Below are 72,089 nucleotides of genomic sequence, written 5' to 3' on the forward strand. Positions count from 1 at the left end.
TCATCGCAGGTATCCACAAAGACATCGCCTTCTTGAAAAAATGCGTCGAACACCGAGTTACACCAACTAGCCACAAGATTAGGACGAAGGGTCATACGGACAGCAAAATCATCCGGAGGGTGGAGTTAGAGCTTGTCAAAGAGAGCATCAAAAAACTCTACGGTAGACTGAGTATCAAAACTCTCGAATGCTATTCACTCCATCTGAAACTAGCCAAAGAATTCCCCATCGAATTCGAAGCCTTTTTGACGAAGGTTAAGGTAGCCGAGAAGTGCGAATCAGAAAGGAAACGCAAGATACTGGACAACAAATTCCGACAACTGATTTCCCACATTGCCCCTACAATGAAACCAGTAGTTAAACCCTTAGAAGAGTTCGTTGTTAATCGTTCTTCTGAAACTTTTCAGAAGAACAGTTAACTTTACTCAACAAAGGTCTTAAGTACGCGGTATCATCAAAACCAAACCTGGAAAACATTGTTATCGACATCGAAACTGTTATCAATGCTAACAGCATCGACGAAAAACAGACAAAACCTCCCCGCTCCTTCCAGCACAAATCAACAGCGTCAGGATGACGGTATCCAAATTAATACGAGAAGCAACAACAAAACACCAGGACAACGCCGAAGTACGAGTAGTGAAGGAACTCAAGGAGAAACCCGTGTACTACCTAAAAGCGGACAAGGGAAACCGGGTAGTAATCATGGACCGGGACGAATACGACAAGGAACTTCTTGAGAAACTCGGAAACAGGAAAAATATTCACTACAACGAGGATACACGCTAATCGATATGGTCAAAAAGTAGAGAACACCATCAAAGAATGTGCAGGCCTTTTGAAATCGGTTGGGAAAACTGCAAAATCGTTGAGAGTACCGAACCCAACTCTACCAAGGATTAAAGCACTACCTAAAGTGCATAAACCAGGCAACGAGATGCGAGAAATCATTTCAGCAGTGGATGCCCCAACCAGTCGGATCGCAAAGTGGCTTGTCGAGGAATTCAAGAGTATGCCGAAACCCTTCCCGAGCCGTTCGATCATCAGTTCGCAGGTGTTCACAAAGGAGCTCTTAGAGTCGGGACCGATAGCTGAGGATGAAATAATGGTTTCCTTCGACGTAACAGCACTGTTCCCAAGCATACCAGTAAAAAACGCAATAGGAACTCTACGAGATTGGCTGCAATCACAATACGAGGGAGAACCATGGAGACAAAAAACGATCCAGTATATAACATTCGTCAAATTATGCATGGAACAGAGCTACTTCCAGTTCAGGGATTGCATCTACCAACAGAGGATGGGAGCATCGATGGGTAACCCACTGTCACCGTTCATGAGCGATGTTTATATGGCAGCTTTGGAACACGAACTACAAACCAAAACCTACTACCAGAACGTTGGTGGAGATACGTAGATGACATCTTCTGCATCATCAAAGGGACTCACTAACAACGGTACTGGACACCATAAACAGTGCACGCAGGAGCATCAAGTTCACTTACGAAATGGAAGTCGAAGGAAAGTTACCTTTCTTAGACATCCTGATCCTAAGAGAACCAGGTTGCCCATCTTCGTTTTCTTTCGAGATCTACAGGAAGCCAACAAACACCAGAAGAACAATCCCAGCCACGTCAAACCATTCATTCCAACATAAGATGGCAGCATATCATTATTTTATACATAGGATGACAACTTTACCCCTCAGCGAAGCAGGAAAACAGAAAGAATTGGAGTACATATTTGAAACAGCGGAAATCAACGGTTACAGCAGAACAACTATCAAGCAATCATCGATAAGAAGGAAAGAAAACTGCACAGAACTTCACTCACAACCCTTACGCCATCAGCAGAGCCACTGCGAAGAGCAGCAGTAGAATTCGACTACAGGATAACACGCCCATTACGACAAAAACTGGCTAAATTTGGCATCGATTTAGTGTTCAGCAGTAGAAACAGCCAGTTGGAATCCATCTTAGGTTCAACGAAAGACCCCATACCGACTTTAGGCAAACCCGGCATCTACGAGGTATCCTGCGGCCACTGTGATATGAGCTACATTGGACAAACTAAGAGATTGCTGCAAACCAGGTTGGATGAGCATATACACACATATGTCAAAATTGCCATGGAGGAAAAACGGAAAGGATTTGTCCCCCATTTCAAGTCAGCAGTAACCGAACACATCATCGAGGAAAAACATAACATCACAGCTAGCGACGCGGTCATCTTAAGACACATCACTAACCCATCGAAGCTGGCTGTCGCTGAAAGTTTGGAAATCTTCAAGGCAGGCAACAAACGTTTACTCAACAAGGATTCAGGTAACGGCTCAACGTGGCTGTTTAAGCTGTTACCTATACAGGCACAAAAGAAGAACGAGGAGGTAGTACCTACAGTAACTACAAATATGGATACACCAGCGATGAACCTTCAGTCGAGAACAGAACACTGATGAAGTCTGCAAGTAGTAGACGAAATACGTATCTGTCAAGATATTAAAATATATAGCGGAATTAAAAGGAACAACTCGTCTCTTCATTTTTGAACTTTGTTGATACGACCCTAACTTGCTAAGATATTGCCAAGCAATGGTTTAAAATTATGAAAATTGATGTTTTGTAAGTCTCACCCAAACAACCCACTTATGTCTATATCTCAGCAACTAATCCGATTTACAATGTTAAAATATGAAACAGTCGTGAAATCTATTCGAAAACAAAATTTTCAAAATTTTACATCAAGATTAATATTTCAAAAGGGCGTAATATTGAGTGTTTGGCAATTTAGAAATGTTAGTCTTAATTTAAAAAAAAATATTGTTCTCGAAAATTTCAAGAATTTTTCATATTTTGACATTGCAAATCGAACCATTAGTTGCTGAGATATCGACGATAGAAAATGGTGGGACTTAGAAAACAACAATTTTCCTGTTTTTAAACCTTTGCATGACAATATCTCAGCACCTAAGGGTCGTATCAACATAGTTCAAAAAAGCAAAATATAGAGAATTTTTTCAGCTCTTCAAAAATATTTTTTTTCAAAAGTGGGCAAACATGTGCACTAATTTGAAAAAAAATGAAAAACTGCGACTGTTTTCAAAAAAGTCACCTAAAAATGGCTATAACTTGAAAATGGTGCACTTTATCAAAATTTCACTATAGTACTTTTTGATTGCAAATTTGATTTTACATCTAAAAATGAAGTTGACATTTTTTTGGGACCAATCTTTCGATTTTTTTAAAACAGTATTAATTAAAAAAAACCATGACTCGGTCAAAGATTTTTTGCACAAGCTGGAAATTTGTGAAAAGTTGGCATTTGATGTCCCCTAAAACAAATAAAAAAATAATAAAAAATAGTGTTTTTTTCAAATCGAAATTTAGCGACAAAAAGTGAAATTAAAAATCACCAAAAAAAATACCGTTCATCTTTTTTTCAGTGTAGTCTATATTCATACCTACAACTTTGCCGAAGACACCAAATCGATAAAAAATTCCTTCAAAAGATAGAGATTTTTGAAATTTCATACATCATTTTTGTATAGACAGCTACAAAATTTTATATGGACCAAAATTATATGGACAAACTTATGAAGCAAAATGGCTACTTTGAGCATACCGAAAGCACCATAAAAGTTCAGCCAGATTTAAAAATACAAAAATAAAAATAAAAATAGAATATCGATTTCGTAGAGAATTGCTGATGCATAATTCATCATTTTTCATTTGAAGACATCTTGGAAAAAAACAAAAGATAATTTTGCTCGATTATTTTACGAAACCAATATTTCCAATTTTTTAAATCACTCCTAACATTTTCAAAATGCGATTTTTTTTTTAATGTAGGTAGTTAAACATCTATGTATAACATCTATATATAACATTTCAAAAGGGCCAAATCTTTAATATTACGCCCTTTTAAAATATTAGTCCAGATTTAAAAATTTTGAAAATATTGTTTTCGAAAAGATCAGAAAATTTCATGAATGTTTCATATTTTGACATTGAAAATCGGACCATTAGTTGCTGAGATATCGACATTAGAAAATGGTGGGTTGTTGAGTGAGACTTGGAAAACATCAATTGTCCTGTTTTTAAACCTTTGCATGGCAATATCTCAGCAACTAAGGGTCGTATCAACAAAGTTCAAAAAAGCAAAAAAAAGAGAATTTTCTCAGCTTTTCAAAAATATTTTTTTCAAAAGTGGGCAAACATGTGAACTAATTTAAAAAAATTAAAAACTGCGACTTTTTTCAAAAAAGTTACCTAAAAATGGCTATAACTTGAAAATGGTGCACTTTATCAAAATTTCACTAAAGTACTTTTTGATTGCAAATTTGATTTTACATCGAAAAATGAATTTGAAAAATTTTGCGACCAATTTTTTGATTTTTTGAAAAAATCAGTATTGATTCAAAAAATCATAACTCGGTCAAAGATTTTTTGTGCAACCTGGAAATTTCTGAAAAGTTGGCATTTTATGTCCTCTAAAACATATAAAAAAATAAAAAAAAAATAAAAATTGTGTTTTTTTGCAAATCAAGTTTTAGTGACAAAAAGTTAAATAAAAAATCACCAATTTTTTTACCGTGTATCCTTTTTTCCAGTGTAATCCATATTCATACCTAAAACTTTGCAGAAGACACCAAATCGATCAAAAAATTCCTTCAAAAGATACAGATTTTTGAATTTTTGCATATCATTTTTGTATGGACAGCTGCGAAATTTGTATGGAAAATTTTATGGACAAACTAATGATGCAAAATGGCTTCTTTGGGCATACCGAAGGCACCAATAAAGTTTCAGTCGGATTAAAAAATACAAAAAAAAAAATCGAATGACCGAAAGCTGAGAGAACTGCTCTCATGGAAATGCTCACCTATGGAGGATTTTGTACAAAATTTAAAAAATGCTTTTTTTTATTTCCCCTTTTTAAAAATGTCAGTAGTACTTTGAAAATTCTAGATTACTTTTTCTAAACAACCAATGCGCCATGGGTTTCCTATGTACATAGGACCTTTTGAAAAAGTAAGCGAGGATTCTAATAATTTCTATTTTGAATACATGGTGCAGGTGGTTATGTTACAGACATGACCAGTATTACAAAGAAACATTGTTGGATGTGAACAAATCTTTCACATTCAAATGGTGGACGAAGAAATGTGGACGAAAATAATAGCAACAATATGAAAATTGTAGAAAAAAATCAGATTAACATTTTTTTTGTAAATTTTGAACAATGCCGTTATTTTTAAATACAAAAATTTTCTTCAGTAACAATGTGGGTACAAACACCGCAAAATTTAGAATAATTTTGATAGTACGATTCTGGAGTTTTTTTTAAAGGTCCAATAAACCAAATTTCCAGTTTTTGCTTTTTGGGTGTTTTTGCAACCACCTTGAGTCAGGGGTATTGAAGACACTCGAAAAGCAAAAACTGAAAATTTGGTTTATTGGACCTTTAAAAAAAAAAAAAAATCCGGAATTTAACAAGTAAAAAATTCGCAAAAAGTACGCAATTTTTTTTAGTAATCATTTTTTCATATAAAATTCTCTAATCCTAACAAAATTCCGTATTTTTAATAACCCAAATATTTCTGTTCTGCAAAGCGATTTTATGTATAAATTTTCTTTCTTAATAGTGTTTTAAACTAAATAAGGTAAGTGATTCTAGGCAAACTTTTGAAGGGGGAGGTTCAAAACTTGAAGTAAAATTAGCAATGGCTATGCCCCTTTTTTATGTTCCTTTTAAGGATGCACATCAACCACAGCTTTGATAATTTTGGAATAAGAAGACAACCACTTACTTCGTTGCTGTGCACCTTTTAACAGCTATGAAAGTAATTTAAAGATTTATTTAAATATTTATCGCACAATAGACAGAAAGTTTGTCCCGGAAGTCATTTCATCCAATTCTATAACATCTAGTATTAAAAAAGTTATTAAATTCAAAATTTTATCACTATCCAGCTAGCAACAAACCAGCTTTCGCAATTTCTAACAGTTTGACGACCTTCGACGTTCCGGTTGCCAGGCGTACTATCTTCACCCCGGTCATAAATTCATTAAAGGATCCCTCGCTCATGGCATCTTTACGACGCTGGTTGGTGCACAAATTCGAGCCATAAAGATGCGATTATTGTAATGTGACTGCATTTTAATAGCGATATTCTCCACACCACCGGGCAGTGCAGCGCGGAGCCGAGAATTTTAATTTACATTAATCGAAAATGCCTCCCCGCAAACCCAGGAATGCCTTCTTGGGCGCCAAATTGACGTCAGCTTGTCCGATACGGGTTCACCTCTACCGCGGGATCATACAAATTGCTTCATTTCCCGACGACGACGACGACGGCGCCTTATGTGAGGGCAGGGCAATTTCCGCCTATTTCGCTTGTAGTTGAGGCGTTTAAGCTCGGTTTAAGCCCATCGCACGACGACGACGACGAGTCGGGGTTTCGCGCGGGAAGCTTGTCATCATTATGCATAATATGTTTGTTGGGTCATTTAGCACTTAAATAGTACAGCAGTGATCTATCGAGCGTGGAGCGCGATTACGATTTGTAGGACTACCCCTCGTTGAGTACAAATGATCCGGCCCGGGAAATGGTTTCCTTTTTCCGCGAAAGGATGGAAGTTGAGATTTGAGGTGTAACTTTTGTGAAATTGAGTTATTTTGGAGAAAGAATATTTTTATACTTTCCCATAATTTCACTGCCAGCCAGCGAGTATATTGGATTAGTTGGGCAGTTTTGGTTTTCAAAATGTTTAAGATTTTCTTAAAAGAATTCTTAAAAATTTACAAAGAATAGTTTTAAGCAATTTCCAGCGATCTTAGGCTCCTGACTAATGCTGACAAAACAGAAATTTAATTAATCCATAACAACACGTAACAGCGAGTGTGATTCCCTTTTCCAATGTTATGAATTTCTCACGACCTTAGACGCGGGGTTCTTCGAACGAGATCTCGGGCGCATAAAACCGGTTCGGTGCAGTTTTATCAAAGTTTATTCAGAAACTTTTTTTTCTCAACTAAGTTACTTGCAAGATTATGATTATGTTTAGATTGTATTACCAAACGATTATTCTATTGAACTTAAAATGCCTGTCTGAGCTCGTCTTTTTATTGATTCAGGATTTTTTTTCAATTTTAAGAAATTCAGCAAAAAACGCTTACAATTGCTATAACTTCGAATCAAACCTTAGTTTAATCATTTTAACTATATTTGCATTCCCAAGGCTATCATTTGCAGGGTGACCACTCAAATTTCATTTTGAAATCCCAGACTTTTTCCCGACTTTTTCAGAAACTCAAATAATAGGCATTTTTATCTAAAACATGATTTCAAACCAAAAAACTCAATATTTAATATCTACCATATTAAAAAAGTTCTTAATGAATTAAAAAAAAACTATTATCAATTCCAAAATTTTATGGGTTGGAAGAGAGACTTGTTTTATGTGACTTTGCCAATGATTAAAAAAATGTAATTTTTTTAAGGGTCAACTTTTGCTGAGTTTTTTACTTACATTTCCTATATTTTAAGTAAAAAGAACACAGAAAAAAAATCATGGTAATATTACATTTGGGAAGGGGTACATCTTTTATGTCAAAAAAAAGGTGTAATTTTACCTCTGGAAATGTGTAATTTTACCACGTTTCTGATGTAATGTCACTTTTTCAGTCTAAATTGTTGTAAAATTACATCATAAAAGAGGTAATATTCGACCTTCAAAAATTACAGCTTCCATATTTACATTATTTTTTTCTGTGAAGTATGCAGTTATTTTTCTAGTGTCCCAAACTATGCCTCTGCGTATTATTTTTTTTTACAATTTAAATGATAATGGTGCCATTTTATAGCAGAAAATGCGAAAAACAAGCAAAAAATTGCAAAAGTGACTGTAAAAAATTAGATAGGCAAAATGTAATGATAGGAGGTGGTAGAACAGGCCAAATACTACGGAAAACAAACATAAACTTTACAAGATAAATGCAGATTAAAATACTAAAAATGAAACAAGAAAAACATAAAACAAGAGAAGTAAAGTTTATCGTGAAACAAAGGTGGCTCAAAATGGCCTTCTGAACACGGGATAGCTAAAAACATTCAAAAAAAAAAAAATTGGCCAGTAGAGGGTTAACAATACTTATACTTTCAATGATTATTTTTTTAAGTGGAAATCGTATAGCTTTTGATACATCGTTTCAACCGGCAATGGCTAAAATTTAAAGATAACTAGATTTAAAAAAATATTTTTAATTTATGATTACTGTTATTATTTTTTTAAATAATTTAGACAAATATCTGGGATTATGTAAAAAGAAATGTTTGCCTAGTTCCCTTTTTCATATTGTTAATTTTGGTATAAATTTTTAAATCAATGTTGATTTATCTAGCTGTCAGTATTTGACTGTTTTATTTATGTATATTTATGTATCAATGAAAAATTCAGTTTGATGGGATCTTAACAAACTGATTTTTTTATTGATAAAAATATTAATGAATAAAGCATGTGAGCAATTCTCTACGAAATCGGTCTTTGATTTGCAAAAAAACACTATTTTTCTTTTTTTTTCTTTTTTGATATGTTTTAGAGGACATCAAATGCCAACTTTTCAGAAATTTCCAAGTTGTGCAAAAAATCTTTGAGCGATTTATGAATTTTTGAATCAATACTATTTTTTTTCAAAAAAATCGAAAAATTGCTCGCAAAAATTTTTCAACTTCATTTTTCGATTTAAAATCAAATTTGAAATCGAAAAGTACCTGAGCAAAATTTTGAAAAGGTGCACCGTTTCAAGTTTAATCCATTTTAAGGTGACTTTTTTGAAATAAGTCGCAGTTTTTCATTTTTTTAAATTAGTGCACATGTTTGCCCACTTTTGAAAAAAAAATATTTTCGAAAAGCTGAGAAAATTCTCTATATTTAGCATTTTTGAACTTTGTTGACACGACCCTTAGTTGCTGAGATATTGCCATGCAAAGGTTTAAAAACAGGAAAATTGATGTTTTCTAAGTCCCACCCAAACAACACACCATTTTCCAATGTCGATATCTCAGCAACTAATGATCCGATTTTCAATGTTAAAATATGAAACAGTCGTGAAATTTTTCGATCTATTCGAAAAAAACATTTTCAAAAATTTAAACCAAGACTAACATTTTAAAAGGGCGTTATATTAAATGTTTGGCTTTTTTGCGACCAATTTTTCGATTTTTTGAAAAAAAACAGTATTGATTTAAAAATTCATAACACGCTCAAAGATTTTTTGCTCAACCTGGAAATTTCTGAAAAGTTGGCATTTGATATCCTCTAAAACATATCAAAAAATAAAAAAAATTAAAATTGTGTTTTTTTGCAAATCAAGTTTGAGTGACAAAAAGTTAAATAAAAAATCACCAAAAAATTTTTTACCGTGCATATTTTTTTTCAGTGTAGTTCATTTCCATACCTACAACTTTGACGAAGACACCAAAATTCCTTCAAAAGATACAGATTTTAGAATTTTCATACATTATTTTTGTATGGCCAGCTGCCAAATTTGTATGGAAAATTATATGGACAAACTAATGATGCAAAATGGCTTCTTTGGGCATACCGAAGGCACCAAAAAAGTTTCAGTCGGATTTAAAAATACAAAAAAAAAAATCGAATGACCGAAATCTGAGAGAATTGTTCATGTTTTACCACTTTTTGTATGCAAAATGTTTGAAGAGAATTTTTTTTTAAACATATTTGCAATAACTTAAATCAAAATTTATTGGTTTTTTTTTGCTTCAATTTTCAAGATTTTTTTCATGTTTTTAAAACGTAAAAAAGTTTTTCCATTTTTTACATAGAACGAACAACAATTGGATTTTATTCGATAACTGAAAATCAAGGCTTTATTTATACACTGAAAAAAATGAGTTGCACTGCACTATAAAAGTTGAACAGTTTTCTTCCTGGTTCCCGGTGGCATTAACTCTGTTCACGTATACGCGAACTCATTTATTTTTTTCAGTGTAGTAATTTACCCATAATCCCATACTTTTCCGATTTCTCAACTTGAGTGGCCACCCTGCATTTGTTACTGAGCTATCAATATCACTAAACGCGTCCAAGACTACCCTGCCTCGAGAGCGATTACCCAACAACCCCCGTTAGTCAACGGCAAAGCGGCCTAAGCCTAATTGAAGGCAATCTCCAGTTGTGAGCAACTGGACTTAGAACCTACAGGAAGGGGACTTTTTTCTCTCTTCCCCGACAACGCAGATCTTGGAAAGTAAAAGTTTAGAATCCCACCACTTTCGAATGCTGCCGCGGAATTGCGGAACAGAAGGACTACCTACCCTTCAGAATCTGACACGATTTATGGTTCCGCGTGATGGGAATTCGAAATCGCCTTCCTACTTCAATGCGTGATACGGAGGACAGTCTCAGTCAGTCAGAAGTTATTATCGACAATTTGATGCAATTGAGCGGTGATCTAAGCCGGTTAATTGCTTTCTTCCGCGGTTATCAACATGAGAAAAAACTGTTTTAATTTGATGAACACAGCAAAAAAAAATCATGGTAATATTACATCTGGGAAGGGACACATCTTTAACGGGGCCTAAAAAGCGTTAATTTTACCTCTGATAAGGTGTAAATTTACTTCTGGCATATGCAATGCAAAAAAATGCAATTCCAAAAATATCATCAAACTTATGAGCAGTTCGCTACGAAATCGATCGTTTTTTTTTATTAATTTTATTTTTTGTATTTTTTAATCCGGCTGAAACTTTTTTGGTGCCTTCGGTATGGCCAAAGAAGCCATTTTGCATCATTAGTTTGTTCATATTATTTTTCGTACAAGTTTGGCAGCTGTCCATACAAAAATGATGTATGAAAATTCATAAATCTGTTTCTTTTGAAGAAATATTTTGATCGATTTGGTGTCTTGGACAAAGTTGTAGGTATGGATAAGGACTACACTGAAAAATATGAAACACGTCAAAAAAATTGGTGACTTTTAATTTTACTTTTGGTTACTAAAACTTGATTTGTAAAAAAAAAACGATAATTGCGGTGTTTGTGGGGACGGGCAGTTCTTTTTTTCTCCTTCTTCTTTTTTTCATTGATTTTTTTCGCGCGTTCGTTGGTCGAGTTTTTTTTTTGTGTTGTTCTCTTCTTATAGTTTTCACTAGAAACGGACCGATATTTTTGAGACTAGCAGGTCGTATTTCTGGATTAAGTCCTTTCTATATCACCGTTGATCGGAAGGCACGTCGACGAAGAATTTCTGGAGAATCACGGTCGAATTAATACTATATTTAAATCCCTAGATCTTTCCACAGCCGGCTGCCTAATGTTTTAAAATTTCAACCGATGAACAAATTGCTTATGGTCACATCACCTACCACAGTGAATCCTGACCTCATACCCATCTTACTAACCCCTCAAAACTCATGTGATACTTTGTCGGAGACGCAGTCGATTTAGCGGTCCCATCACTCAAGTATCGGACTAATATTCCCATCCACTTCCCCGTGTCTTACCACTGGTCGTGGCCGGCGTCGGTATATATATATATTTTTTTCATTTTCTGATATGTTTTAGAGCACATCAAATATCAACTTTTCAGAAATTTACAGAATGTGCAAAAAATCTTCGACCGAGTCATGAATTTTGGAATCCATACTGATTTAAAAAAATATATTGGTCGATTTTTTTTTTTTTTTGAAAATGGTCGCAATTATTCATTATTAAAATTAGTACCAATGTTTGCCTACTCTTGAAAAAAATGATTCCAATGAAAATTCCATTCCACTATTTTTAATGTCGATATCGATAGCAACTAATGGTACGATTTTCAATGTTAAAATATGAAACATTCGTGAAATTTTTCGATCTTTCCGAAAACAATATTTTCAAATTATACAAATTCAAATGGGCATAATATTGAATGTTTGATATAACTCGGTCGGAAATTTTTTGCCCATTCTGAAAATTTCTGAAAAGTTGGCATTTTATGTCCCCTAAAACATATTAGAATATGAAAAAAAAACTAAATTAGTATTTTTATGCAAATCTAGTTTTAGTGACAAAAAGTGTAATTAATAATCACCATTTTTTATCGTGCATCATTTTTTTCAGTGTAGTCCTTATCCATAGCTACAACTTTGCCCAAGGCACCAAATCGATCAAAAAGATCCTTCAAAAGATACAGATTTTGAATTTTCATACAATTGATGTTCACAGCAAAAAAGCAGTAATCCTGCTGCGTATAAAAGGCTTGACTGTAAAATAAATAATGCATGCTTTAAAATGAAATTTTATGTAATATTACACCCTGAAATATGCAGCCCATCAGTATGAAAAACCTACTTGACGAAATGTCAAGCTCAGTTTATCCTTTCCATTCTTCATGTGATGGCCGAGCGGGCTAAGACGCCAGTCCTTACTGTTGGTGCTGGGTTTGAATCCCGTCGGTTGCAACTGTTTTATGTGTTTAGAAAAAAAAACAAACAGGGCGACATAAAATATGAAAAATATTTGCAACGGACTTATTTTTTTTACAAACAAATCGATATTTTTCTGTGAAATTGCCCATTCTTTTTTAAATACCATGACTTCGAACTATTTTTTGAAAGTTTTCCATTCCTTAACACAAATCGCTGGTTCTCGGGCAAAACTCAACCAATCCTGACGATTCTTGTTTCCAGAGATTTGTAAGAATGTCTGGATGATCCTAAAATTTTGCAGAACTTGATTTGAACAAATCTGTAATTTCTGCGACCGAAAACATCGTTCCACATTTTTTAAAAAGACTGTCTCCGCGGAATTTTAGGCGAATTTTTTGTCGCAAAAATTACATATTTGATCAAATTGAGTTCTGCAAAGTTCTAGGACCATCTAGACATCCTAACAAATCATTGGAAAAATCGTCTTGATTGGGTGAGTTATGCCCGAGAACCATCGAGTTAATGTTACCGTTCCATCTTTTTTGGAGCCTTGGGCGTTGGAATGTTAAGGGAGCACAGCAACCAAGGAAGTTGTTGTCTTCTTATTTCAAAATTGTCGAATTTGTATTTAGACAGTAGTTTAGAGGATGAATCAAATTATATCTATAGTTCCCGTAGTTTTGAAGATACTAAAATGGCTGTAACAAAAATCTTGGTCCAAAAACTATGGTTGATGTGTACCGTTACGGCCGTTGCAATTATTTTTCAAAGTTTATGTCGCCCCCCTTTCAAAATTGGTCTGAAAAAAAGGGGGCAAAAAAAATAGTTTTCCAAAAAACTTCAAAATTTCCATGAAAATAGAAGTCTAATCAACTGAAAACAATCTAAAATACATTTTTCTGCCTCGATAATCATTTTTAGCATGTTTGGGCTTATTTAAAAATGTTTTGAATTTTTATGTAATTCCAATGTACAGCACCACAAAAAAATTATTTCTCGCAAAAACAACATTTTCGTCAATACTTAGATATTTTGGAAACTAATGATGGCAAAACAAATGGACAGGTGTATAATGCATTTTAAAATACTTTTTTCATTAAAATGTTGAAACCATTTCTCGTAATTTAAATTTTTACACTCTTTTTTTTTATTTTTTTGCACACCCCCCACCCCCCTCGACTTTTGTCAGAAAAAAAAAAATTGCAGCGACCTTAACAATATTTTTAAACTTAATATTTGAATGTCCTCTTTTAATTTTTAATTTCATAAAGTTAGAGAGTACAAAATAAAATATGTAACTTAATGTTCCAATCGATCCAATCTGCTCAAATTGCTTAAGGAGGAATTAGACTATGAAAATAAACTACATGTGCTACAAAAAAGTGGTAACTTTCGACCGATATCAGAGTTTAATTTTAAAATCTGAATAAGGAATTTAAATTGAAATATGTTTCACAGATTTTGAACATTTAATTTTAAATAGTGAAAAGCCTTACCTTTCTGTCGTTGGTTCTGCGCAGATCAGGGGCTGCTTGAGTTCGATGATTTGTCCGTTCTTTTCCTTCAGCTGGCCCCCGTTTTCCATGTAATACTGCACCAGCTCAGACAGGGTGGCAAACTTTTCACCTAAAATAGTAAAGTAAAGTTAAGTTTTTTTTTCACCCTAAAAATTTAATCGTTTATAACTACCTCCGTACAGGTCGAAGAAGTCGCCGTTGTTCTGGATCTTGATGTGCGTCACCTCCTTGCCCCGGCGCACCGACAGCGTGAACGCACCCGGATTCGACGACGAGAGCCGCGCCAGAAACGACCCGTCGAAGCCCCGCTCCAGCAGCAGCTTTTCCGCGTCCACGCCCGACACGGACGGGTGGAACCATCTGTGGAAGTTGTTTGAGGGAAAGGTGGAGAAAGGGGGGTTCATTAAAATTTAGTTTGAAAAAAGAGTCTTTAAAAAAAATCTGAAGAAAAAATGACCATCCCCATCTTTTTTTTTTGTTTTGCAGAGAGCGACGGATATCAGTCATTTGAATTATCAGAATTAATTCAGTTTCGGTGTACCTTTCCATTTATTCTTGTACGCCGAAAAGATCGGAATGCAGGAAAAGAGAAACGTGCAATTGGAGTGGTTTGTTCAATAAATCTAACATTTTTAAAGCACACCAATTATTTTCGACTGGAATAGTGGTCAAATTATTTATAATCCCAAATTATGAACAAATTTTAATGTACAAATTGATACCTCTTAAAAAAAATTCTTCGAAATCTTCAATAAAACACAGTACAGTAGTTGTTCGGTAACTGGCCTGAGAACGTAGCCCAGTCACCGAATGTTGCTCGTTAACTGGGCTGAACAAAAAATAACGAGGGGACCACCGATGCATAATATTTTCCAGATGAAATATAAAAATAAAAGTTACTCAAATTTATTTACAATGCTTATTTTTCATATTTCTTTAATTGTACTTTGAAACTAAACAAAAGTATGAAAAAAGTTTTTTTATTTATTGAATATGATTTTTGCATTCATTGACCCCTCGATCATTTTGGTTTGTTTTGGTTTTTTGACGTTTGTCTGCTTTTTAACTGGGCTACGGCCCAGTTATCGAGCGCCCAGTTAAAAAGCAGCCCAGTTAAACAACGCCCAGTTACCGAACAACTACTGTACTTGGAAATATTTAGAATTGAACATTATGACAACATAGTATTTTTTTTGTCAATTTAGACTGAAAAAGTGACATTATACCGGAAAAGTGGTAAAATTACACCTATTTTCTGACATAAAACCCCTTCCCAGATGTAATATTACCATAATATGTTCTACTATGTAGATCATTTTTTTACGAAATGAGAATATTTTTCACATTATATTTTATTGGCTTCTTAAACCTTTCAATTATAATTTTGCTAATTTTTAAAAACCTCTTTTAAAAAAACTGGATTTAGATTTTTTTGATTTTTTAAGGGACGTAAACTGCCGTTCTACACATAATTGTCCCATGTCATTTTTGGACGCTTTTGACTTTTTGACATTTTTAAGTTTAGTTTGTCGTATATTTTAAGAAAAACACATAAAATCTTGTACTTTGTTCGGAAACTCATTAAAAACAACACCAAGTCTGTTTGTCCCATCGTTACACTTCTACGCATAATTGTCCCACCAAGTATTTTCATTTACGGAATCATTAGTTTAACGAAGCATTATGTCGTGTTTTCGTATTGTATAGCAAGAGGATCATAAATAAGAGTGATATATTACTAACTGGGCGATTAGGGACACATAGGGTGGATAGGAACTCACGGGACAATTATGCGTAGAAATACAGAAATCGGTCGAAAAATTTCAACTGCGTTTTTCTCAGCTGCACTTTTTTGAACATGGGACAATTATGCGTAGAACAGCAGTAAATGCATGTCATCTTTTCAGAAAATTCCAGAGAAAGCTAAAATTTTTGACCAAGCCATGATTTGAAAAAAAATCAGCTGTTAAAAAAAGAGAAAAAATGTTTAAAAACCCGATTTAATATCACCAGAGGTGAAATAGAGCCTTTCTTACAAAATGATGAAACTCCGACAAATATATTAGTGCAATTATTTTTTCTGAAACAAAATGATACCACCCAGTGAAAATTTGACCTAAACCTTCAAATATTTTTAGGCTAAACCTCATATGCCATTTTTTTAAATCTCAGAGGTACATTATGGGTCGCAAGATATTTAAATTTAATTAAGAAAAAAATATTGGATTGACATTATTAGAAAAAAATAAAGGGTACTCAGTCTTTAATTCTAGTCTATGATTAATATGTATCGCTATTGCACTTTGTCGATCTATTATAAGAAGCCAGAAATAACACTTTCATGTGCTGGCGTTTATGCTTCGACTTGACAACTTGTCGATCTTTCGAGCGAGAACAAGCCGGGACTTCGAATTTGATGTTCAGTATATAATTCTGTATAAAACCAAAAATTTAATGGAAAAAATAGGGTAAAAATAAGACGAAAACACTAATATGGCTATATCTCTGGAAATACATTTTGGAAAAACTTCAAATTTTGGGCCCAAGCAGTTTATGGCGCATGTTTTCCAATGGATTTTTGTTTGAAACTGAATTCTGTGAAATTGTCCAAAAAATACCTCTAAAAATGGCTTTGACCACATTTATTGGTCGAAAATTGGGAATCGAAAAATAAATATTCGTACCGACCCCACGGCTACAAATCTGACTTATAAAAATTGTGGGTTTTATGAGCGGTTTTCCAGTGATGGAAGACACAAATTTTTAGGAGCGGATACAGACATCGCTCAAGTATTTCAGAAAAAAAGATCTCAAAAATCAGACTTTGAGTTCCGGGTTTCGGGCCAAAATTCAATCGAAAGAGCGCATCTAAACCTTCAATTTAGTAATAGGATTTTTTCCTGGGACGATTCCTCGCAGTGCACGATTTTTTTTAGATTTCTGAGAAAAGCGTTTTTCCAAAAGCAAACTTTAAAACTTTCTTTTGTAAGAAAGGCAAAAAAAGTTGATTTATGTAAAATTAGTGAAATGTTAATAAAACGAAAGTGCACCGTTTTCAAGTTAGGAAATCTTTTTTGGAAAAATCGCTACACTTTTTTCAATCTATAGTTAAAAAACAAAGTTAAGAATTTTCAGCTGTTCTGAATCAAAATTACAGTCCAGACTCGATAATCCGAAGGCCTTGGCAAAATTTCGCTTCGGATAATCCAATCACGATTTTTTAATATTTTTTGTCTTGTTTTTGATTATCGAGCTTGAAAACCTCTAAACTACTCTAAAAGGATTTAGAATTTTTAAATCCAAGATGGCGGTTTTGAAACATTGAAAATATACATTTTTCAATATAATTCAAATTTGACTAAAATGGGATTACTGAACTCAAATTTGATGTAAAAATTAAAAAGTTAGAAAATAAAAAAAATAAGGAATAAAATTGTTCGTGATCCGATAATCCGAAGTACTAAAAAACCTTTGGATAGTCGAGTCTGGACTGTAATTCTAAATTTTGTAATCAAGGATAATTTTTTGAAAGGGCTTATTTGTGACATTATAAAGCGTAAGGCTAGATTTTTAAGTTTCAAAATATGTTTTGAAAAAAGCTAAGAAAAATATTTTTTAAAGTTTAAAAAACAATGCTTTTTTTAAGATATCGGTGATTAAAAAACGAAGACTAATTGGGCAGCACTCAGCCCTTCGATTTTTTTCGTTGCCTCTTTCAAAAAGTTAAAAACCGCAAAAAGGATACCTAAAAATTGCTTAAACTTGCACGATGAAATATTTCACTAAACTGCCCATGATCGCAAAAATGTCCCACATGCATTTTCATCATTTTTGAGTTATTTATGCAGTTCTGTTCAAAATCGTGTGATCTTTCAAAAAGCCTATAACATCTAGTACATTGTTCTAGAAATCAGGAGGAAATCCAGTTTTTTTCGTGAAAACTTACATGTGGGACAACCTTCAAATGAGACATTTATGCGAACATGGGCAGTAAATACTTTTTGAATGTTGGTTTAATTTTGAATTAAAAAATAAAATATGTAAATATATATTTTAAACCATTTCAGATTTTTTTAAATAATAATTAAAATAATAGATTAATTTAAGTTTGTCCATAAAATTTTCTAACAAATTTGGCACCTGTCCATACAAAAATTCAAAAAATATGTATCTTTTGAAGCAATGTTTTGATCGATTTTGTGTCTTCGGCAAAGTTGTAGGTGTGAATAAGGACTACACTAAAAAAATGATATACAGTTAAAAAAATGATGATTTTTAATTTCAATTTTTATCACTACAACTTGACAAGCAAAAAAACATTATTTTTATTTTATTTTTTTTTTGATATGTTTATGGGGCCATCAAATGCCAACTTTTCAGAAATTTCCAGGTTGTGCAAAAAATCTTTGACCGAGTTATGAATTTTTGAATCAACGTTGATTTTTTTTCAAAAAATCGAAATATTGGTCGCAAAAATTTGTCAACTACATTTTTCGATGTAAAATCAAATTTGCAATCAAAATGTACCTCAGTGAAATTTTGATAAAATGCTCCGTTTTCAAGTTATAGCCATTTTCAGGGAAGTTTTTTTTTTGAGAATAGTCTTAGTTTTTTAATTTTTAAATCAGTGTCCATGTTTGCACACTTTTGAATAAAATAATTTTGAAAAGTTGAGAAAATTCTCTACATTTTGCTTTTTTGAACTTTGTTGATACGACCCTTAGTTGCTGAGATATTGCCATGCAAAGGTTAAAAAAACAGGAAAATTGATGTTTCCTAAGTCTCACTAAAACAATCCACCATTTTCTAATGTCAATATCTCAGCAACTAATGGTCCGATTTAAATGATAAAATATGAAACATTCGTGAAATTTTGCGATCTTTACGAAAACAACATTTTCATTTTTTTAATCAAGACTAACATTTCAAAGGGGCCAAACATCAATATTACAAAAATTGTTGTTAAGTCATTATAAATTGCAAATTTGGATTGATCTGAATGTTTTGAAATTCGGAATCTACCATCAAAAGCAAATAAAAAAATATAACAAAAGCATGTCTGAAATTTAAAAACCTGCTAAGTTAAAAATAAAAATGGTAAAACAATAATTTGAACATTCAAACATAAAAAAAACAACCACGCGTAACTGCACTGCCATCCCACTGTGCGCCCCACAAAGTGATACTTTGTTGCAAAATGTATTCGAGTGATGCGCAAAATCATTCGCGAAAAAAAAACGAATAAAATAAAAACAATCACATCGAGAGGAAAAATAAGAAGAGCAAAACTTATCAGCATGCAGACGCGAAGGAACCTGGCGGCGACACGAAGTGAGAACCGAAAATACGCGGCAAAGGTAAGAAAGGAAGGAAGACTGAGAAACTGATGGATCGTACCAAAGTGAGAGAGAGATAGCGCGCACGAGTGGCAGAAAGAGAGGGGCAGAGATTAAGTTGCAATCAGTCAGCCGTCGTCGTTGGCTTGCACACAGGCTGGGATTAAAAAACGATTAAGGTTTCACGATCGCGTTTCGCGGGCCAAAATGCGCGCGGGCCGTTCTGCACGGAAAGTCAATTTGCGGAATTTTAGATTTTACTTCTTTTTTCCAAATTAGGCCGTTGGAGATATTGTTCAATGTTCATGTTGAAGTCAGATTTTTTTTTTCAATTTTGTGAAATTTTGATGTTATCTTAGCAAAAAAAAAAATATATTTTTTTTTAAACTAAGACTAACTTCTAATTCCTCTACTGGTATCAATACATTCTACAACACTCTATTTTCGTTGAAATGTTGAATTCATGGCTTTAAATTTGTCCAATTTAATATACTTTTGCCCTCCGATAAATGTCAAGAGGTGGGCAAAAAATGAGCGAGCCGCTCAAAGAGCCGTTTCACTGAAAAGAGCGAACGAACCGTGGCTCACAAAAAAAGAACCGCGGTTCTTTTTTAAACTCCGGTCTTTTGAAAGAATCGTTTCAAGATGGCATGATTTTGTTATAAATAAAGTTTATTGAATTTTAAATATTTCAATGCTTACAAAAATTTATCCCAAAAGTAAATGATTTTCTTACCAAAATTAAAAAAAAAACTTTTCATTGTACAACTGTCCTTTTGTCCGATTTAACTTCAGCGTTTATAGGTTTTATCGATTAATTCAGAATGTTGAAAAGAGTTCACAGCATATTTTCTACAAAAATTTGTATTAATTTTAAAATTGCGTTTATTTCTGCAAGAATTGAACAAATGCTGATATTTCATTTATAAGTTTGGATGCATTCAATTTCTCGAATGTTTGGGTTCGAGTAGAAATCTTGACAAAGAGACCATCAAGATCTATGGTTTCCAGGGGCATCTTCTCGTTTTCATTTTTAATTTGTTTTATCAAATATTTTTTTAAAGTCCAATGAACTTTTAAAATCACACGATAAAAAAAAAACTTTTCATCCTAATTTTCCTGTTTTTAAACCTTTGCATTGCAATATCTCAGCAACTAAAGGTCGTATCAACTTAGTCCGAAGAAGCAAAATATAGAGAATTTTCTCAGCTTTTCAAAAATGTTTTTTTGCAAAAGTGGGCAAATATGTACACTAATTTAAAAAAATAAAAAACTGCGACTATTTTCAAAAAAGGCACTTAAATATGGATCTAACTTGAAAACGGTGCACTTTATCAAAATTTCACTAAAGTACTTTTTGATTACAAATTTGATTTTACATGGAAAAATGAAGTTGAAAAATTTTTGCAACCAAAATTTCGATTTTTTGAAAAAAAAAAATCAGTATTGATTAAAAAAAATCATAACTCGGTCAATGATTTTTTGCACAACCTGGAAATTTCTGAAAAGTTGACATTTTATGTCCTCTAAAACATATAAAAAAAATTAAAAAATTAAAAATAGTGTTTATTTTGTAAATCGAGTTTTCGTGATAAAAAGTTAGGTAAAAAAATCACCAATTTTTTTACCGTGTATTATTTTTTTCCAGTGTAGTCCGTATCCATAACTGCAACTTTACCGAAGACACCAAATCGATCAAAAAATTCATTCGAAAGGTACAGATTTTTGAATTTTCATACATCATTTTTGTATGGACAGCTGCCAAATTTGTATGGAAAATTATATGGACAAACTAATGATGCAAAATGGCTACTTTGGGCATACCAAAGGCACCAAAAAAGTTTCAGTCGGATTAAAAAATACAAAAAAATCGAATTACCGAAATCCTAGAGAACTGCTCTTAAATAATTTTATTTGGCCTAATTGAAATTCTAAAACTCGAATCAAAAATGGCCACAAAAGCAAATTGTAGAGAATTTTGTCAGCTTTACAAAAATATTTTTTTCAGTCTTCAAAAAATATATCATAGATGGACAGAACGGATACAGTTTTTAAAAATTAAAGAAGGACACTTTTGTTGAATAATGTTATCTAACAATGACTATAACTTAAAAACGGGGCTCTTTAGCAATTCTTTCAAAGATAATTTTCGATTTAGAATTTAATTTTAAATCTTTAAATTATTTTGAATTGTTTTCGTGCATATTCGATACTTTCCAAAAAACACTTTTTTCAAAACAATCATAACTTGGCCAAAACAAAACGTCTGTCTGAACGAAAAATGACGAGGGGACAACCAATGCATAACATTATGTTTAGGCTTAGTGATTTTTCACGCTCGAAAATAGCTAATTTCACGGGGACCTCAATTTCAAAACACTAAATCTCACGCAAATTTCGCGGAACGTGAAAAATGCTAAAATAACTCTGAAAATCTTTTGTTTTAATCACAGCAATTACTATTTATACTTCATTCAATAAGCTAAATAAATCTTTACTAAATTTGAACCTGACACAAAAAAAATAGTAATTTTCAAAAATATTTCCACCTGGTCAATAGATGAGCTTTATTTATATTTTAAAACAAAATGTCATTTAATGAACTACTTTTTTAATATTCGACTAATAAAGCAAAAACGTTTTCGCTGATTTGCTTCTGTTTTATCAGTTTACAGTTTATTGAATTTCATATCACAGCAAGATTCAACAATCTTGTCCAGCCAAAATGAGTAAAATAGTTTGAATTTTCTGCGACATTCAGCCCATTCAAAATAATTTTTAAGGATTTCATCTCTCTCTTCAAAAACTAAATTTAACATCAATAGGCAAAAAAATATAATTTGTAAATGAGAACAGAAAACAAATAACAGGTGGCATATTGAACTTTCACGGGAATTATCCACCAAAATAATCAAATATCGTTAAAATTAAACAGGGCTTTGAAAAAAAAATCTGAAATGCTTTCAAAAATAAAAAATACTCTTCCTATAATTTTGGATAAAACAAAGCTTATTTCTTCTAATTTTTTTAATGAAATTTTACATTTTAAATAAAATTGTAGTAAAATTTTACTAAAGCGAAAAAATATTACTATATTTTGTTTGTTTCTAAAAAACTGAAAAATCTAAACAATTCTTTAAATGGTTCATATAAAGCTTTTCAATTGAAAACTTATAAAATTTACAGAAATAGTCTTTATGGATGAAATATTGAAAATGATTTGAAATTTTTTATAAATTCATCGAAATTCACTAACCCTGTATTAGTAATTGAACAAGGGTATTCGCTCGCTCAATTCTACAGTAGTTCTTAAAATTATGTTTATTCCTATTTAAGTATAATAAAATATTTTGAGATAAATCGTTACAGTTTCACACAAACATAAAATTTCACGGGATTTCGCGGAAAAAGACTAATTTCGCGGATTTCACGCTGTCCGCGAAATCGTGAAATTTCACTAACCCTAATTATGTTCTATAAAATGTAAAAATAAAGGTCGCTTAAATTTGTTTCCAAAGCGCACCTTTTGACATTGCTTTTTTTTAACTTGAAATTTCACAAAAAACTATTCTTATATTATTTCTATATAGTTGAATTAATTTTTTGCATTTACTGACCCCTCGTTCAATTCGTTTTTTTAACGTTTGTCTGCTTTTAAAATGGGCTACAGCCCATTTTAAGTAAAGTTACCGAACAAGTACTGTATCAAAAGTTGGCACTTTTGTCTACTAAAAAATATAAAAAAATAAATTAAAAAAAAATATTTTGTGAAAAAAAACTTAGCTAAAAAAAATGGATACATAATTTTTTTCTGAATTTTTCAATCATATCCTACAACTTTGCCGAAGATACCAGGTCCCTGAACCAAAAAGAACCTAAAGAAAATAATTTTATGAAAAAATAACTTTGCCGAAGACACCAAATCGATCAGGAAATCCCTTTTCAAGATACAGATTTTCGAATGATTTCATAGCACCCAAATTTTCTGTTTGTATGAAAAAACAAATAATGCATTATTGTTTATTTGGACCTACGGAATGGATGAACAAAGTTTCATGCAAATAAAAAAATACAAAAATTAAAATAAGGATACTTTTCGCGAGGTTCAAGAGAACTGCTCAATGGTAAAGAAAATAATCGGACAACTTCCCTAAAACTTTTTTATTGCACAAAAATTAAAAAAAACAACATGGATTGAAAAATTTGTTTAAAAAAATAAAAAAATAAAATTACAAGCCAAAATTTTCACAATTTCAGGGCTAAAGTAAAGCAATTGCAAATTTTATTTCAAGTGTTTGTCTCCCCTCTCCATCAAAATTTCGACAAAAATCAAAGGTATTTGACGAAAACGTTTTGGAAAAAATATATCGCAATGAATTCATTTATCAGTTTTTAAGCATTACTGTAATTATTTTAAGGGTTTTTCGTTATTTTGTGTTTAGAAATTAAAAAAAATAGGAAATTTGAAACATTATTTTTTTACATTCCAGAAAAAAATTGGACAATGATGAAAACAGTTTTAAAACTTGAAAAAATGATACATTTTCTAATCATTCTGTCACTTCGTACAACCATTTTTCGAAAATGGATACAAAAATACTTGCAACTATGTAGTTGTAAAATGATATTTTTTCAGCACTTGAAAAATCCTACGTCAAGCAGACGATAATGAAAAAAATTAAGCATTTAAATAGTAGTTTATGCAACAAGTTGCAAAAAGAGGATTTTTTCAGCACGAGTCGTACATTTATCCAACGAGGTTCACCGAGTTGGATAAATACGAAGAGTGCTGAAAAAATCAAGTTTTGCAACGAGTTCCATACAACATTTTTTGCAATTCCGAAAAAACACTTATTGAGAGTAATTTTAAGTCAAATTTTCATGTATTTTGTCAATAAATCGTTTAAATCAAAAAAATGTTGAAAAGTGTTACTTTTCGAAACAAGTGCTGAAAAGTTCAACTTTTCAGCACCCATTTGTGTGCTGAAAAGTAGAACTTTTCAGCATTTATTTTGAAAAGTGTTGCTATTCGATTCTGTTATTTTTGGTACAGAAAAGTAGGCTATTTCGTCGTTCAAGAATGACAGGAAAAGTGAGTAGTTTCACGAGGGAATTGCAAAAATATTTTTTTTCGGCATTATTTTATTATACTTACAAATTTTAAAATCACAATAAAAATCTTTACAATCAAGAGCTTCTAAAAACATCATTTGCTCTGCTTAATATAAATTAAAAACCAACCTCACACTGGCTACAAAGATCAAAAATTACATCTTCAAATACATAAAATCCAATCACACAACAATTCCGCTCCAAAATCCCAACCTTCCGTTCCGGCCGAGAAGAACGAGTTGCAACAACCTTCGGCAACGCCGTCCAACCGGAATCGTCACGTAGTGCACATTCATTGCACATTCAAACGTGTGCTAATCAGTGATGCGAACTCCACCAAAAACAAAAAAAAAAGCGAAGAAGCAAAAAAAGGACAACAAGACAATCCAAAATCCTTTTTTTCTGCTACAGATGACTCAACGGAGACTTTTTCTGGTAAAATTCTTTCAAATTTCAGTTTAAAACAGTGTTTAAAAATAAACCTAGTTTTGAAGTAAAAAGTGTATCAGTTTTCAAGCTATTTAATTTAAGGTGCAACCCATGACTGCACCTTGTTGCACACGAGGTGAGTGATACAGCAGAAGAATACACTCTCAAAATTATCAGATCGTCATTTGTTATTATTATTTCTCGCTTGATTATTCCACAAGGGTGTGTCTGCCACTGTATGTGTGCTACTTAATCAGTATTCTTAATATTCCTCAACGAGATGAAATGAAAAAATTCTCACCTTAATTTTGACATAACTGATCTGAAGACGAAAACAAAAGAAAACTTTTCCCAAATTATTCACCACACACACTGTCACACACCATCCCAGCACGCGCGTCACTGTGTCAAAGTTCGCAAAACAGAAGAAGAAAAAAAAAAACAACAACAATGGGGCCAGGCCACCCGCACAAACACCAATCAACGATCCAAGTGATCGTCTTTTTTTTTTCGCTACTCGGCTGTCATGGCGACGACGACGATTGAGCGGACGAGCGCGCGCTGCTGACTTCGGGTGGATCTCGCGGCAAGCCGGCTGCTGCGATCGAACTGCATTTTTCGCGCGCCGAACTCGCCATCCAAGTGCAACCCGCTCAACACACAGCGGCACTCTTGGATGGATGATTTTTTTTGGTTGTGTGTGGGAAAATGCACACACGTGCGCAGATTGCTGCTGCTAGTGTTTTTTTTAAACACCGATGAAGCGGGTCGGAAGAGCGAACCTTGGTGGTTAGAATCAGAATAATAAAAAAAAAATCAGAAAATAAATAAAAATTAAACTTGCACACGCTAGTAACTCTGCATGGGTTAGGTGAGGGGTGTAACACAATTGTAAACCTTTTTAAGTCCATATTTATATCGGTTATTTTTTTAACGTGTGACCTCTGAACATTTGTGCAAAATTTGTTTTAGAAATTACTGTACTCAGTAATTTGATGAAATGTGTTTATCATTTCTTCCGAAACTTACGGTTTTCCAGTTTTTAGAATTTTCCGTAAAATTTCGGCAGCTGCCCATGAAAAATTGTATGTAAAAATTCAATGAACTGTACTTTGAAAGGGGATATTCTGAACGTTTTGGTGTTTCAAAGTTGTAGGTAGTGATGATGGAAAATCAGAACAACTCTGGACATTATTTTTTTTACGAAAACGTTACTTAAACCACTATAAAGTGGTTGATGCCTTCCTCACATTAATGCGTTTGACGTTTATTCGCGCGGTATTTGTTTGCAATATGTTTTGATGAAAAAAAAAAACAAATAATTGGGATTCGTTTATTTGAATGCGAATATAAAAATTTCTGCGCAGGCTCAACTCAAGGGAAAGCATAAACTTTGGGGTCCCAAGAAACAGGTGCACTTTGAATTTTTCAAAAATATTTAGGAATTTTGGCGGTCGGCGTAATGTTGAAAATTCTGATTTGCCTTGGAATGCCGAATCTCAAAACGCAGAATCTTAATATTAAAAGGACGAAATTTTTGTAAGAAATCAAGTAAAGTAGAGGAAAAAGCCTAACAATTATCATTTTCTGGGAGAAAAAAATAAATTAAAAAGCTTTAAAATTTAAAAAAAAAGAATTTAAAAAATCAGTTAACATTGAGAAATTTAAAAATAAATCCGAAATTTGAATGTGGGTCATTCTCAGCCAACTCACACAGCAGTTGCCCCGACCGCTCTTCGATTTGCGTACACAGAAAAAAATAATGTAAATTTGGATGCATGCTGTAATTTTGGAAGGCTGAATATTACCTCTTTTAGGATGTAATTTTACCTCAATTTAGACTGAAAAAGTGACATTACACCAGAAAAGTGGTAAAATTACACATTTCCAGAGGTAAAATTACACATTTTTTCTGACATTAAAGATGTACCCCTTCCCAGATGTAATATTACCATGATTTTTTTTTCTGTGTACAACTTTGTCCTAAGGGGTAACTTATGAATATGAAGTCCATTTTTTGATACCTCGTGACGGAGGGGCGATACGATCCCTTAAATTTTTGAACCTGCGAAAAAATACACGGTTAAAAAAATGTCCACAGCAAAAAAACATGGTAATATATATTACATCTGGGAAGGGGTACATCTTTTATGTCAGAAAAAATGTGTAATTTTACCACTTTTCTGGTGTAATGTAGTTTTTCAGCCTAAATTGAGGTAAAATTACATCATAAAAGAGGTAATATTCAACCTTCTAAAATTACACCTTCTAAATTTACACAATTTTATGCTGTGCAGCCTAAAAAGGTGATGAGATGGAAATTTGGTGTCAAAAAGACTTTTAAGTAAAATTGGACACCCGATTTGATAGGCTACTCGAAATTCCGAAAAAATCGTATTTTTCATCGATAAAAACACAAAAAAAGTATGAAAAACACATCCACATTCCGTTATTCAACTTTTTTTTGGAACATGTCATATTAAGGGTTATTTAATGTACTTTTTGACGTAACTCTTCCCGATTTCGAGTAAAATTCAAAAATAAAAAAAATGCAGAATTAAAAATTTAAGAATCCAAACATTTATATTTAAACATTTAAAATAATTTACCATAACAATAAAATAAAAAAAATCTGAGATTGAAAATGTTACTTAATTTTATTTAGTTTAAAAAAATCAAAGTTTGCAAAGCTTAAAACACTAAAAATTCAATATTTAATAATGCAGAAATTGAAAAAAAAATCTTAGAAATTGTAATTAAAAAAATCAATATTTAAAAATCAAGGAATTGTGAATACCTAAAAAAATGTATGATTTTCTTGCAGAACTTGACAATTCAAAATTTAATAATTTAAGAATAATAAGATTCAAGGATTTTGGAATTAAAGGATTTTGAATTTAGGAATCTAGCATTTTTTTATTAAGAAATCAAAGATTTAAAGAATGCAGCACCGAATTTGAGTGGTAGAAATGACAGTTTTCCCATAAGGAATACATCGTAGAAAAAAGCAAAAACTGCTCGAATGGAAGTGCTCCATTGAGAGAAATTCTACAGTTTGAGGATTAAAGGATTTGTAAATAAAAAAATTAGAATTCTAGAATATTTATATTTATGAATTGAAGAATTTAAGGATATATGAACTTAAGGATTTTCCAATTTAAGAACTTAAGCATTGTGTAATTTAGATATTAAAGAATTCAAAAATTAAGTATTTCAATAATTTGAGAATTTTAGACTTGAGCTGGTACAAATTTTATTTCAAGATTTTGTCACCAAATATTTAAAATACAAATTTTCAATGAAAATTTTAGTGCAATCAACCGAAATTAATTTGAAAAGCATTCTACTGCATTTTGAATCCTTTTTAACAGTGTTGGAATTCGAGCGAGGAGAAGGAAAGCATTTCTCGCTCGCGAGCGAGGTAGAGAACAAGTAGTACTTTTCTCTTCTCGCTCGCGCTCGCATTTTCGTTCGCGTTCTAGCTCTCGCCGCGAGCGCTCGCGAGCGCCTCGTGCTAGCCGTTCGTCCCAAGCTAGCAATTTGTTTATCAGGCTTATGAATGCGAACCAGGCGATGGTATAGAGGTGTAACTTCAATCGCTGTGTTGTTTTTTGTTCGTTTCTAACACGTTCAACTTCTCGCGAACGGGCAATTCTGGCTCGCGAGAAAGCCCGTTCGCGAGCGGAGGAGAGCACGGGCAATCAGCGAGTTTCTCTCGGCAGCTCGAGAATCGTGGCGAGAACTCGAGAGAAAGGAATTTTTCTCGCGAGAGCGCGAGAATACCAACACTGCTTTTTAGTAAGTTGGCATTTGCTCAAAAATCTTTTGAATTTTGATAATATTTTTTTTTTGATTAAAGTTTTTTTTAAAGGTCGAATAAACCAAATTTTCAATTTTTGCTTTTTGGGTGTTTTTGAAACCGCCTTGAGTCAGGGGTATTAAAAAACACCCTAAAAAGCAAAACCTGAAAATTTGATTTATTGGACCTTTAAAAAAGCTCCACATTTGTTTCTTAGTGAAACATACTTCATTAGCCCTAATTTTCACTTCGCGATATCTTTAAAAAATTGTTTCGGGGACAATTTTTTTTAATTTTTTTATGTTTTTTCTTATTTTCCAAGGTCTTATTGAGTAACTTTTGTTCTACGATAAACTTTACTTTTCTTGGTTTATGTTTTCCTTGTTCAGTTTTTAGTATTTTTTGCAATTTTTCTCGTTTAGTTAATGTTTGTTTTTGATAGTATTTGGTGATCCCATTTTTTTCTAAATTGTTAAAAAAAATGCGTAGAAGTATAGTCTTGGACAATACAAAATACTTCTCAGAAAATAGAGGAAATGGCAATAAAAACTCAGCCCCAGAAAAAAAATAAGATACGTTGCTCAAAATGGATAAAAGTAGAATTTTGTTTTCGAAGCCCATCAAGAGGCGGGGTTTGGTCGTAGAGGGTTAACAAATAAAACTATTGTAAAAATTTTTGCTCTTTAAAAAATAATATCAACATTTTCGAATTAAGGTTTTGAAAGAGCCTAAGCAATTTTTTTAGGACACTAAATTTTTATTAACATTTCAAAGGATAAATAAAGCTTCTTCTGTCTGCGTGTCGAGCCCCCAAAGTGGCCCCTATTTTTAGCAGTCAATTTGAAAACCACTCCACCGGGGTGGGGACATCACACAACTATGCACTAAAGTGAATCACACTACCGTGACTCAGTGCCTGCTTTGCAACGGTTCAGCGAAAAGTTTAAGTGAAATTTGGTTGGCACTTTTCCAACCCCCGCGAGTGGAGGTGATGTTTTGATGAGTTAAGGGTCAACTGATCTGATCGCGTGTTAATCAGCAGTGCCTCTCTTGAAGGTGTTTGAGCGTATTTTTGGCAGTTGACAGTCATTCGAAATCGCGTGATCTTATTTGAAAACTTGGGTCACTGTTAAAAATTATGAGGATTTTAGATTTGAGAAAAAAAAAAACATTATTTTGAAATCACTCATCCAGATTACAGTCGACTGCACATTTCCGATTAGAGCACCGACCAAGGGGAGACATTTGGTCTGCCAATTTTGTGTTTGACCAAGGTGACGCACACACAGATAGCTCACCGTTATCACAAAGCTGAGCTGTACGTGGTCCAAACAGTTGTTTGGATTACATAATTTATCGCTGAAAAGTACCCTCGACCGCATGTGAATTTCGCAAAGCAAAAAGTGGAACTGCGATAAGATAAAGTTTGTAGGTTAATTTTTAACAGGTGATTTTAATGGACTCAAAAACTGGCAGCACTGCCTAATTATTTATTTTTTAAACTGATTTTTAATTTTAATTTTAATTAAAAAAACAGTTATTTTAGCACCAATAAAACAATGACAAAGCCAGCGATTCAGAATGCGATCAGGGTGGAGCAAAACCGATTCATAAAAAAGAGGGGAGCAACTTGAACCATCAATTGAGGGCGTGGAAATGGGGCAAAGTGCACAAGCACTAGTACCTACTCTCTAGTTTATTCCGCCAGCAGTCTCAGGCAACAACTGGGAACAGAGTTTTCATCTGAACTGAGCGTTTAATTTGGAACGTGGAGAGCCAACGGAACTTGGTGGCGGATGGAACCAACCCGTGTCACACAATGAGATAATTTATTGCCACGAATATGCATAAAATTATTCGGTGCCAGCGGAGCAGAGTGTTGGATGGGTTGAGCGAAATGAAAGCTTGAGCTTAAATGAAGATCGGTAAATTTGTCAAGTTAATTCAGGTGACACTTATGAATTTTTGAAATCATTTTTATGCTTATAAAAATTAAAATAGATTGACCAGTGTTTAAACCATTAATAAAATTTAAAATTATTTTAATTAAATTAATGGTATACAAAAAAAAATATTATTTTTTAACTATTTTTTAAAATGCGATTTTTTTTTTTATAAAAATCAAACCAACAGAACAATTTTAAATTTGATTCCTTCCCGGGCAGACGGTAACAACTAAATTCATGACGTTTCAATAACAAATACTGTTAAAATAACAGAATGTGTGATGTATATGTGGGTCTCGTGGCGCAGGGGTAGCGGCTTCGGCTGCCGATCCCGATGATGCTATGAGACGCGGGTTCGATTCCCGCCTTATCCACTGAGCTTCTATCGGATGGTGAAGTAAAACGTCGGTCCCGGTTTCTCCTGTCTCGTCAGAGGCGCTGGAGCAGAAATCCCACGTTAGTGGAAGGCCATGCCCCGGGGGGCGTAGTGCCAATAGTTTCGTTTTCGTGATGTATTCTTCTTGAAAAATCCATTTTTGCATAAGAGCTGAATAACAGTTTATGTTATCATAACAAAATTTGTTATTAGTCTGATATTGATTGAAAGCCAAAACAACTTGGGGATAACATTTTTATTATGGAAGAATAACTCCAACTGCTATTGAGATGATCGGATTAGTTGTTAAAATAACAAAAATTAATAACAAAGATTTGTTCGAAGAATAACTGAAAACGTCATTAATCTGTTATTACAATAACAAACGAATAACAAAAAAATCATAACGACGAATAACAAATCTTGATATAAAAAATGTTATTGGTCTAGTATTTTCAAACATCAAAAATGTTATTCCAAAGTTATTACCGTCTGCTCGGGTTATTATAAGGAAGTTGAAGTTTTTATTGCAAAGTTCTAAAATTCCGAATTACCGTTTTTTTTAAGATTCAATAATTTTTGTGGGCTCCGACATCAGAATCAAACGATGTGAAATTTTGTTGCTTAAAATTTTCACAAAATTCCGTTTTTTTTTCAACCAAAAAAACTCATATTTTCATAATTTTTAATATGCAGGGTGACTACTCGAATCCCATTTTTATATTTTCGACAGTTACCAAGCTTTTTCCGATTGTTTAAGAATACTGATATATCTAATAATATTATCATTTTAATTCAGAAACAACAATCATTTAAAACATAATTAAGAAATGACTTTCATTATGAAATTTAAAAGCTCATTTAAAAAAAATTGTAAGCATACTGATTTTATCTCTCGGTTTTTATTTTGGAAAAAGACGGCAAAAATTTAATAAAATGTCATTTCAATGTGTTTTTTTTTATTGTTAAACAACTTAAACGTATTTTTTTTTAAATTTCAAGCCCGATTTTCATAATGTTGAAACAATAAATCGCAAAAAAATAAATTTCTAGTTTTTTTTAATCCTTTAAGGTTTTGTGTTTCATATGTTTACAGGAATTTAAAAAAAACTCTAGAATTGCTTATCAGAAGAATTATGCAACTGTCTGTTCACGTCTTTTTCGAACTGTGACCTCAAAAATCAAAATTTGATCAAAATTCTGTTTTTTTTTTAAATATAGGTCAAAAAACATTATAAAAAGTACAGTCCAGACTCGATTATCCGAAGCCTCTATTAAAAAATTGTTTCTTTTTTTTATTTTCTAACTTTTTACATAAAATTCGAATTCCGCGAGAACATTTAAGTCAAATTTGAATTGTTGATTGACTATTAAATTTAAAAAAAATATTTTTTATACAATTCTTCGCCATTTTGATCGCCATCTTGGATTCAAATTTTTATTTGTGATTCGATTATCCGAAGTGAAATTTTGTCAAGACCTTCGGATAATCGAGTCTGGACTGTACTCTATATAATTTACAAATGATTGTACCAGATTTTTTTTCTTAACCCTCTACAACACAACCCCGCCTATAGACGGTCTTCGATTTAAAAAAATCGCCGAAAATCCATTTTCTTTTATCTTTTAAAAGCATTTGAAAGAAGAACTCTTAAAATTTTAGAAAATGTCTGGGTTGGAAGTTTTACTTGTTTTATGTGACTTTGCCAATGTTTTTAAAAATGTCATTTTCTTAGGGGTTAACTTTGGCTGTGTTTATTACTAAAATTTTGTTTATAGAGTCTCAGACTATGCTTCTACGCATTTATTCCCGAGCATGGGTAAATAACAAGGGAAATGCGTAATAATACCTTTCTCTGGTATCAATACCAAATTTTGGTATTCCTGGACCCTTTAAAATTTGTCTTAAGGATTATGCAAGAGCAAAATGTGGTATCATACCAATTTAAGGTATTGTTTTGATATTGCAAAATTGCAGAATTTGTCAATGATCGAACACCACATTTTGGTATTCTTTTGGTATTACAGTATTTTATCAAATTCCTCTGCAACTATGGGAAAATTTTGACCAATTTTGACAAAATAATTAATATTGCGCGAAAATGATGTCTCAAAGCGAATGCTTTCATTCAAAACCGGAAATTTCAAACTTGATTTTAAACATTTTTGATATACCCCCTACAGAAATGACTTGAAATTGTGGAAAATTTTCTAAGTCAGGATGGCACATTTTGTTATTATTTGAATATTGAAAGGTTTCATCAATTTTCTCTGAAACTATGGGAAATTAATTAAAAAAAATTTACGAGTTAATTAATTTTGCGCTAAAATGACTTGAAACCCAAAAATGTTAAAGATGATTTTAAAAATTAGTGTAATATACCCACTAATATTTTTTTCAAAAACGTTGAAATATCTCTAAGTCGGGATAACCAAATACTTTGAAAAACGAGTCAATCGACAGATTAATGAATTTTGGTGAATTTCAATTCAGTTTCATTCTAATAATACTTATTTTTCAATCTTGTTATTTTTCAGAAGCTTCAAGAACTTCAAGCACAGGCCGTTCATCAATGACAAATGCATTCGGTGTGGTGAAGAATATCACTAATAACAACATGGAATCATCAGGTGAGTAGATTTGGCTGTTGCATATGAATAATTTTCGTTTTTTCACTAACTGCAACTGCTGCACTAAAAATGGTATGAAAATACCAAATTTTGGTATTACTTGTTCAAATACCAGCGACCATAATGTGCTCTTGGTTGCCCAGTAATAGATGGTAAAATACGATGAAATCAAACCAAAATCATGTATGTGAAAGACCACAGAAATACCAAAATATGATTTTCCAAGGGCGCGGGATTACCTACAATTAAAACCATGGCAATACCAAGTTTTGGTATTCAAGCAAATTTCAAAAATCCAGAAGACCTCAACTTGGTATTGAAATGGTTTTATTTTGAGGTATTATTTTACCCTTGGAATAACATGGTTTGGTATTGTTGTGCCCTTACACATACAAGATTTTGGTATGATTTCATGGTATTTTACCATCTATTACTGGGCAACCAAGGGCACATTTTGGTCGCTGTTATTTGCCCAAGTAATACCAAAATTTGGTATTCCCGTGTTATTTACCCCTGCTCAGGTTTACAATTAAAATGGTGATGGTGCCATTTTATAGCAGAAAATGTGAAAAACAAGAAAAAATTAAAAAGTGACTGTAAAAATATGAAAAATTAGATAGGCAAAATGTATGAGGTGGTAGCATAGGCCGAATACTACCAAAAACAAACATAAATTAAGCTAGATAAATGTAAATTAAAAAAAAATTAAAATACTAAAAACGAAACAAGAAAAACATAAATCAAGAGAGGTAAAGTTTCTCTTAGAACAAAAGTTGCTAAACAAGGGAAAAATAAAAAATAAATGAAAAAAATTGGGCAGTAGAGGGTTAATACATCATTTTGTTGTACTCTTTTTCTGTGAAATCTTGGCAAAAAATGTTTCCAATGTTTTTTATTTCTTTTCAAAAGAGATAATCCTGAAATTTATTAAAATTCCCCTTCAAAATCGGCCCGAAAAATCAGGATGCGAAAATAAAATTGTTTTTTTTTTTCAATAAATTCAAAAATTTCAATGGAAATTCAAGTTCATGATATCATTTTAAAATGCATTCCCCTGCATTTAAAATCATTTCGAGAATGTATGGCGCTAGAGTTAGATTTATTTATTATTATTTAAATTTTCATGCCTAATTTTATTCAAAACAAATAGGCGAAAAGTATCACAATATGCTTTATACATCATTACAGTTAAGTTACAGTCACAAATTTGTCGAATATAAATGATTTTTCAAATAATATTGCTTATTTTTATGTTTCACGCCTTTTTTTAAATTGTGGTTCCAAAATTTAGAATTTGTAAAAAAAATAATAAAAAGCCTTTATTTGATTAAAAAATTTCACTAAAATCCCATTTTCGAATTCCCGACTTTTCTTGAAACTCAATCAATTTCAATTTCTTATCTGAAGAATGATTTCAAACAAAAAATTCTTCATAAAAAAAATTTATATATACCATCAAAAAACAATCGAAAAGATTTATAAAAAAAATCAAACTAGCGACAATTTTCGTAAATGAAGAAACTTGACAACAAATTAAAAAAAAACACTTCAAAAACGAAAACACACACACGCATACAATAACTCTTTAAAAACATAAAAGGATGCTTAACAATACTTTAAATATTGATGTTTATTTTTAAGATTGGCAAACGTTTATTTTTTTTTATAATTTCAACAGGAAATGGCCATAAGTTTAAGATAAATGAATTTAAAATTTTCTCTCTAATTTTTTTAGTCAAAGAACGCTTAAAACATGACCAATATTTTTATTCAAGAATTTAGAAAAATATCCAGGAAATCGATAAAAAGTTTTTGAAAGTTCACATTTTAATCAGTATTTTATTGCTTTATTTTTTTTTTCATTGAAAATTTGGTTCCATAAGTATAAATGAAACAATTTTGAAATTTTGAATCTTTTTCCTACTACTTAATCAAAACCACAGTAAAAGTGAAAAAGAATCATTACTTTACGCTGGCCATAAATATTAAAATTAGGTTATACTTTTGTATAAGTTTTTTTTTTTTTTTTTTGTTGTTATATGCTAAATGTTACCTCTTATTTGATAAACTAAAATTAATAAAAATCTTTTCATTCATAAAAAAATATTAAAAAAGTTTGTGTCAAATGCATCCAATATTTATTAGGATTTTTAATGTCTTAAATAACCTTTTTACTATTGAGTGAATTTAATTTGAAAACTGTACAAAATATTGCCAAATTATTAATTTTTTTTTATTTCAATATTGCAAATAATTTTCAAATAGGTATGCTTGGGATTCTCAAATTTTCCCGACTTTTTGACAAAAATCCCAAATTCCCGACTTCTTCCCGATTTTTAGTGGGTTTTGGCGATTTTCCGACATTTCCTATTTCCCGACTTGAATGGAGACCCTGTTAAAAATGCATAAGTTATCGTTATACAACCACGGATAACGATCCTGCTAGCAAATCCAGTAACTATATTTTGTCAAATTTGTAAACTTTGAAATGTTTTCAAAATTGTTAAATTTGAAAGGAAAAAAAAAAATTTTGACGATTTTGGAAACATTTCAATTTTTACAAATTCGACAACACCTAAGTTACCAAATTTGCCGACATATGATACTCAATAGCAGGACCTTATCACAACACCACAAATTTTCATAACTGTAATTGTTCCTTAACTCTAGATTGAATTTTCAAATGGTCCTATCTGCATAGGAAACCCATGACTCATAGGTTGTTTTGAAAATAAATTCTATAAGCTGTAATTTAAAAACAAACAGCAAAAATTAAAAAAACTCAAGCCCAATTATCACGATACCCGTGACACGAGAAAAAAAATACAACACACTGACTGCTGGGCAGCCCTTACCTTCTAGAAGTCATTTCCGTCCAGGGCTTGCTGCGTTTGACCTCGAAACACACACACACACACACACTCACTGCTCCCGCGTCACACCCACCCACACCCTACTCGTGCCTCCGCACACAAACAGCCAGCCACTGATCAGATACTGGAAAATCAGCTGGTTCCAGAGCTTGCTTGGTTGCTTGCTATCACTTCAGCTGCCAGCAAGTAAAAACACACCCTCACAATCGTAGCTGGGGCCACACGACGAACGCACACACGCAGAGCCGCGTGCCAAAATCGTGATTATTTTTCGATTGCTTTTTATTTTCACTTTTTTTCACGAAAACTTTATGACATTCAACAGATCACTATTTTTTTCTTGTTTTCTTTTTTCTTCACTTGGACCAAACGTTAAAATCTAATTTTCACGAAACACGGGGTGATTGTCGGAAGTCGGATGCTGCTGCTGCTGCTGCTGCCACCTAGCGGGTTGGTACGACCAGACTGTTGAAATCGCATGACACCCCAGAACCGCCAGAGAAGAGCATAATTAGAGAATCATGAAGAAGGCAGACGAATTGTGTCTGGAGAAAACAAAAAATAAAAGAAATAAAAACGCGAAATAATGGGATGGGAAAGCTGTTTTCTTTTTGTTTGTTGCCAGCCAGCGCGAGCTTTTCACACACGATTCTCACGATTAAAACAGAAGAAAAGAAAATGTTGATGAGTGGGGAAAATGTGCTAAACGCACCCACAATACGGTATATACCGTCCTCGGCCGCAACAACAACAACAGCAAAAACAGCAACAGAGCCAGAGAGGGTAGAATCATTTTTGGTTGGAAACAGTGCTGCCAGAAAAGGGGGGAAATTGTGACTAGCAAGAACCACTAAAAAGAAAACTTTAAAATATTTAAAAAATGATAAAATTAACAATACAAAACAATTTAATTGAAAATATTTTCAACAAGGTTTTTATTGTTTATTCAAATACAAAAGATTTCATCAGATCAGGCAGTTTATAAATTTTATAAAATATTCATTTTATAGAACTGATTGTTAAAAAAAATGCTTTTTCGAACTGAAAAATCACAGGACCCATTTTTCGACAAAAATTGTAATTCAAGTATTTTCGAAGAAAATTGATCCAACAAGCTCTGTCTTTCGTCCAATTTGACGAATTTTGGCACCAAAATGAATCAGCATATGCCGGTTGTACCCTTCCTGAAAGACCTGAAGAAATTTTTAATCTGAATCAAATGTGTCTCAAAAGTTATATAATTTTATAAAAGACAATCATTGACTATCTCACAATCATTGTTTAATGATGATTTTCATAACTTTCTAAGGAAGAGGATAATCGTTACCAGAAAACTATCTTCACGTGTAGGGTTCTATTCAAAACAACTTATAGAAGACATACATACGATTTTTTGAAAGTTCCTGTTTGTTATCCATGTGGGAAATTTTTATTTTTTTATTTTTAAGACCAAGATCAGGGTTAATGACAAGTTAAAATAAATAAAATTAAGAATTTATTTAAGTGTTTCTTCCTGAAAATACTGTTTTCAACGTGCTGAAAAATTCTCAACAATTTTTTAAACGGCGAAATTTGGGCAAACAGGGAAACAGCATGTAAAGCACCTAATGTTAACATACCAGTACATCGACATTTGATTTGTGATTTTCAGTTGAAATCCAGTGATAAAAAGCTCAGAAGTGAACGAGCAAGTTTCTATCAATAGTTTTTCAAAATAATTTATTTGAAATAGTGACAATCCTCAAATTTTCAGCCTGCCAAATATATGAAAGCTTTCCTAACTGCGTTTAGAATATCTTTAAGCATTTTTGAGTTGATTTGAAAATCTTTAGAATTTTTGAAAAGACATGATTTTTTTATGTTAATTTTGAGTATTCTCAAACAAAATTTCTAAAACTATTTTTAAGATGCAAAATCAAATTGCTATTGAAAATCACTAAACCATTATTTTGACTCAGAGAGAAAATGTCTACAACAAGCGATTTTAGCCCTTTTAAAAAATTAACATTGATTCTAAAATTTCTAATGATTTGTGTAGAAAAAAGTAGAAAATGTCATAAACATTAAAAATTGAAAAAAAATGTTCTCAATATTCTAAAATAAGAAATGAGAAAAACACAAATTTCACATCATTTTACCTTAAAGTGCATGTATCTCAGCAATCACCAGTCAATCAACAATGTCAAAAAAGGAACACTGTAGGAAATTAGATCTGCGAAAATATTTCTTTTTCTTTTCTTTTTAGAAATTGTTTAAAATTGCAAAAAAAAAATTGAACACTTTGCGGAAATTTCACCAAAAAATGCGTGTAACTTAAAACGGTGCAAATAATCGAAAAATTCTGAACCCAAAAATGTTTTTTTTTATTTCTAAGTTTTCTTTCTTTTTTTTTATTGTAGTGGGACTTAATTTTCCCAAAATAAAAAAGTATAAAAATTGAAATTACGAGACATGGTTTCAACATTTTAATGAAAAAAGTGTTTTAAAATGCATTATACACCTGTCCAGTTGTTTTGCCATTATTAGTTTCCAAAATATAGACGAAATTTTTTTTTGTGGAAAATAAATTTTTTGCGGTGCTTTACATTGCAATTTCATAAAAATTCAAAACACTTTTAAACAAGCCCAAACATGCGAAATATGATTATCAATGCAGAAAAATGCATTTTAGATTGTTTTCAGTTGAGTAGACTTCTATTTTCATAGAAATTTGATTTTTCAGACCATGAAGGGGGGGGGGGGCGACATAAACTTTGAAAAATATTTGCAACGGCCTTTTTTGAAAAAAAAAAAACACAAAATTTTATATAAATAAATAATGTTTTCAGTGAGAACACTTCCGACCTCCGATGTGAATGGCAAGCACAATGCATAGCTGGAGTTTTTTTTTTAGAAAAAAAAGCTCCAAAAAACCAAATTTTCAGTTTATGCTTTTTGGGTGTTACTCAAGGCGGTTTCAAACAAAAAGCAAAAACTGAAAATTTGGTTTATTGGACCTTTTCAAAAAAAAAATTCCAGATAGGTTCCTTAAGCAAAATAACATTTACCAAACACACTGACTTCAAATCCCATTCGACCTGGCAGCACTGTTTCGCCCATCCCCCTTGGCTCCCACACCCACCCAGCCCCTTGACCACGAACAATTTTATTGCACTTTTCTTCCTCTCTTCGTTGATTCCCACACTGTTGTTGTTGCTTGGATAGAAAGAGAGGGAGAGCGAGCGCACCGAAACAACACACACCGCTTTCTTCCGCACACTCTTTATCAGTTAGAGCGAGAAAGCGTTGAGCGCAGAGAAGAGAAATGCCGAAAGAGAACGGCGAAAAAGTGACAGCAGCACTCGGTTGTCACGCTCGCTCCCACAAATACATTCACGCGGACGGGGTCTCAAAATTTGCACACAAAGTTGTCCCCCCTTTCGAAAAAAAAAACGGAACGAGAAGGAAAGCAAAGTGATGACAGAAAGAGATGGGTTGAGGGGGGGAAAAGGTGGGGGGAGAGGAAATCTTGGGAAGCACTTTTTTCCCCACTTTTAGGCTTTCTTCTTCTTGATCACCACAAAAAAACTGTGCACACACTTTTCTCTTTCCGGTTTTGTCAATGCCAGGCGTTCTGTCAGATTGCACGACACTCACTTTCACGACGGAGCACGACAAGCACACGAGAAACGCGTGAATTTGCCCGTGAAATCCCGTCACACACAGCAATCGAGCAGAGACTTGGAGACGACGGCGACAGCAACAGAGGCGCGCACACAACTTGAAAAAAAAACGCGCACACACACACACCCGGACGAATTCACAGGTTTGGTTGGGTTTGGCAGAAAGAGAAGGCAGTGCAGGTGTCTCGTTCCCACGTGCTGGATTTTGAACATTATTTTTGGCTCGGTTTGACAGTTAGATCGCAAGAGTGGAAGTGGGACGGGATATACAGTTTTGCTTGGGAACAAATGAGAAAGAGAGAGTTTATAGAGCTTTATGACGTTTCGCGTACACACACTAGCGCACCATTTGATTTTGCTGGCCGGACAAAATTTAACCTCACTTTTTTTCGTGTACGTACACGCAATACATGCGCACGTAAATAACTCTATGTCCACAACGGGAACTCTACACACCGCGCGGTACAAGTGTAACGGGATCTTTTGTAAAAATTATAGATTTTACACAGTGTGTTGTGTAGAAAAAAAATCAAGCAAAATAATTATCATATGAACCCAAAATATGATCAAAAATCTCGTCAAAAATCGATATTTTGACGATTTGGGTCAATTATGAGGGCAGATTCGGATATGAAAAATTTATAGTTGAAGAATTTTTGAATTTCGTAAGGGTGGTCCCACCCACTTTTCTCTTGGAAATTAGACATTTTCAAATGAAAATATCTCGAGTTTAACGAAAAATACCCCTTAGATTTTATCAGCGTTTGTAGTGCGAGTCCCCCTTTGAATGGAATGTGGCGTTTAAAATTTGGCTTGCGCTTTTTCGAGATATTAAAGAATTGCTACGTTCAAAAACTGATTTTTGAAGATTCGCTCAGATGTTCTCACTAAATTTGGTCGTAAAAGGCGTAGATTGCTAGATAAAATTTTGGTCTCTTCGACTAAGTTTCTTAAATTGGCAAGCCCAACTACTTTCTAGAAGACAAACAAAAATCCCAAAAATATTCCTGTAAAGTTAGATTTTGAAAATCACCCCAATCGCGAACCATCCTAATTTGCAATCAAACCCAAAGTTGCCTATTTCCATTTGCAATAATTCTTCTGAAGACACCAAAGCTCCAAGGATTCAGCATTTTTCAAAAAGTCCATTTTCCACTTAATTTTGCGATCTGAACAATGTTTTAAATCAAACCGAATTTAAAAAAAATAGGCTTGAATCTTGAAATTATTTTTTGCTGTCCACCAAATTAGAAAGTTTTTCTCAACATAAAAAATCTCTTCATTTCAGAACTTGACAAAAAAAACAGAAAAAAGCCCAAGTAGTTTGAGGCCAAATAGATTAATTCTCAAAGTGGTAGGTTATGATTAGAACTTTTCGGAGATATGAGTACTCGGAAAAAATCCGATTTTTTTATTTAATTTTTTATGAGGCTGGTACAGATATTTTAAAACATGTTATGTCACCTCTTCCCGGCCCGAAAAATCATAGGGGAAAACCTTTTTTTTAACATAAAATTGTTAAAGGAAATTCGAGTGCAATCACCTGAAATCAATTTAAAATACATTCCACTGAGTTAAGAATCATTAAAAAAAACCCAAAAAGGAAAAAACTAAAAATTTGGTTTATTGGATCTTTTTTTTTTTAAAAAAAAACTCCAGAACTGAACTAGTGTAAAATGCATATAAAACACTTTTTCATACGTATGTTAGAATCACGGCTTGTTATTTTAATTTTTATATTTTTAATTTTTTTTTGAAAATATCAATTTGAATCAAATTTAAAATATATAAAAAAAATCGGCCCAATATCGGCCTATCAGCACTTTGGTCATGAGCACATGAGCACACAGCTTTCACAGTTTTTGACTGTTCCAAAATAACAAATAGCTCAATAGCTCAGCAAGCAATTTTCCATTGTTGATGTATCTAAAAATGTTGATTGAATAGCGGAAAACTGCAAAAGTGATAAGAATTGATCGAACGGCTTAGAGTGATTAAAATGGGTATATTTCCTCCACTTTTTAAAAGAAAAGCTCCTAAAAATATGTTTTAAAGGTTCAAACAAAATTCCTAACAACAATTCAGCCTTCAGAAAGATTATTTCTAGATGAGGCTGTTCTTCATATAATTATTTCAAACAAAAAATGTTGAAATTTGAAATTTGTGTTTTGTTGAAAGATGTGTTTATAATCCCCGTAAAACATACAAACAAATTAAAAGTACTTTTTTTTAATCCAATTTTAAATAAAGAATGTTAAATAAAGAAATTGACATATTTCAGAGTGCAACTATATTTTTTAAATTTACAATTATGACGAATACGTTAAATCGATCTGAAAATCCCTTCTCAAAATACTGATTTTCGTATATCTACGTACCCATTTGTAAGACCAATCCGCATAATTGCATCTTTTTATCCCTGGTAACATTTTTAAACTTACAGGTTTTATCATGGTTCTGAAAACCCTCATAAGGCCTAAAAAGGCTTACTAGGGATAAAATTGCTTTTTTTACATAGGATATTTATGAAAAAGTATAATCCAAATCTAGAGTTTTTTTTTTTTTTTGAAAAGTTCCTATAAGCTATTGCATTTCATTTGTTTGTTCAATTCATTTCAATTCATTTTATTTACCGAAATAACAATTTAACAACTGGTGTGAATAACTGGTTCATAGAGATTTGGTGTTCCTTGCAACTATTTCCATAACCCCTTCAATAACTATTTCAATAACCGCTTGGTAACAGAAGGTTCTTCAAATGCAATTCAACAAAAACTAGGGAAAATTTGACCAAAAAACCTAGTGAGATCGAAACTTGGGGTTTCTTAAAACTAATATCACAGACGAGTGGTGAGGTTGAATTCCGCTTCATTAAAGGGGAAGGATGGCTTCTATCAGTGGGTTGTCCGGCATCTGGCAGCTGTTCCGGAAGTTCTGGAATAAGCGATCGATAAACTGGTCGATCATCTCCAGTTCGGCAAGCTGGTGGAGTTCATCGGTGGGGTGCCACGGTTCGAGGTTGTAGATCATCTTCAGCAATGTGTTCTGCATACTTTGAGGCTTTTTGCGGTGGGTTTTCATATGTTTATAGGACCTATAAAAAACATAAAACAAAAACCACAAATTTATAAATCGCGAAAAAATTAATCAAAATCTAGAAAACTGATTATCGGATTAGAATATCTTTTTATAATGAAACGGATAAAAACATGTTGAATTCGGTAAGAAAAATAAAATTGCAGTTTAATTTCAAATTAAACTTTTAAAAAATCTGCCCGGCATCAGTCGAATTCCCGACTTTTTCCAGGTTTTCCCTTTCTTTCTTTTTTTTATTTGTAACTTTGACATTGCGAAAAACACAAAACAATTCAAAAATATAATCAAGAACCTAAATTGTTTAATATCAGGTTGAAAAAAAAAATTATATTTATTTTTGTAAAGGTGAAAAAAAATATTTTGTCGAAAAAATATGCCCGTGCAGGGTTAAACTTGTAACTCTACACATCAAAGACAGAGTTGCCATCAAGAAAATCTGTCAAACAGATAAAACATCAAAACTGACAGCTGATCGAAAAACTGTCAGCAGAATCATAACAAAACAAGTAAAATTTAGGCAATACCTCACGGAACCTGCGAAACAAAAATTAAAAAACGATGAAAAAGCAAGCGAAAAACCTGATCCTGGACCGGATGCACCGGGGCGTCGTGTACACCTGCATGGGCCTGACCCTGTGGGGCAGCTACATGCTGGGTATGCGGTTCTACCGGTACTTTACCGTCATCAAGCCGGCCCGCCAGGAGGAGGAGCTGCGGATGCTGCAGGCGGGCGCCGGGCCCGGTCCGGCGGTACCCTCGCTGGACACCGCTCCCACACTCAAGTCGTAAAAGCCGGAAGCGCATTTCTGAGGGGGGGATGTAATAAGCTATAGACTATTTGAGGAATACTTCTGTTATGTAATAAATGCTAGTAAGATTGAACCGGGACGGACATGTGTTTTGATTTGTTTATCACACAATTTGAAAAAAAGAAGGAAAGAGAATGGGAGATTTATGCAAGAGAAAGAGAGAGATCAATTACAATAAGTTTGGCGAGATAGGCTCCGCCCATCTTAATTTGGCAAACGATGCTCCACCCACACCTGGTGTTGAGCTCTCATCAAAATGTCATTTTTAATTGCAGGACAATGTAAGAGTGATTGATGTCTTCAAGTTTTATATCGTTTCCAGCATTGTTGTGTGGAAAAGATTTTAAGGTGAAAACCAACATCGCAGCACCAAGGTACCCCAACAGAAACCGGATTATCTCCAGTAAAAAGAGACCATATATTTCTAGATCCTCACCTCCTTGCAGGACAGTTTAAAATATAGACAAATGAGGATTTTTTGCAACCGGAAGCTTCCAATTTGGTAAATTCTACCAGATGTGAAAATTAATATCAATGAGCGTATTAGGGAGCGTTCTTTTATTACGTAAACGCAAAAACCCAGAATTTGCGTTACGTAATAAAAGACCGCTCCTTAAATCTCGTTTTTTTTAATCCAAAATTCAAGAACTAATTTGAAAATTGAAAAAATCAAATTAACACAAGAATAATTCTATATTTCATTTGAAACTTACTTAATTCTTGGGATACAAAATTTCAAGAAAAAAAGTTAAACATTCATAAATTAATCCATTCCTCGAAATAAACATTTTGAAAATTAAAAAAAAATTACCATATAAAAGACAATAGTTTATAGGTCGTTAAAAAAAACTCTAGATATGAAAGAAAACATTATAAGATCCAAACATAAAACAGGTCAAATTTATAAGCTCAATAATATCAAATAAAAAAAATGATTTAACTTAAGTTAACCCGTATAAACTGACAATTTGAATAGGACATATAGTCGCCCTTGTTTCAATTCATTTCTATTTTGAGCTAGCATTTTTTAATGAATTTTTCATTTGTTTTAGTTTGATAATTTGTTTTGTTTGACATTTAAAAATGAAGGGGTCATTTGTTTTTAACGCTGCAACCTTCTCTTGGGTGCCGAAAATCAAATTTCTTAAGATGACTACCAGCAAAAAAAAAAAAAATATAAAAAAATATTGCTATTTGAATTTCAATTGAAAAAACTTGTACAATTGATTGTATACTGTTCCATTTAACATGTTTAATGACTGAGTCTAAACAATGCAAAATTTTATTTTTGGACACAGATCGGAAAAATACCTAAATCATTAGCGCCCTCAAATATTGACCAGAGCAGAGGAGGAACAACTTTAAATAATTAAAATTCAAAAATATTTTTTTTAAATCCGGCGATTTGCTAAATTTTAAGTACAATTTGTGTTTGATTAGACAAAATTCTTGCCAAATCACTAACTTTTTTTTTCAAATTTTTTGCCCTAACCAAAAAATATTCCACAAATGTTCCAAACATATCCAATTTTCCAAGCCGATTCTGTAATTTCAAATAGCGGTTTTTCTGGAGCAACATTTGAAAAGGGCGTATTGGTTCGGAATTTGCAAAATAATTTGAGCTGTCAAAATACCCATGCACCCTTTTCAAATGTTGCTCCAGATTTAGGAATGATTTTTTGAATATTAGAATTTTGAAATATTGCAATTTTTGAGAATTTTCGAATACTAGAATTTACAATATTATTATTTTAGAATATTGAATATTTAGAAAATTAAAATATTATCATTTCATGTTGTGAGTATAAGTGTATTTTTTAAATGGTCAGCCGTGAAGACCTCCTGCAAAGAACAGAGAACAACAGAATTGTCGGAATTGGCTCCGCCCAATGCAATTCTACAAACCAAGCTCCGCCCTCTCTTCATTTTTTTTCTCTGTTTGCACTAAAGAAGGGGGGAAAATTTCTCATATTTTCTAGATCAATTAAACCCCTCCGTTTATTTTGGCATGAAGTTAATGAATTTTATTTATTTTAAAATAAAATATATACGAAATATATATTAGCATTTTTTTTTGTTTGCTTGTTTTTCACTTCCTCTCGCGCAAGTGCGCGACACTTCGCCCCATCTCTCTCTCTCTCTCTGTCTCTCGCTCTTTCTATTGTTTTTCGCGCCGTAATCTTACGAAACTAGAAAACTTAAATTGTGTGTTTTTTGTCTTGTTTTCCTTTGATAGTTACTTTCTTTTTATTTGATTTTTTTTTCTCTCTCTTCACGCACATTTCTGCCGCCGGAATAATACGACTTTTTCTGTTTTGTTTTTTTTTTATTTGCCTTTTTTGTATGTTTTTTTGTGTGTTTGTTATGGAAAAGAAAACATTTTTAATCGCTTATAAAAATGTTGCTTTTTTTACCTTTACTGTTTTAGTAATTTGTTATATTTAAATATAAATCTCTTCCTTTTCTGCACGAACGCACGCAGTGCAGCCTTTCTCTGTCCTCTGTCTCTAAATTGTGTGAGGGAGAGAAAAGTCAAAACATCCCTTTTAGAAAAGAAGTTTTAGTTTTGAAAAATGAATTAATGTTTGCGGGATGAAATCGTTTTCCTTCTTTTCTCAGTTAAAAGTACGAACACAACAAGCATGATGCAATACGGGGGAAAAATGCAAACGAATCTTTTCTACTGTGAATGTGTTATGTGTAGGAAGGGACGATTTAAAAAACTGATTTGGACCTTCCATAAATTCCGCACCGGCAGCTTCCACAGTTTCAGGAAATACTTGCGCTCTTACAAGCTAACTTTATTCTTTCTCAAACAATGCAACTCTCTTTCTCGCTTTTTTTGCCTGTCGCCATAATGGCCCCCTCATCTGTCAAACAGTTTTATAGCGCAGTCGTCGTCGCCGCCATTATGGCAACGTGTGTCATCAAAACTTTCCGAAACAAAGCAACCCAGCACAACTGGAGGACCAAACAATACAACAAATGCAGAGGCTGCTCTCTCGGCAACTGTCAATCTGGGCCGCTATAAAGGCCGCCATCTTTGTTTTGATTTCTACCCGCGTTCGTCTGCCATCAGCTTTCTTTTGCCTTCCCTTTCCTATGTTGTTGTGGTTTTTTTTTACAATTTTTTATTCTTTTAATATTTTGTAAAAAAGCTGTGTATAAATTTCTTAATAGTTTTGTTTTTTTTTTGTTTTACACGTTTAAATTGTATAATAGCTTTACGTTACTGTGTGTGTGTGTTTTTTTTTGTAATTTCAGCTGGATGAGGATAGTTTTACTTCTGTTTACATAAAAAGGTGTTCCTTTACAATACCGTTGTTTTGTGTGTACTCTATTAATATTTAAACCTTTTCAAAACAAACTATTCTTGTTAGTATCATGCTTCTCTCATTTCTCTTTCCCTTCACTTTAAATTTTTAGGAAATGTAGCTCCTCCTACAAATTTACTCACCGCTCGAAAAGGGATTCTTCCTCAATTTTTCTTTTGTTACAATTATTTAACCAACGTTAAATGTGTGTGTGTATGTATATTTCTTCGTCTCCTCAAAAGCATGCTTTCGTCTCTTTTCCGTTCGCGTCGCAAGCACGCGGCTGTCTTCAAAAAATAATAAACTGAAGAAGAACAGAAAAAAACAATACCGTCTACAGCAGCAGCAGCAGCAAGATCCGCGGTCGGAAATTACAGGAACTTGCACTTCCTCTTTTTCGTCGGCTCTGGCGGTTCCAGCGCGGCCAGGATGGCCTCGTCGAATACGTTCTTGAGTCCTTTCTGCGATTCGTGAAGATTGAGAGGGGGATGAAAAGAGATGAATTTAAGAAAAAAGTTATGTTACGATCAAACATAATTTTAGCAAATAATTCCCCACTCCAAAAAAAAAAAAATAAAAATAAAAAATTAATAAATAACATGAAACTTGAAAACAACTGAATTCATCTTGCGTACAATTCACTGCTACCCGAGCAGACGGAAAAAAAAACTTGGGAATAACATTTTTTGATATTTAAAAATACTAGTCCAATAACATTTTATGTTATTCATAACAAGATTTGTTATTCGTCGTTATGAATTTTTTGTTATTGGACTGTTATTGAAATAACAGAATAATAACATTTTTAGTTATTCTTCAAAAAAATCTTGTTATTATTTTTTTTTATTTTAACAACTAATCCAATCATTCCAATAACAGTGGGAAGTATTCTTCCATAACAAAAAATGTTATTCCAAAGTTGTTTTGGCTTTCAACCAATAACAAATCGTGTTATGTTAACATAAAACGTTATTAAGTTCTTATGCAAAAACTAACTTAATCCACCTATGTGGTTGGAGCCTTCCTCACAACAATAGCTGTACACAAGTTTCATCTATTTTTTAAATCCGGCTTCCAAAAAGTACATCGATATCACTTAAGTGGCCATATCTCGAGACAGGGTTGCCAGATCTTCAATGTTTTGGACTCGTTGGAAAGGTCTTTTGATAACCTAACCAACAATAGGTCGGATGGTGGATCCGGACATAGTTTACATACATTTAAGTGAGATTCGGCTTCAAAAAAGTATATCAATTTCACTTAAGTGGCCATAACTCGAGACAGGGTTGCCAGATCTTCAATGTTTTGGACTCGTTGGAAAGGTCTTTTGATAACCTAACCAACAATGGGTCGGATGGTGGATCCGGACATAGTTTACATACATTTAAGTGAGATCCGGCTTCAAAAAAGTACATCAATATCACTTAAGGGGCCATATCTCGAGACAGGGTTGCCAGATCTTCAATGTTTTGGACTCGTTGGAAAGGTCTTTTGATAACCTAACCAAAATTAGGTCGGATGGTGGATCCGGACATAGTTTACATACATTTAAGTGAGATTCGGCTTCAAAAAAGTACATCAATATCACTTAAGAGGCCATATCTCGAGACAGGGTTGCCAGATCTTCAATGTTTTGGACTCGTTGGAAAGGTATTTTGATAACCTAACCAACAATGGGTCGGATGGTGGATCCGGACATAGTTTACATACATTTAAGTGAGATCCGGCTTCAAAAAAGTATATCAATATCACTCAAGTGGCCATATCTCGAGACAGGGTTGCCAGATCTTCAATGTTTTGGACTTGTTGAAAAAGTCTTTTGATAACCTAACCAACATTAGGTCGGATGGTGAATCCGGACATAGTTTACATACATTTAAGTGAGATCCGGCTTCAAAAAAGTACATCAATATCACTTAAGAGGCCATAACTCGAGACAGGGTTGCCAGATCTTCAATGTTTTGGACTCGTTGAAAAGGTCTTTTGATAACCTAACCAACGATGGGTCGGATGATGGACCCGGACATAGTTTACATACATTTAAGTGAGATCCGGCTTCAAAAAAGTACATCAATATCACTTAAGAGGCCATATCTCGAGACAGGGTTGCCAGATCTTCAATGTTTTGGACTCGTTGGAAAGGTATTTTGATAACCTAACCAACAATGGGTCGGATGGTGGATCCGGACATAGTTTACATACAGTTAAGTGAGATCCAAATATATGTGAAAACACATTTTTATACATAACTTTTGAACTACTTATCGAAACTTCAATCTGTATAAAACTCGATCTATGGGACCCTAAACCAAGTCGAATGCAACAAGTTCGGGTCAAATCGGTTCAGCCAGTGCCGAGAAACATGAGCTAGTTTGTTGGTCACATACATACATACACACACACATACACACACACATACACACACACATACACACACACATACACACAGACATTTGTTCAGTTTTTGATTCTGAGTCGATATGTATACATGAAGGTGGGTCTACGACGTTTTTATACGAAGTTCATTTTTAGAGCAGGATTATAGCCTTACCTCAGTGAGGAAGGCAAAATGGATTTTTCAAGAAGATTCCATAACACTTTTTGCTATTTTAACAGTATTTTTTTTTATTGAAATGGCATGGTTTTTTGTTATTACCGTCTGCCCGGGTACCATTTTACAAAGTCTCAAGTGAAGCCTATGAAGATGGCGCCAAGTTGTTCTATATGTGCGTGTGTTGCCAATCTCCCAAATTCCCGCAGGCAGGTTGCGAAACTATGAAAAGTCTAGTTTGGCAGCACTTTGGAATAAATTTTGTGTATTATCAAAAATGGCATTTATTAATCATCTACCAAATCAAATGATCTCAAACTTCTAACATCTCAAATTTTTAAATTCCAAGATACCAACATTTTAAAATTTCCAGATTCTTGAAATGTCAAAATCTTTTAATTTCTAATTCCCAACTTCCTCAGGTTTCAAATTCTCAAATTCCTGAAATCTCATTTTGCCAAATTTTCAGGTTTCTTAAAATTCAAAATTGCAAGATTATTTGATTAAAAAGATCCCATGATATGATTTTATGTAATTTCTGAAATCTGTTTTACAAAAAAACCAAAACGCTGGATTAAAAAAAAAATAAAATTCCCAAATTTGCAGAAAACTAGAATCAAAAATCTAAAATTTTCATAATACCGAATTCTTTGAATTCCAAATACTCAAATTCCAGATTCCGAAAACCCCAAATTCCCTAAATTAAAAATTATCGCATTCCTCAATTTTACAAATTCCTGGAATCAGATACTATCGAAACGAAACTCCAAAATTCGGGAAGGCCTAAATTTCCAGATTCCACAAAAATCACAAATTACCTTATTTTCAAATTCTCGAATTGAAAACTCAAATACTTCAATACTCAGATTCCCAAAATCCTGAATTCCCGGATTCATAAATCACTTAATTCCTGAATTCCCAAATTATCTGATTTCAAAAATTCTACATTCAAAAATTCCCAAATCCCAGACTCTTAAATTCCCAGATTTTCAAAATCACAACCTTCCGAATTCCTAATTTTTTTATTTCATTCCCGAATTTCCCAATTTTCAAATTCCATGATTCAAAAAAATCGGAAACTCCCAAGTTCCTGAAATTCCTGAAATACTTGAATACCTAGATTCCCGAAATCCTGAATTCCCATATTCCCAAATCACTTAATTCCAAACTTCCAAATTTTAAAATTTTCTTCCCGAATTTCTTAATTTTCCAATTCCATGATTCCAAAAATCTCAAAATCCTTAACCCCTAAATCCAAAAATGCAAGGTTCCAAAATTCCTAGTCTTCGCAAATTTCATTCCTCAAATTCACAAATTCCTAGATTCTTAAATTCTCACATTCTCAAAATCAGAACCTCTCAAGTTCCCGAAATTCCTGAAGACCATAATTCCTAAATTTTCAGATTCCAAAAATCACAGATTATCAAATTCACCAGTTCTTAAGATCTCAAATATTTGAATACCCAAAATTCCCAAATTACAAAATTCACAAATTGTCTGATTCCCAGCTTCCAAAATTTTTACATTAAAAAGTCCCAGACTTTAAAATTCCCAGATTTTCACAATCACAAACTTCCAAATTAAAAAAATTCCTTTACGAATTCCCATTTTTTTTTATTCCTGAATTCGAGATTATTGAAATCTTGTAATTTAGGAAAATTAGGAAATTCGGAAAGAAAATTTTGAAATTAGGGAATTTGGAAGTTTGTGAGTTCGAAAATCTGGGAATCCACGTTCTCAAATTCCTAAAACCTCAAATCTTAAAATGATTGATTCCAAAAACTTTGTTTTTCTTTAAGTCACACATTTTCAAATATTCAATTTCCTCACATTCCAAATTCTTAAATTCCCGAATTGCCTGCTCTCTGATTCCCATGATCTCCGATTCTTAAATTACCACATTCCAAAAATCCCAAATTCCTAATTTTCCAAATTCCCAACATCCTAAAATTTCAAATTTTTACATTTCTTGTTCTCATATTCCCAAATTCCCAGATTCTTAGATGCACAAGCACCCATATTTCCCGATTCTCTAAGCACAAAATTTCAAAATTCTCAAATTCTCGAAATCTCAGATGCCCAAATCCCCAGAAACTCAAAATTCTAAATTCACCAATTTCTAAATTCTTCAATTTTAAAATTTCCTTTTTCTCAGAATCTCAGATTGCCAAATTCCCGGATTGCTAAATCTCCAAATTTTCAAATTTTCGAAATCACCAAATTCACAAAATCTTAACATTCCCCAAATTTGCAGATTTCCAAATTCCCAAATTTCAGAAATCACAATTTCTCAAGTTCGTATAATCCTCAATACCCATATTCACGGATCCCAGAATCCCAAGATGTAAAATTCCCAAATTTCCAGAATTTATGATTCCAATTTCCCAAATTCGGAAATTCCCAAGTTTCCGAATTCCCAACTTCCTAAAATCTTAAATGGGTAATTCTCCGCCAACTCACACAGCAGTTGCCCCGACCCCTCTTCGATTTGCGTGAACTTTTGTCCCTGATCACGAATCCGAGGTCCGTTTTTTGATATCTCGTGACGGAGGGGCGGTACGACCCCTTCCATTTTTGAACATGTGAAAAAGAGGTGTTTTTCAATAATTTGCAGCCTGAAACGGTGATGAGATAGAAATTTGGTGTCAAAGGGACTTTTGTGTAAAATTAGACGCCCGATTTGATGGCGTACTCAGAATTCGAATAAACGTATTTTCATCGAAAAAACACTAAAAAGTTTTAAAATTCTCCCATTTTCCGTTACTCGACTGTAAAAATTTTGGAGCATGTCATTTTATGGGAAATTTAATGTACTTTTCGAATCTACATTGTCCCAAAGGGTCATTTTTCATTTAGAACAAAATTTTTCATTTTAAAATTTCGTGTTTTTTCTAACTTTGCAGGGTTATTTTTTAGAGTGTAACAATGTTCTACAAAGTTGTAAAGCAGACAATTAAAAAAATTTTGATATATAGACATAAGGGGTTTGCTTATAAACATCACGAGTTATCGCGATTTTACGAAAAAAAGTTTTGAAAAAGTTGGTCGTCATCGATCATGGCCATTCATGGTCACCCGCGACAGACACGGACGACGAAACAAAGAGAAACGCAAAAGTAACTTTTTCAAAACTTTTTTCGTAAAATCGCGATAACTCGTGATGTTTATAAGCAAACCCTTATGTCTATATATCAAAATTTTGTAATTGTCTGTTCTACAACTTTGTAGAACATTGTTACACTCTAAAAATAACCCTGCAAAGTTAGAAAAACACGAAATTTTAAAATGAAAAATTTTGTTCTAAATGAAAAATGACCCTTCTGAAATGTACGAAAAGTACATTAAATTTCCCATAAAATGACATGTTCCAAAATTTTTTACAGTCGAGTAACGGAAAATGGGAGAATTTTTAAAACTTTTTTAGTGTTTTTTTCGATAAAAAATACGTTTATTCGGAATTCTGAGTACGCCATCAAATCGGGCGCCTAATTTTACACAAAAGTCCCTTTGACACCAAATTTCTATCTCATCACCGTTTCAGGCTGCAAATTGTTGAAAACACCTCTTTTTTCGCATGTTCAAAAATGGAAGGGGTCGTACCGCCCCTCACGAGATATCAAAAACGGACCTCGGTTTCGTGATCAGGGACAAAAGTTACCCCTTAGGACAAAGTTTCACGCAAATCGAAGAGGGGTCGGGGCAACTTTTCCCGATTTCGTGTGAGTTGGTAGAGAATTACCCAAATGCTTACATTCCTTTTTCTCAGATTCCCTTATTTCCAGATTCTTGAATGTCCAAATACCCAGATTTCCCGATTCCCAAAATACATAATTTCTAGAATCTTAACTTCTTGGATTCTCAGATAGCCAAATTCCCAGATTCTCAAAATTCAAAATTCACCAATTTCTAATTTCCTTAATTTTCTAATTCCCAGATTCTCAGATTGCCAAATTTCGAAATCACCAAACTTATCAAATCCTTAAAATCCTCGATTCTCAAATTCCCGATTTTACAAATTTGCAGATTTCGAAATTCACAAAATTCTAAAAAACTAAATTCTAAAATGCCTGAAATTGCTGATTTCCATACTGGCCTATCCCAGATTCCCGGATTCTAAAATTTCCAGAATTTTTGATTCAAAAATTTCCAATTTCCCAGATTCATAGATTCCCAAATTTTTAAAACTAAAATTCCCAAGTATTCAAATTTCTAAAATCAAATATTCCCATGTTCCTAAATCATCAATTCCCGAATTCGCAGATTCCCTGATTCCGAAAATCTCAAACTCCCAAAACCTAATTAAATCTTCAGATTCGCAAATTCCCAGATTCTAAAAAATTTAATTTGCTTTATTCCCAAATTCTTAACACACACTCAATGATTTGTATTTTTTTATTTGTTGATGTATTTTTTGCTTGAATTAATAAAAAAAAGCGAATAAACATGAATGCTTTTAATGAACCTAAAGAAATATCAAACCGTCAGTTTAAAAACCAAAACCAACGGTTAAAAACGAAAAGATCCCAAGGGAGCGTTCTTTGATGATGTTTAGGTTATGCCAACGGTCATAAAGTTTGCTTAGAGAATATCCCAGACCTTTTACCTTTCGTAAAAGTTCAAACACTAAGCGAAATTAGTTTCGGGAATCTGTGGAGAATTTCCCTTGCCCTCTTAAAAAAGTGGAGTTTACCGCTTCTCGACTTCCTTTTTCTTTTCCTTGGTGTGCGGCGTAGATTGGGAGCGATCGGTAATGGGACAGCTGTCAAGATTTTGAAGGTCTGTTCTGGTGGTGGTTGGTTGAACTAGAAAAAATCATTACACTAACATGACGAAATCCAGACCGAAATCATCGTCTTGAAGCGAAGCAAAAATTCTCAAAATTTTATAAAACAAACTCTAGGTTTGATATTCAAATAAATTTTTACATTCTACCTTCTCGCTTCCATTTTATGAAGAAATTTTCAACGAGGTGAGAAAATTTGTATTGTAGGTATGTATGTTAAAAAAATAAATTCGTGATCGGAATAAATACCTTTAAATTAAAAATTGCACGGCAGTGGTCAAAATTTGCTCGAAAATTAAAAAAAATCGGTTTCTTACCTGCGTCAGCGCCGAGCACTCCACGTACTTGACCGCCTTCAGCTCCTTGGCCAGCTTTTCGCCCTGCTCCAGCGTGATCGGCTTCTGCTTGTTCTTGGCCAGCTTCTCCAGCGTGCTCTGCTCGTCGCGCAAATCAATCTGTGTGCCGACGAGCAGGAACGGCGTCTTCTGGCAGTGGTGCGTTATCTCCGGGACCCACTAAAAATAAAAATTAAATTCGTTTTAAGTATCTCAATATGAGACAATTTTAACAAACGAAATACCTTTTCTTTGACGTTCTCAAACGAGCTGGGACTGACGACGGAGAAGCACACCAGAAATACGTCCGTCTGGGGATAGGACAGCGGCCTCAGTCGATCGTAATCCTCCTGACCTGGAAATCAGCAAAAAAAGCAAGCAAAGAAATCAAGGGTTAAGTGCGTTCTCAAAAATTATGCAAATGATTGATACACAACAAAGACAGGTAAATACGATTGAATTGAGAGTTTGTTTTCGTTTCGGTTCGTTAAAGGAAAGTCTTCGTCGTCGTCGGTGCACCAAGTCGTGTGGGCGTGCCGTGAATTTATGAATGAAGTGTTTTGCTTCTTGCCGTGTCAAACCACTTGAATATCTTCCCACCCGTACGAGATTTTTCGAGCAGCGACTCGGCTTTTTCTTCGTCTTTTCTTTGTGCGCTAGAGAACGATCGAGTGATATCACGTGGATGCTTACTAGCTATATATCGAGTGTTTGAATTATTATTGGTTTTTCAGAACTGAATAAAATGACAGTGATGAGTTCATCACGGCAGATTTTGCAGTTTCCTGCTGCCAAAAACTTGATTCCTTTTCAAGTGAATTATTGTTATATGTATTAGACTTCAATATTCCTGCCACACCAATAAACCAAATTTTCATTTATTGCTTTTTGGGTGTTTTTTAATACCCCTGACTCAAGGCGGTTTCAAAAACACCCAAAAAGCAAAAACTGGAAATTGGGTTTATTGGACCTTTAAAAAAAAAACTCCAGAAGTGTACCATTTGGTTAGTTTTCCGTCCTTTCCACTCTTCTTCTAAGACACTAGTCACCTATTCACTTGTAATTTTCATGGCTTTATTTTAATTAATTAGTAGTTTCCGATCACCGATCAAACCGTCCGTTATAAGTATGAAGTCTATTTCAATAGATTAAAATCGGTAGTATTTTTCTTTTTCATATTGGTCATGCCTGTAGCATAACGACATGAACCAATAAAATACAGACTAAAGTTGCATTTTTCATTGAAAAGACTTGTAAAATCGATTGATACTATTTAAACAAGTGAAAAAAGCATGGCAAAAATAATAAATGGGGTTCTGCTACAATCCTGATAGAACGTCATGACTGGGTGAGTACGGAACTCGGTAGGAACGCGGTATTTTCGTGAAAACGATTCGGTCCTGTCTAAATATTTTTAAAAAACACCAAATATCACGTGTTTTTGGGGACATGCTTCGTCTCTTGTTGAGCCTGCGCAGAATATACCTAATTTTTTAATTCCTAAAAAAACTAAGTTCCTTTAAATTTCTGAAATTTCTAAAATTAAAATCTGAAATAAAAAAAATAAGAGATTTCTAATCTAATCAAACACAAACACAGCCCGTCCGACGAAAGAATCCTGGAAGAACTTGCGGTTAGATTACGCCCCCAGTTCTTTCTAGTCCATATTAATAATTGCAGTACATCCGAGTTACCCCAAAAATGTATGGGAAAAAAATTAAAGCGGCCAGGCCTACTGCGTTACATTAACCACAGAGACAGATTCTGTGAACGGATAACATTTCACAGAATCAACAGGGGAGGAAGGATGCGAGGACATACCGTACACTCCGAATAAGTTGGGTAGTATCACACTTTTTTTAAATTAATAAAGCAATTTTCATCAAAATCTTGAAAAATATGTGACTTTGGTATACTAAAAGCGGTTAATTCAAAATGCATTTCTAGACTTTTTTTACTCGCTTACTCCGATTGACTTTGACATAAGGTGTGAAAGGGATACACTCAATGTTTACATCTGTTTATAAGAACTAATAAAAAAAAGTCGAAATTTCTTCGTGATGGCGCTTACTTCACATAGTCAAAATTAATAAAAACTATAGATGTTGCTTGCCAGTTATAAAACAATGCAAAAGTTTGGAAACATATTAAATGCTGGAAGTAACTGAACCAGTGGCGTAAAAGTGATAAATTTGAGTTTTTCTAGGAAATTTTAAAAATTCGCCATTAATTTTTACTAAAATGGCTGTTCAGTGCACTGAAGTGACAAAAACTAATTGTTTAAAAAAACAACATTGTTCTGATTTTTTTAGATGGGGTTTTGAAAGAAATTCTTAAAAAAAATCAGGCAAAAATTTTAATTTGAGTACGGAACATTATCGGTAGGACTCCTAACTATGATATAAACTGAAATACGGGGCAATTTGAACGCATAAAGATTAAAACATTTCTTAATTTAAGTATACAAAAATAAAAAAATAAAATTAAAAAATCCAAAATTTTAAATATTTCAAAATTTTAATATCCGAAGTAAGAAATTTTTGAAAATACAACAAATAAAAACTTTTAAAATAAATTTTTTAAAAATTTCTTAAGAATTGAAATGTTTTTACCTATTTTCGCCACCATCTTAACCCTCTACTGCCCAATTTATTTTTTATTTTTCCCGTGTTCAGGAGGTCCTTTTGAGCAACTTTTGTTCGACGAAAAACTTTACTTCTCTTATTTTAAGTTTTTCTTGTTTAATTTATACTGTTACAATTTGCATTTATCTTGTTTAGTTTATGTTTGTTTTTGATAGTATTTGGCCTATTCTACCACCTCCTATCATTTTATTTTGCCTATCTAATTTTCTCATGTTTTTACAGTCACTTTTTCAAGTTTTTGCTTGTTTTCACATTTTCTGCTGTAAAATGGCACCAAATTATTTAAATTGTTTAAAAAATCGTAAAGGCATCGTCTGGGGCACTAGAAAAATTACTGCATACTTCATTTTACTTAAAATATAGGAAATGTTAGTAAAAACACACCCAAAGTTGACCCCTACAAAAAAAGACATTTTTAAAAACATTGGCAAAGTCACATAAAACAAGTAAAATTTCGAATCCATGAGTTTTCTAAAATTTTAAAAATTCTTCTTTTGAATGCTTTTGATTTTTGACAATTTTTCAAATCGAAGCCCGTTTCAAGGCAGAGTTGAGTTGTAGAGGGTTAATTTTTAAATGTCTAAATTCCTTAAATCATTTAAATTTCGAAATATTTCCAATTTTTTTCTATTAATAAATTTTTAAATTTTCCAGTTTATTTTTTTAAATTCTATACCTTTTGATTTTTAAAATTCTGGATATTTGCATTTCAAAATTTTACAACGTTTTGATTTTCTAATTCCTAATTTTTCTTTAAATTTTCAATTTCAAAATTTTAGATTTGCTAAATTATTTAATTTTGCAAATCTAAAATTTTAAAATTAAAAATTTTAAGAAAAATTAGAAATTTAAAAATCAAAACATTCTAAAATTTTAAAATGCAAATATCTAGAATTTTAAAAATTAAAAGGTATAAAATTAAAAAAAAACTAGAAAATTAAACAAAAAAAACATAAATTCTTCAATTCAAAAAATTTGAAACACTTTAATTCTTTGATATGCATTTTGTCCATAAACCACGAGGACACTTTTTTGGAAATCTCGATCCCCCCGTGGACAATTTTCATACAAAAAAAAAAAAAAAAATTGTATGGATCGTGGTCAATCACCATACCAACCCCCTCCTCCCCACAAGTGTCCACGTGATTTATGGATGGTCCCTAAGTCATATTTCAGGTTAGACACATTTAGAGAAAAATAAAAAAATCGTGATTAGATTACTGCCGTTCTACGCATAATTGTCCCATGTTCGAAAAAATGCAACTGAGAAAAACGCGATTGAAATTTTTCGATCGATTTCTGTGTTTCTACTCATAATTGTCCCGTGGGATCCTATTCGCCCTATGTGTCCCTAATCACCCCAGTTAGCAGTTTATCACCTTTATTTGTGATTCTCTTGCTTTACAAAAGGTAAACAAGACATAATGTTTAGTAAAACTGATGATTCCGTGTTAGAAAATACTTGGTGGGACAATTATGCGTAGAAGTTTAACGATGGGACAAACAGACTTGGTGTTGTTTTTAATGAGTTTCCGAACAAAGTACCAGATTTTATGTGTTTTTCTTAAAGTACATATCAAACTAAACTTTAAAATGTCATAAAGTCAAAATCGACCAAAACTGACATGGGACAATTATGCGTAGAACGGCAGATTATCAGGAGTGAAATTTTGATGAGGACCTTTCGATAATCGAGTAAAAACTAAGCTAAAAATTTAGATTTGTTATGTTAAGGCTTTTTTGAGTTTCATTGAAATTTAATTAAAATTTCATGAAATTTTAATTTTTAATTAATTTCAAAACATAAAAAAATTAAAAGCACAACAAAAATCTTTTTTTTTTATTAAAAGAATTAAAAAATCAATAAATTATCAGAACTTTTCATATTTTTAAGTTCTGAAAATTTCTTAAAACACTTTAATTCTTAATTTCCGCCAATTTCGCCAACTTCACAGAAAATCAAGTAATGGAGCATTTCCATTCGAGCAGTTTTTGCTTTCTTCTTCTTTTGGGAGAACCATTTTGGAGCATTTTGTTTTAGGTTAGAGACCCTCATCCATTTTGAAAAAAATAAAAATAAAAATTTCGTGATCCAATTATCAGGAGTGAAATTTTGGTGAGGACCTTTTGATAATCGAGTAAAAAGCAAGCTAAAAATTAAGATTGTCTGTTTTTTTTATTTTAAATGCGTTTTTTACAGTTTTTGAATTTCTAGATTTAAATTTCGTTAAAATTTATTTAAAATTTCATGAAATTCTAAATTTTTATTTACATTAAAGTGTACCCAGTTGTCCTGGAATGACCCATTTTTTATTTCTGTGTTGTTATTAAAAGTTTAATTTTGGAATTATAAAGTTTGAATTTCTTCAATCGGTTTAAGTCTAGGGAAGGGATCATTGTTAGGCGTTGTAGATTATAAATCAGTTCTGTAATATCCGTAGTAACAGTTCAATACAGTTCTGGTTGCTTTCTCCAGGCATTCACTACACCACACGATGCATTCTTGGTCACTGAATCGATGACTCACTACCGGTCTTCCCTCTCACACATAATCACAATCACCCAGCACAGAAGTCGCCGCCACTCCCAAACTTATCAAACTGCAGGCCCTTTTGCCTTCTGGTCTGGTTCACGCGTCGCGGAAAGCATAACCACAAACTCACCAGCGGTATCGAACAGGCCCAGCGTGTACGGCTCGCCGCCGATCATGACCGTGACGGCGTAGTTGTCGAACACGGTCGGCACGTACTCCGAGGGGAACTTGTTGGTCGTGTACGAGATGAGCAGGCAGGTCTTACCGACGGCACCGTCGCCCACAACCACGCACTTTATCGTTTGCATTTTGGCGGATCTGAGCTGACTTCCGGTTGATTTTTACTTGATTTCTTTTCTCAAATCACGACACTCTAAAATAAAAAAAATGAGAGAAAAACAAAATTAGTTATCAGTGCTATTCTACGAATTGATAAGAGCTACGATAAGAAATTCAACACACACATAAACATTTGCTGAAAGTTTTTCCCCTTTTTTTTATTATTTTTGCAAACGGAGAAAGGGAACTGAATTCGCGACTTGATAAAGGAACGATTCTATGACGACTGCAACCGCGCACCGAAGGTGCGATGAGTCATACAATGTTTGAATTATGCGCGACGAAATACCTTACTTATCGTGTGGAAAACAGCAATAATGTTGTTTGCATGTGTGAGTGGAGTTGAGGAATGACGCTATCAACCAACTGAGCGATTTAGAACTTAGTCACAGGCTTAACAAAATTGTAGAACTTTTAAGCAATCGGAAGACCTGCTCCACAATTTCAACCTCGTGCACTCATTAAGAGTCTTATCTGTAAACCTTTAAAAAAAAACAGGTAGACTAGTGCCAATAATCTCAAGAGGTGCGAGCGAAAGATAACGGGGCTTCGCCGTTCGAATCGTCACTAAATTCAGCAGTTTACGTAGCTAAACAGGTAGCGCCGCAGCAGGAATCGATTTCTGGCAGAGATAATTAAAAATGAGATTAAAAAAATAATGTGGCGTCGTCCAAGAAGATGATGGGCGAACGCAATGCCGGGCTTTCTGACCTGCTGCTGCCTGCTGGTAGCAGGAGAGAAAATCAATATCCTAGGCTAGACAGATTGGGACTGCTAAAGTGGCCTAATTTGCTGGTTGATTTTCCTTTTTCCGATCCTACCAAATTGTGAATGTTTATTTCTGAATTCTACTTATTTTCATACTCTTTAAAACGAAACCTTGCCTAAGAATCGAACAACTAGGCTTTTAAAATAGGTCGCTGAGTTGAGGATTGTGATGCCTCGCTAGTTGGCACAGTCGAGTCGTTGCCCTTTCATATAGATTGGTTTGATGAGTCCGTCTACCCAATCGGTCGGAAGGTGTTCTTCCCACCAAATCGTTCTCCTTTGCTTGAAAAGTTCGACCGGAAGTCCGTCCTTTCCCGCGGAAATCCCGTTCTTGAGCTCCTCAACAGCCTTAGCTACATTCTCCAACCTTGGCGGCTCCACAGCTTTTCCATCGTTCTCAACGAGTATCCTGTCCTCGACGATTCCCTCTCGTGTCTCACCGTTCAACAGCTGCTGGAAGTGCTCCTTTCGGCGGTGAGTTCGTTGCTCTGCTCTTCGCAGCTCGCTGTATCGGTCACAATTTCGTATCTTAACCAGCATACGTTTCCTGGCCTCGTTCTTCTCGTCTGTTACTCGCTGGCGGCACTCCGCATCGAACCACCCTTTGGGGTAGCGATGGGCGTGTCCTCGTTGATCCGCAGACTACCCTCGCAGTTCACCGGGCCAGCACGTTCGACAGTCTAGCTTGGATTTTGCACGTTACCAGAAAGTGGTCAGGGTCGATGTTCGGTCCACCGCGTTGTCGGCCATCCACCAAACGATGATTGAATTGGATACAAGATTCGCCATTTGGGTGGTGCCAGGTGTGCTTCCGAATGGTTTTTTTGCCCGCAAGCCGTTGTCATTTGTGCGAGGATGAAGGCTTTCCTTGAAAATGACAAGAAGGGTGAACGCGTAGAAAGCGCTTGTCGTTTTGTCGGTACGTAGATGTTGACCAAACTGTAGTTGAAGAATTTGCCCTTTATTCTCAACACGCAGATCCGGTCATTAACCACCTTCCACTAGGTTATTCTGATCCCCAATCACTACGTAACCGATTCCGTGCATCGCCTTTTCGCCGTCACTGCAGTAGATGTGGTACTTGAAAGAGGTGTTGGTGATGGGGTCCACCGCCGTGAATTCGGACCATCAAACTTCCTGGATGGCGGCCACGTTGAGCTAGTGCAGCCCCTGTCCAAGAAGGCTAGCAGGTGCAGGATCTTGGAGTGTTCGAACGTTCCGAGTAGCGAGTTTTCAATCGTTTTCCTTTTTACATCGTCTGGTCTGATGCCGATTTATTCGTCCTGAATTTCTTCGTTTGTTTAACTGAGTTGGTGATTTTCTTCGGTGGACAGCCTAATTAGGGCTGCGAATATCCAGTCTCGAGGTGGGGCTGCCTAACGGTATAGCTACACCCTCCCAAGAGGATGGAGCACTAGGGTGTAATAACAAAATCGATTTTCCAGCACAGAAATTTTTCAGTTCCTTTTGAGGTCCAAAACAACTTCCCAAATACTCTCTTCGGGAAAGTTATAGAGCACATTCCAGAACAATCGAATATGAATCCGGTTTTAATATTGAGATAGATACTAAAATATCTGTAACAAAAATCTGGGTGCAAAAGCTCAGGTTGATGTGCACTGTTAAAAAAAAGGTTTTTGCATATTTTTTAAATTTTATAAGCTAAGCACGGAGCTCGGAAGGAACGAGCCAAAAATCAAGAAATCCTTAAATGTAAAATTTTGGAATTCTAACATTTTTAAATCTAAAATTCCAAAATTAAAAAAAAATTAAGGCATAGCATAGAATAACAGCTCTGTAACACGCTGTAGGGGGTGCTACAATGGACTATTCGATAGTCTTCGACAATTTGACTATTGCCCGGTACAATCAAAAATACCTGAGAACGTAAATTTCCACACTGTGCTTCAGCTACGCCGTTAATATTTCGAATCGATTTGGGAGAAGAGTTTTAGTGAGTGTGACAAAATATTCTAAAATTAAAAAATTCTAAAAAAATTAAATTCTGATTTTTTTTATATTTGCATTTTTGATATATGATTCTGTATGATTAAATTTAGAGATTTTGAAGGTCATTTTTTTAAATTCTGAATACCAACACTTAAGGGTGCACAGCAACCAAGGAAGTTGTTTCCATATTATTCCAAAATTGTCAAACTTACGGACCCAATCCTGCATGAATCTGATTGTAAAAATAGTCAAACTTTGTTATAAATAACTATGAAGACAGTAATTTAGGAGATGAATAAAAAATATATATCGATAGTTCCCGTAGTTTTGAAGATACTAAAATGTCTGTAACAGAAATCTGGGTGCAAAAGCAATGGTTGATGTGGACCGTTAAGATTTTTTTTATATTTGTTTTGTAGAATTTATTTATTTATTCCTTAATTTTAAAACTTTAAAAAAACTTTGATTAGTGAATGTATTTTTTCAAAATTCTTGAAAATTACAAGAAACAAATATTTAAATTAATAAATAATTGTATTTTTGAATTTATAAGTTCTAGAGTTTTTTTTTTTGAAAAGGTCCAATAAACCAAATTTCCAGTTTTTGCTTTTTGGGAGTTTTTGAAACCGCCTTGAGTCAAGGGTATTAAAAACACCCAAAAAGCAAAAAAAATGAAAATTTGGTTTATTGGACCTTTTCAAAAAAAAAAAAAACTCCAGAGTTTCAAATTTATATCTTTTAGTTCCTTAAACTTTAAAATTTGTAACTTTTGGAATTTGTAGAATTATCATTATTTTTATTTTTTTATGCTTGAATTTTTAAGTATTTTAACTTGAAAATTTAGAAATTTGAATTAAATTTCAAAACTATAAATGCCTGAATTTTAAAATTTGGAGCTCGTAAAGTTTTAAATTTCTCTGAAATATTGAATTCTTAAATTCCTGAAAATATTTTCTTTTATAAATGCATTTATGATATAAGTTTCAAAATTACGTCATTTTAGAAATTTTGGAAATCTAAGATTTTTTTTGTATTTGTTTTGTTGAATTTCTGTATTACTTAACTTTAATTTTTTTTATTAGTGAATGTATTTAAAAAAAAGATATAAATGTATAGCTTTTTCTATTTTTGAATTTATAAGTTTCAGAAATATTTAAATGCTGAATTTTTGAATTCTTGAACTTAATTTTTTTTTTAAATTATATACCTTTAAATTCCTAAAACTTTCAAATTTCTAACTAATACAATTTGTGATTTTTTTTTTGCTCTAGAATTTTTGAATATTTGAGCTTCAAAATTATGAAATTCAAATTAAGTTTAAATACATTTTTAAATTCATTAATTCCAGAATTTTAAATTTTGGAGTTCGTAAAAGTTTTGAAATTGTTATTTTTTTGATATTTTGGAAATTGATTTTCGAATTTTTGAATATCAAAACTTAAGATTTTTTATACTTGTTTTGTCTAATTTTTTAATTAATTTCTTAAAAAAAAAAACATTGTTGAATGTATTTAAAAAGAATCAAGGAAAAAATGTTGAATTTATAACTATTTGTATTTTTAAATTTCTAATTTTCAAAAATATTAAAATTCAAAATTTTAGAATTCTTAAACATTTGATTCTTAGAATTTTACATTTTTAATTCCCTAAAACCATAAAATTTCTAACTATTGGAATGGTTTTTTTTTAATATTTTGAAGTTAAATTTCTATGAAATATGAAATAGACAAATTCCAAATTTTAAAGGTTTTTAGTTCGCAAAATTTTAAAATCTTCAAATTTTACCATTCTTGAAAATTAGATTTTTTATTTTTGTATGTTCAATAAAAGTTTTTAAATTATGAAAAGTATAAATCTTGGATTTTTTTAATTTTTGAATATAAAAAATTATGTTTTTATATGTTTGTTTTGTTAAATTTCTTTATTCCTTCATTTCGAAACTTGAAAAAAATGATTAGACGAATGTTTTTTTGAATTCTTAAAAATTTTGAGGAAAAAAAATAATTTTTAACTATTTGTATTTTTGAATTTATAAGTTTCAGAAATTCAAATTTGAAGTCTAAAATTTTTAAATTTTACATTCTTTATTCTCTTATACTATAAAATTTTTAACTTTTAAAATTTGATAAACATACATTTTTTCAAATTCTTCAATTTATAAATATTTTAACTTAAAAATTTTGGAATTTAAATAAGATTTCACAACCTTTTTTTTGTATTTATTCAGGACCTTTTAACTATGAGTCTTTCGGGTCCTGATCACAACTTTTTAAATTCATGACTTTCAGGATTTTTATTTGTTTTAATGCTTAAAATTTTAAAATCCGTATACAAAAATTCTGAAATTTCTGAATTTGAATTTTTCAAAAATTTTACTTTTGAATTTTTTTTTGCCAAAACTTTGAATTAGAAAAAAAAATCCAAAGAATTTAATCATCATTTTTGCTCTTTCATGTTTTTTTTTTATTCTTTGCAAAAAAATTACAAAATCCGTATTATTTTTAAAGGCTTCTAAAAGGCGGCCGACTTTCGAACCAAAGGAAGTCCTACATTTTAGCACGGTTTTTAGTGCTGAAAAGTTTATAGTAATTATTATTTATTCATTCATGAAATTCCTAAAATGAATCATTCTTTAATCAAAATCTCCTGCTTTTCCGCATCATCCCCACCCTCCCGACTCCTTTTCGTTTGCCATCAGCTGAGCCGCAGCCTGCTGTTTTTATCCCGAAAATCATCTCAGACTCCCCCGCTCGCACATCCACACAAACACAGTAGCCATTGACCTTTCCCCCGTCACACTCCACCACCCACTCCTCCGTCTGATCTGTCTGTCTGCCCGATCCAAGCAACCCAGAATCCCTTCTTCCTCTCTCTCACTCTGATGCTCTGCACAACCGTTTTTCGATGATAACACATTGCAGTCCGTCCCGTTCACTCCTTCCTCCCCCGCAACACAATTTTGATTCAACCAACTCGAGGGGGGGAAATCCAGAATTTAAAGGGACCAGGCTCCCTCCCACCTCCCCGCACTTGTTATTAGTCGCAACTTCGTTACGTAATTTGTTGATTGTTGTTGATCCCGTTGATTTTTGTGGCGTTTTTTTTTTTTTGCTGCTGCTTCTGGGGTTGGGAAGAGAAATTCAGGCCAATCAAATTTGCCACGTCCAAGTTCGATTGGCTGGATTGGTTTGCATTTGAGGAGCTACTTCCGAAAGCGACTGCCTTCCGGAACCAACGGTTCCGGGTTCCGCAGGAACCGCCAGTCGCGACACTCCCTCCCAATGAAAATCTGCAATCGCCAGCGGACGGACAGCGGAAGAAAAAAAAATCATCAAATTCCACAAACGCCATTTTAGCCGTCGCCGTGCCGTCCCGCTCGCTCCCACGGCCCCCTCTTGTGCGGCCGTCCCGCTCACTCTGCCGCTTGTGTCCAACACCAAACTTCTTCAATCGAAGTCGGCGGCGACGGGGTCTGCTGATGCGATTTGGTCATCGCACTGAGGAATTCGTGTCCTGCCGTCCCTTTTCCACCTTTCGCCCCCTTTTCGTCCACAAACACACTCGAACTCGAAGAAGAGGAAGAAACCAAACGCACCCCAAAACCGGATTCGAATCCGGGAGACGCGAAATTCCCAACCACTCGGACACTTACACGAACGGACGCCACGCACTTTCCACCCAGTTCAGCGGGAACTTCGCGGTTTGGACGACCGTTTTTGAGCTGTTTCTGAATTTTCTCGCTGCTCTTTTCTTTTTTTGGGCAGGGCACCGCGACCGAACCGAAACTTGCTTTTCTTTTCACTAAACTGACTGCACGACAGGGTTGCCACATTTGATTCTGTATTTTTGAGGGTCAAAAATCTGTATATCTGTATCAGGGGGACGAAAATCTGTATTTGGAATCTGTATTGACATTTTTAAACAATTTTTCAAAAAACAAAATATTCTTAATTGTTTTTAATGCATCAAAATGCTATACAATCTAAAATTTAATGTTTGGGGTCATCCAGCAATTGAAAAAAAAATATTTAAAGAATTAAAATTGTTTAATTTTAACAAAAAATCGGGAAAATCTGTATATCTGTATGTTTTTCTTAAAATCTGTATTTCTTTATATACAGATTCTGTATGACCTCATCACCTCAAAAATCTGTAAAATACAGATAAATCTGTATTTGTGGCAACCCTGCTGCACGAACGGACTGACGGACTGGTTTGACGTTTGGGCGATGCTGGCAGTGCAGGGTTGCCAGACTGATTTTTATGGGAGGTCTGTAAGTTCCTTGGAAAAAGTCTGTATGTGGTTTCAAAAATCACCCCACAAAATGGGCTGAAAATGTTTGCAACCAAAACTAATATTTACATGCAACTTGAAAATATCTTCCTGCTTCAATGTTTGTCCACCCAAAGCAGAGATATTTGCATTTTGGTGAACAAAAAGTGAAGAATTATCAAAATTCTTAGTATGCAAACGGTTGTAAAATATTGGCTATACTATGTTTACAAACGGGAAGGCATATTTTTTTGAATATTTTTATTTTGCTCGCTTGAAAAACGATATTTTTTAAAACATTTCATGAAAAAAGACAAGACTTTTTCTCGCAGTGAGTGACTTTAGAATCCTAAAAATAGATAAAACAGAAAAAGAAACGAATTTTGTTTATTTCTTGAAACGGAGTAAGCCCAACAACTATCATTAAATAGTCGTTCGTTTTCGTTTTCGTTTTACGGAGCAAGGTGGGGGACGCGGCCTCAAGTCAGTCCAAGTCCGGTTTCTTGTGGAAAAAAGGGTAGTGGCCGAACTAGTATTGCATACAAAATGAACACCACCGGAAATAAAGGGGATCGGGAGGGGGAAGGTGAAAGAAAATTAGTTTAGGTGTGAGTAGTAAGAACTTGGATGACTTGAGCAGTTACGGTAATCTATGTTTAACACTGAATAAAGGAAATCTGAAATTATGATCCAAAGTAAAAAGGCCCGGAGAAATTAAATTAAGAGTTAATCAAATAAGAAAATGTAACTAATCGCAGATTTATACAAAGGAAACCTATGATGTATTTCAAATTTAAAGGAAATTTAAAAAAATACTGGAAAACAAAAGATGGAAACCAACTTGTCTAGGGAATATAAATCTTGAGGACTTTTTTCTGGGCCCGTCCTGTCGCGACCGTCAGTAGTATTGTCGTACATTACAACTAGAAGCAGATCTACTAATGAAATAGTACACTCCGACCAGATCAACTGATGTTTTAAGTCCAATTATTCATTTACGGAAAACTAACTTGAATCAACAACCTAAACTAAACTGTCTAAAAGTAACTTGAATATCAAATCCCCGAAGTTTTAATTGCAAAGCCAAACATTCCAAAACTAATAAACATAAATGAACAGTTCATACTTTACAAGTTGAATACTCTTCGTTAAGAAGACTATTTCGTGCCTTCCATTTCATTAGGGCACAGAAGCTCTGCAAACAAGAGTGTATCCCTATCATACCTTATATAAACTGTCATTTGAGTGACAGAGATGAACTCCTGTTCACAAAACCCTTGTGTCCCTTTGATATGTTAGGCTCCATTTGATCGTCAAAACTCTAGTAAATCCTCGATTCGCAACAATGGTCGATACAACCATAATCCGAGAACCGTTAGTTCAACAGATTAACGAATTTTGTCCGATATCATTTCATTATTGATTGATCGAGACTCTATGGATGTTTTGACAATTCCGAATGGTTAGTATATCACTTAAATTGTAATCAGAGATTCTGATAGCATCACTTAACTCGATTACATAGAACTGTCGGCCTGGAATTATTAAACAATCTTAAGTTTCAACAAAAAACTAGCTATTCTGAGTGCCTTGCAAAAAACTTATTTATTAAAATGCCAGATCCTAACCTAACACCCTCATTAATAAGAAAAAATCACGCATCTGTTTTTGTGATTAATTAAATTATTTAATATAATCCCACAATGCCTAGAAGAGACCTCTCTTACTGTTGTGCGTAAGCGTTGCTTTGCTTTATGAATGTCTACCTAAGCTAACGATGTATCAAAAAGATTTTAACCTGTTCTTACCAGATTTTATAAACAAGAATATTGAGATGCAAATAAAAAAATCAATATCTTGCTATTTTACATAGTATAAAAGTTGTGATTTCTATCAACACAAGTATATAAATATAAAATAAATGTGTGATATATATCAACATCGAAAACCATCTTTGCAAATAGCCCTGAAACGACGGCAACGTGTGGCTCCATCTCCAGGGAACTATCATTAAATAGTCCGAAAGAAAAATTGAAAAATTTTCAACAGATTTTTTTTTATTTCAATTTAAACTGAAATTCATAAATTTTCAAATACAAAAAAAAACATACTAAAATAAAAAAAATACATCAAAACAAATGAATCTAAAATTTAAAAATATAAAAAATAAAAAAATCTGAAATTTTAAAAATCAGAGCTTCAAAAATTCTAGAATTCAGAAGTTTAACATTAAAATAAAAAAAAACAAATTTTGAAAGTTTGTTCATTAAAAATTTAAATATTTTAAAAGGCAACAATTGATTTCTTCAAAGAAATTAGGGAAAACACCTATCTTCGTCATATGGAGAGTTTGATGCTCGATTAAAACTCCAAAAATACCAGCAACAGCACCGCCTCAAGTATGCACGCAAATTTATGCCATTTACTGGCCAAAAAGATCAAATTTAATGCACATTTGATCATAATTTCTATTTTGCTAAACCATTTCTCATCATTTTTGCGGCACACACATCCACACGCAAGATGAGCGGTTAACTGCTTAACGAAAGTCGCCATCAATATCTTTTCACTTGCGCTAACGTTTTCAAAGCGCTTAAGATATAAAATTGCTTTCAACTGCCGGCAACATGTTCTTTTGCACATTAGTTGGCCACTCACTTGAAAAATAACCCCGAAACATGTTAATAATAAGCAAGCGCCATAAAATAAAACAAACGCGCCAACTCTTTTAACGTTACAATTTTGACTACCCATTCCAATCGAAGGCTGAAGAAAACCGAGCGAGAAGCGAAGACAAATAAAGAACAAAAGGTGGCCACCAACACCTTCACCAGCGCCTGCCCAGTCAAATCAATCCGAATTCTGAAACGGAATCTAATTAGAATCGTACACAAATTCCGTTTCAAACGCAACAATCGGCTCGAACACGGAACCGGTTGCTACGTTTGAATCGGAATTTGTGTACGATTCTATTAATTAGATTTCATTTCAGAATGCGGATTGAGTTAACTCGGTGTTGGAGTAAGCCAGTGATGCCAGGAAACTTTCTCCGTGAATGCAACTTTTCATGAGTGTTCGCTTAAAATTTCATCAATTTTGGCAGCACTCAAAAGCAGACCCAAAAGAGAGCTGGAAGAAAAAAAGAACTAAGCTGACAATAGGAAAATGGGCGTGGCTCAATGCACTAGACTGATTAGAATGGATTTGGGAGATATTTTTTTAAATGCTTGTAAAAAGGAAGACACAACTTTTAATAAAAGAATAAAATAAACAGAAATGTTCACAAAAAGTTGCTCTACTCGTTGGTGAATTTGATTTTAGTAAATTTCAAGGAACACTCCAGATTATCCAGCACCATTCAAACACGACCGTTTATTAGGCTTAAAATGGGTATATTTCTCCCAAAGTTCAAAAATAAAAAAAAAACAATGAATCTATAAATAAAAAGAATTTTAAAATTAAAACTATGCAAGCAATCTCACGCAGAAAAATAATGCATATTTGAATCAACAAAACATTTTGTTGTTTTGAAAATCAAGATTTTGTTGAATCAACGCTAATCGCAACTTTTTCAAAACAATATTGTGTATGCAGACAAAAATCATTTTTGTGGAACTGAGAAAATCAAGGTTTGTTTCAACGCAAAATCGGAGTTGATTATATTCAACAAAATTTTTGTTGAAACAAACCTCGTACAGGCTGATTCTACAAAACATTTTTCTGCGTGCTGTATCATTCAGATATTTCTGTATAACTGGCATGGGGAGCGTTCTTTTATTACGTAACGCGAAAAATCGGACTTTTAGACCCCCTCCGCCCCCTCGTAACAAAATTTCCATACAAATTTTAAAAATTTTGTATGAAGCGTAACACAGCCTCCGACCCCCCCTCCCCCCCTACTGCGTTACGTAATAAAAGAACGCTCCCATGGCTGGCTGGCAGTCGCGGGTAGAGTGCTGGCAGTTTTCACAGGAAAATACATTGGAACGACAGTGTTGCCGAAATGGCCTGTAAAGATGGTATTGATAAATCTGTGTCAGATTTCTATCTCCCTTTTCAAAATGAATATTGAAAACATTGGTTAAAAAAAATACACACGGTTTTCTACTGCATTAAGGCCGTTGCAAATATTTTTCAATGTTTATGCCGCCCCCCTCTCTCCCCCTTCAAAATCGGTTCGAAAAATCAGAGGGCAAAAACATATTTTTTCAAAAAAACTTCAAAATTCTAAAGGGAATAGAAATCTAACCAACTGAAAACAATTATTTAGAAATGCATTTCCCTGCGTTTAAAATCATATTTAGCATGTCTGGGATCGATCAAAAATATTTTCAATATTTGTGAAATTCCAATGTACAGTACCGCAAAAAAAATCGGCAAAAAAAATCTTTTCAATACTTGGTTATTTTGAAAACTACCCAAGTAACTATCCAGCACTAAAAGAAATCATTAATAACGATTGCAAAACAACAGGGCAGGTGTAAAATGCAATTTAGAACACTTTTCCATTTAAATGTTGAGACCATGGCTTGTTAATTCAATTTTTATATTTTTTATTTTTTTGATGCTAAATCACCAA

At 33.3% G+C, this 72,089-nt stretch overlaps 3 protein-coding genes across 3 annotated transcripts; 1 reads left to right on the forward strand and 2 right to left on the reverse strand.

Moving 5' to 3' along the window:
- Positions 1-13,925: 13,925 nt before the first annotated feature.
- LOC6048302 (tyrosine-protein phosphatase corkscrew) lies at positions 13,926-40,243 on the reverse strand. The gene is made up of 4 exons (XM_038260683.1): positions 40,032-40,243; positions 36,435-36,997; positions 14,120-14,310; positions 13,926-14,059 (listed from the first exon to the last, which is right to left on the reverse strand). Exons 2-4 carry the CDS (start codon positions 36,446-36,448, stop codon positions 13,926-13,928), a joined length of 339 nt encoding a protein of 112 aa, XP_038116611.1. The 5' UTR covers positions 36,449-36,997; positions 40,032-40,243.
- Positions 40,244-43,684: 3,441 nt separating this feature from the next.
- Positions 43,685-44,098, forward strand: LOC6048304. Its single transcript, XM_001865207.2, has one exon. The coding sequence runs from the start codon at positions 43,769-43,771 to the stop codon at positions 43,997-43,999; it is 231 nt and encodes a 76-aa protein (XP_001865242.1). The 5' UTR covers positions 43,685-43,768; the 3' UTR covers positions 44,000-44,098.
- Positions 44,099-46,086: 1,988 nt separating this feature from the next.
- LOC6048305 (cdc42 homolog) lies at positions 46,087-67,054 on the reverse strand. The gene is made up of 5 exons (XM_038263546.1): positions 66,890-67,054; positions 60,311-60,553; positions 55,248-55,357; positions 54,985-55,182; positions 46,087-47,794 (listed from the first exon to the last, which is right to left on the reverse strand). The coding sequence occupies exons 2-5, from the start codon at positions 60,486-60,488 to the stop codon at positions 47,705-47,707; spliced, it is 576 nt and encodes a 191-aa protein (XP_038119474.1). The 5' UTR covers positions 60,489-60,553; positions 66,890-67,054; the 3' UTR covers positions 46,087-47,704.
- Between the last annotated feature and the right edge of the window lie 5,035 nt (positions 67,055-72,089).

Source organism: Culex quinquefasciatus, chromosome 3, assembly GCF_015732765.1.
Source record: "Culex quinquefasciatus strain JHB chromosome 3, VPISU_Cqui_1.0_pri_paternal, whole genome shotgun sequence".
Lineage (NCBI taxonomy): Eukaryota > Metazoa > Arthropoda > Insecta > Diptera > Culicidae > Culex > Culex quinquefasciatus.

Excerpts from the sequence above, each read along its gene's own strand:
- LOC6048302 (XM_038260683.1), bottom strand. Across the intron at positions 14,060-14,119 it reads CTTCGACCTGTACGGAGGTA|GTGAAAAGTTTGCCACCCTG; the intron begins GTTATAAACGAT and ends TTACTATTTTAG.
- LOC6048305 (XM_038263546.1), bottom strand. The coding sequence starts at position 60,488 with ATGCAAACGATAAAGTGCGTGGTTGTGGGCGACGGTGCCGTCGGTAAG. Across the intron at positions 55,358-60,310 it reads GGGCCTGTTCGATACCGCTG|GTCAGGAGGATTACGATCGA; the intron begins GTGAGTTTGTGG and ends GCTGATTTCCAG. Across the intron at positions 55,183-55,247 it reads TTGAGAACGTCAAAGAAAAG|TGGGTCCCGGAGATAACGCA; the intron begins GTATTTCGTTTG and ends TTTTATTTTTAG.
- LOC6048304 (XM_001865207.2), top strand. The coding sequence starts at position 43,769 with ATGAAAAAGCAAGCGAAAAACCTGATCCTGGACCGGATGCACCGGGGC.